The 72,089-nt window shown below is 38.5% G+C and overlaps 3 protein-coding genes across 4 annotated transcripts; 2 read left to right on the top strand and 1 right to left on the bottom strand.

Annotated features, from left to right (window-relative positions):
* The first annotated feature begins 5,846 nt into the window (after nt 1-5,846).
* Nucleotides 5,847-12,912, top strand: LOC128371175 (interferon regulatory factor 1-like). The gene is made up of 10 exons (XM_053331420.1): nt 5,847-5,964; nt 10,319-10,411; nt 10,592-10,691; nt 10,785-10,952; nt 11,141-11,181; nt 11,337-11,460; nt 11,566-11,685; nt 11,861-11,892; nt 12,076-12,193; nt 12,772-12,912. Exons 2-10 carry the CDS (start codon nt 10,325-10,327, stop codon nt 12,882-12,884), a joined length of 903 nt encoding a protein of 300 aa, XP_053187395.1. The 5' UTR covers nt 5,847-5,964; nt 10,319-10,324; the 3' UTR covers nt 12,885-12,912.
* Nucleotides 12,913-20,129: 7,217 nt separating this feature from the next.
* On the bottom strand, nt 20,130-54,169 carry acsl6 (acyl-CoA synthetase long chain family member 6). Its single transcript, XM_053332303.1, has 21 exons — nt 54,074-54,169; nt 40,223-40,443; nt 38,899-39,013; nt 37,520-37,584; nt 36,050-36,151; nt 35,583-35,682; nt 34,553-34,731; nt 33,301-33,333; nt 32,981-33,032; nt 31,277-31,350; nt 31,090-31,167; nt 28,220-28,354; nt 27,488-27,622; nt 26,953-27,048; nt 25,807-25,879; nt 23,429-23,517; nt 22,875-22,991; nt 22,618-22,761; nt 22,273-22,374; nt 22,093-22,164; nt 20,130-21,623 (listed from the first exon to the last, which is right to left on the bottom strand). The coding sequence occupies exons 1-21, from the start codon at nt 54,117-54,119 to the stop codon at nt 21,483-21,485; spliced, it is 2,169 nt and encodes a 722-aa protein (XP_053188278.1). The 5' UTR covers nt 54,120-54,169; the 3' UTR covers nt 20,130-21,482.
* An 8,171-nt stretch (nt 54,170-62,340) lies between these two features.
* LOC128371522 (interferon regulatory factor 1-like) lies at nt 62,341-66,246 on the top strand. Of its 2 annotated transcripts, none has more exons than XM_053331861.1 (10): nt 62,341-62,458; nt 63,059-63,151; nt 63,364-63,463; nt 63,557-63,724; nt 63,915-63,955; nt 64,157-64,280; nt 64,386-64,505; nt 64,681-64,712; nt 64,896-65,013; nt 65,464-66,246. In XM_053331861.1, the coding sequence occupies exons 2-10, from the start codon at nt 63,065-63,067 to the stop codon at nt 65,574-65,576; spliced, it is 903 nt and encodes a 300-aa protein (XP_053187836.1). In that variant the 5' UTR covers nt 62,341-62,458; nt 63,059-63,064; the 3' UTR covers nt 65,577-66,246. The 2 variants fall into 2 exon arrangements, with proteins under 2 accessions (XP_053187836.1, XP_053187834.1); XM_053331859.1 differs by having other exon boundaries at nt 64,154-64,280.
* The last annotated feature ends 5,843 nt before the right edge of the window (nt 66,247-72,089 follow it).

The following is a 72,089-nucleotide window of genomic DNA, read 5'->3' as shown; positions in this document are numbered from 1 at the left end:
ATGTTCAAAACTACATGATCAACACTGAGCTGAGTCATTTCAATGGGAGCTATGGGGATGTGCGTCAAAGGTAACATATGTGTCTCTAGTGTGTTTATTTCTTACTGTCTCTTCTGTCTCGTCTGGTCAATGCTGGTTTCATGGGTGTATCTCGTTTGTTTGATAATCGGTTGGCACGTCCTGCAGACTGGCACTTGTGTCGCCACATTACAGAGAAGATTTCCAGATCAAATCTTAAATTAACTCCGAATTTACAAATTACTGTGGTGTAGAAACGCAACGTAAAGTATCCCCTAGTATGACCTCAACGTTAGAACAGAGGTTTGTTGACATTTTAACGTTATTTCATGAAGACTGAGAGAGTAAAAGTTCAAAATCGTGATAGGATGCTAAAAAGTAGCATACTATTAGGCGGTGCTTAGCAACCGCGCACACCTGCAGTTTCCGTCTGTTAATCACCTGCTGACCATTAATTTAAAGGGAGGCTATGATGCTCATCTCCAGCTATAGCCTATGTTTTTATTCTGGGACTCCTCTAGAGTAGAATAGCTTTGAATTGATTCACAGTTCATAAACTTTTTATTTACCTTCCATTGCCAGTAGAAAATGACATCCTTGATCAAAGAAGTACACCCCCCCCCCCCCCCCCCCACACCATTTTTGAAACCTGCTCTCCACTTTGACTTCTGACAGTATCTTTAATTTCATTCATTTGCAGTATTACACCTTGCTACCATTGAAAATAGTGTGTGCATAAGAATAATTAATATTTTCACTGTTTTTGCAAGCAAGGAACATCAAAGTTTCTTAATGTTCTGATGAAAAGGAGGTAAGTCTTCAGAACCCATGAACACATCTCTTAAGTGTTGTTAGTATTTTGTCTTTATGCACTTTCAAAAACTGTGGTTTAAAAAAGCCTTGAGTACTCTCTCTCCTTTCTAGGTATTTTTCCTATTATTAGTCACTTTTGTAAATCAAACATTTCAACCCTCATGTAATCACTTATCTGCATTGGTTGAAATCTCATTCTCACAAACAGTACTCTGCTTGGCCTGATGGGGGTGCTAAACTTTGAAAACACGAGAAATTTGAGTGGGGTTGATGCAGCTTGTGCCAAAGGGATGAGTGTGTGTCATTCATGGAAAAGTGACACGTTCATGTGGCTGTAAAATGTAAGCATGAGTTGTTGTTTATGATATATTTAGTTATTTATTTTTAGCACTTTTTAGTCACCTCCTGTGTTTTGTTTCTTCTCCACCTTATCCTCCTCGTTCATCAGACTTCACCCAAATCACCCTCTTTTCTCCAACCTGTCCTTGCCTTCCTCCCACTTGCTCTCCCACCTGCTCTCCCATTCACAATCATAAACTAAAAGGAGCTTGGAGCAACGTTTTGTAAATTCTTATCACTTATTGCTGTTTGAGATTATGTTTTTTATTATACATCTTTTGAACTGATTATGCTTTATTTTATTGGTTAGTAATTAAATTACAACTGAATTAAAAACATCAAACAACCTCATCAAACGTAAAAACAAATGGAAACTTTTATTGTGAAAATTGACCACTACCTGCCAACATGTCTGTGTTCCTCCAGATAAGGACTAAATTCAGGTCAAAGGGGAAAAAATTTTATTTGAAAAAAAAAGGAAGTTTCACATGAAAACTGGGCACCAGAATTTAAAATGTATCATAAGATATGATAAAATATCAAACTACTGATCATGACCTGCCATTCCCATTCTTTCCCTTTGCACGCACATTTATGTGTTTTGTGCATGTTTGCTGTCACATGTGAAAGGCAATGTGTGTAAATGCTCAGCAGCCTGTTGAACCCACAGCTGCTGCTTCCATAGTAACAGCCTACTATCCTCTGTGTCATCGGTTCAGAGTAATATACTGTATGGCCCATATTCAGGCACGCAGACTATGACCAAGCCTGACCTACACTGCCTCTGCTGGCGGCTTAAAATTACTACATCATTTCTTGTAAATGCCTGACTTCTCCGACAGCTTGCTGTTTATACTAAAGGGCTGTGTCCTTACACAGTTTGTGTGTCACGTAAGTCTGCGGAATGAACTTTGGTACCTGGCAGAGGATGAATGCGTACCGGTGTCCGTATGTGTGTGCAGGCGGTTAGAAACAGGAATGATGCTTTTCATGTTTCGTGCTATAGTTTATTATATGCATGTTCTTGTTTCAGTGAGTGATACTTTGCACTAACAATCTCCAAACTACATACTGATACAACAGATTATTTCACTGCAAAAAAACAAACAAACAACACAAAAAGTAATATTTGCTACTAGTGCAATGCTATAACAACATATTATATACACTATATTAGCCTATAATAATAATAATAATAATAATAATAATAATAATACTATAATGACATGCACTTTGTTGTATATAATATTGGCTCATCATACTATAGTATTCACTCTGTTTTGTGTTATGTCAATTAAAGTCGAACACAGGGTTTTTTACAGCGTGCCCAGCCGGGGACTACCCACTGTTCTCCTGCTCTTTTCCTCTTCTCTCCTTCACTCTGTTTACTTCTTTATTTCTGCCTTTTTACATTGTTCTGCTCTTTTCCTCTTCTCTCCTTCACTCTGTTTACTTCTTTATTTCTGCCTTTCCACCCTGTTCTCCTCCTCTTCTCTCCTTCACTCTGTTTACTTCTTTATTTCTGCCTTTTTACATTGTTCTCCTGCTCTTTTCCTCTTCTCTCCTTCACTCTGTTTACTTCTTTATTTCTGCCTTTTTACATTGTTCTCCTGCTCTTTTCCTCTTTTCTCCTTCACTCTGTTGTTTACTTCTTTATTTCTGCCTTTTAAAACTCCATACTTTACAGCGGGCCACAAGTAATGGAGGATTAGCGCTTCCCAACTTTAAAATGTATCACTTGGCCTTCCAGTTACGTGCCCTTAGGGTGTGGATGGACCCCTCATCTACTGTCCCATGAAGAGAAATAGAACAACTTATTGGACCCATAAGAGTACAGGACTTTGCCTTTGCAGGTGTCTCCCTGAAAAAGTGTTTGATCACCTATGGCCCTATTATCACAAACACAGTAGCTAATCTTGAACAGGCAGAAGGACACTTGGGATATACTAATAAGTGGCACAGACATACTCCCTTATGGCATAACACACATTTGATGTCTGGTAATAAACCCTTTGTGTGCAGACAATGGAGTGAGAAGGGGGTTTACACACTGGAGCAACTGTTCAATGAAAAGGGCTTCTTGAGTTTTGAGGAGCTCAGAACCAGTTTTGATGTTCCTATTCTTATATTTATCTGTGCTTAAGATCAGCACTCCAATGTCATGGAGTATCATGGGGGAAAGTCCCTGAGGCCCACCCAATCTTTAAGTGCTTTTTTGATTTCCCTGCGAGAAGAGTATTGTCCAGGGTTTACACAAGACAGCAACAGGTGAACTTCCAATAATTAAGACATGGGAAAGAGATTTAAATGTTGAGGAGAATGCAATTGATTGGGAGGCAGTTTGGGATAACATCTTTCACTGTTCTAAAAACCCAAATCATCAACATATCCACTTTAATATATGCCATAGGACATATTGGACCCCTCAGAAAAGATACATTACTAAAGCCATTCCCAACCCTTATTGTACCTTCTGTGAACCTGAACTAACCGGGACCTTCTTACACATGGTCTGGGAATGTGAAGAAGTACATGCTTTTTGGCATAAAATAGCAGCAATAATATCTGATCTAATAGGGTGCCCAATTCCGGTTAATCCCATTGTCTGGTTATTGAATGATGACTCTAAGTTAGAGATGATCGAAAGACAGAGGAAAATTTGGCTGGCTGGCTCAACAGCTGCCAAGAAAATCATAGTCCAACAATGGCTACCTCCACATTCACTTTCTATCCGGAAATGGCTGGCATACTTTCTGGATATAGTCATGCTTGAGCTCTCTACAGCAAGGATAAACAAGGCAAAACTTAAGACTGTTAACCTCTAGAAGGAATCGGCTGAACAGATTTATAATATGATGACCTCAGTCACACAGGAACCAGATAGAGCTCCAGTAGGGGATGAGTAGACAAGGTGTTTGTTGTTGTGTTTTTTTTTTGTTTTTGTTTTTGTTTTTTGTTTTTTCTCTCCCTGTTTGTTTTGAGACCGCTGGGTGGGCGCATGGGGAGGGGAGAGGGGGGGTTTCTTATCTTGTTCGGTGTATAGGTGTTTTTTCCTTGTTTCTTTTTTCTCTAATGGCACCATCTGATGAGTACTCTGCACACTATTTTGTAAACACCTGTTTTCTTGCACATAATGAGCAAAGTGTACGCTTTTGTTTGAATGGCTTACATGGTGTCAATAAAAAGTTGATCATAAAAAATGAAAGCTAAGACTAATTAGCCACCGGAAGTGGCGCGCTGACAATGATTTCACAATAAGAGCATCCAGCTGCCACAGGAAGTGGTATGTCAGCATTAGCTGTAGCTTGACAGTGTAAATAAGCCTGAGAAACCTGTGTATTGAGTGTTTGGAGTATATTTCTGTTTCATTCTAGTGTAAATGAGTAAGAGAAATGTAAGATTGTAATCATTTGATTACCTCCTTTGGTTTAATTACTGTTAGTTGATATTAGGTTGGTGATATTATTTATATTACTTCATGTGTGTAAGATTAATGTATGGATATGTGGTTATCCTTTATTGAGTTGTATTTGTTATTCTTTCTTTATAGAGAAACCACACAATCACAACTGTAAGATCCAGCTGTTCTGGAAGCTCTGTATACTTACCTGCAAAGAAGAAGTAAAGAGAGTAAACTGCAGATCGGCCTCTCTGTTCTTTATTCCTCCATACTCTGGAAATGGCCTTAAGTGGTGTTCTGACCGACACTCCTGTGTGAACTTGGTAATATAATCAGAACTAGCACCCAGCTAGAGCTTCTCTTCCCTACATTCACTCTGTTTACTTCTTTATTTCTGCCTTCCACCCAGTTCTCCTCCTCTTCTCTCCTTCACTCTGTTTACTTCTTCATTTCTGCCTTTCTACATTGTTCTCCTGCTCTTTTCCTCTTTTCTCCTTCACTCTGTTTACTTCTTTATTTCTGCCTTTCTACATTGTTCTCCTGCTCTTTTCCTCTTTTCTCCTTCACTCTGTTTACTTCTTTGTTTCTACCTTCCCACCCTGTTCTCCTCCTCTTCTCTCCTTCACTCTGTTTACTTCTTTGTTTCTGCCTTTCCACCCTGTTCTCCTCCTCTTCTCTCCTTCACTCTGTTTACTTCTCTATTTCTGCCTTTCTACATTGTTCTTCTGCTCTTTTCCTCTTCTCTCCTTCACTCTGTTTACTTCTTAAATTCTGCCTTTCCACCCTGTTCTCCTCCTCTTCTCTCCTTCACTTTGTTGTTTACTTCTTTGTTTCTGCCTTTCCACCCTGTTCTCCTCCTCTTCTCTCCTTCACTCTGTTGTTTACTTCTTTGTTTCTGCCTTTCCACACTGTTCTCCTCCTCTTCTCTCCTTCACTCTATTGTTTACTTCTTTCATGCGCCAATCCACTGTAAAAGATGTCCACCTGATTTTAACATTCACTTTTTTTTTTTGAATTATGAATTAGGGTTATTTTTATTGTTAACAGTAATGATCTGCCTCTTTTCACGAAATGCACACTTCATTAGAAAAATAAAAGTATGACCCCCCCATGAAACTAGAGATCTTAGACGTGAGATTTAAATTTTTTTAATGGGTGGACATTTTTTACAGCGTGCCCAGCCGGGGAATAGCCTACCCGCTATACAAAGAGAGGCTCTATAAATAGTCAATATAAAAGTCATCTGAGCGAGTAGTGTGTGTTCACTTCGGATTAAGAAAGGTATCCAAGTGGACAACACAAAGACAAGGAGAAGTTTCTCTGGAACTTAAACAAATCGGACTATATCCTGCTTGTACACTTCTACCGTACGGATCTTAGATCGAGACAAGTCTGTAAGTGATCTGATATTAATTTACCACGTATACTTAAATTATTATATTATTTGCATGCTATCGTTTATATTTATTTATTGACTCTGCTGCTTTTCGAGAATGGATATTGAAAATCTTCAATAAATGCACAGGGGATACTCAAAGGAATAACTGATGTTATGATGTACCTTTTCGGATTCTGTAGCCTAATATTTTCTTCTTTTCTCCTTCACTCTGTTGTTTACTTCTTTATTTCTGCCTTTCCACACTGTTCTCCTCCTCTTTTCTCCTTCACTCTGTTTACTTCTTTATTTCTGCCTTTCTACATTGTTCTCCTCCTCTTTTCTCCTTCACTCTGTTTACGTCTTTATTTCTGCCTTTCCCTGTTCTCCTCCTCTTCTCTCCTTCACTCTGTTTACTTCTTTATTTCTGCCTTTCCACCCTGTTCTCCTCCTCTTTTCTCCTTCACTCTGTTGTTTACTTCTTTCATGCGCCAATCCACTGTAAAAGATGTCCACCTGATTTTAACATGCACTTATTATGAATTAGGGTTATTTTTATTGTTAACTGTAGTGATCTGCCTCTTTTCACGAAATGCACACTTCATTAGAAAAATAAAATTATGATCCCCCATGAAACTAGAGATCTTAGACGTGAGATTTACATTTTTTAATGGGTGGACATTTTTTTACGGCGTGCCCAGCCGGGAATACCCATTGTTCTCCTGCTCTTTTCCTCTTTTCTCCTTCACTCTGTTGTGTTATGATGTACCTTTTCGGATGGTAGTGTTTCTGTAGCCTAATTCTTGCACATATTGCGCTCAGTCAGAAGTTTATTAAACTTTTTTGAACCCATGTGTATCTTATGCACGTCGCAGTGCAGGAGGAGGTGTGTGTACCCCCGGCGCGCAAACAGGGGTAGTGGATCTTTTTAGTTCTTTTAAAACGTTTACAATGCAAAATGAATTCAAGCGCAATTGGACCATTAAACAAATAAGCAAACAAACAAACAAAAAAAATTAAACTCCAATCTTTTTTTTCTTTTATGACCTTTTTAAGTAAAGCGGACTCCTACATGTAAACGCCCCCTCCTTCAGTAGGGGCTGGCTCAATTTGCGGCAGCGGCATCTTCCGCGGCATTTCTTGCGGCACCCAGAGATGCCGCAGAAAGTGCCGCTGGCTGCCGCCGGCAGCGGCATCTTCCGCGGCATTTCTTGCGGCACCCAGAGATGCCGCAGAAAGTGCCGCTGGCTGCCGCCGGCAGCGGCACTTTCCGCGGCATTTCTTGCGGCACCCAGAGATGCCGCAGCTAGATGTCGCTAGTAGGCACTTTCCGTGGCATTTTTTGCGGCATTTTCTGCGGCATTTCTTGCGGCACCCACAGATGCCGCGGCTAGATGTCGCTAGTAGGCACTTTCTGTGGCATTTTTTGCGGCACTTTCCGTGGCATTTTTTGCAGCACCCAGAGATGCCGCGGCTGCTGGGTGCAATTATGTGATACGGCAAGCCGCTGTGTGCCGGGGGATAATGCTTGTGTCACCATGTGCTGGAGCATGGAGGAACACGTAGGGGGACGGGGCAGATGATAATAGCCTAAGTGCGGGATAGGCTATTAGTTTGAATTTCGGGGAAACCTGAGGAAGTATTTAGCAATGATATCCAAATTATAGCCTACTACAATTTGTCCAGATAAACCATCAACCACGAAACATCTCAAAATTATAGCCAAACAGATTAATAGATTTGTTCTGCTGTTTATTTATTATTATTTTTAATAATTCTCTTCATTTCTGCCCTGTTCCTAACTTTAAGCATACGTAATTTTGATGAATTCAACCCTTGAAATTACATTTTTATGGTTTCAATTAATAGCCTTGCAATGTTTTCCATAAAAATTTATTAACAAAAAGAAACAAACACAACAATTGAACAAGGTTGTGTGTGTGTGTGTGTGTGTGTGTGAGAGAGAGAGAGAGAGAGAGAGAGAGAGAGAGAGAGAGAGAGAGAGGGAGAGGGAGAGAGAGAGAGAGAGAGAGAGAGCTATATGCACACATCCACTACTTACTGAATTTCAGCCTGCTCCTGGTTTCCCGTCCTACATTATTGGACAAACGGATTAATCCAGGTGTGTCTGACCTCAACTTTTGGTCAGACACACCTGGATTAATCCGTTTGTAGGACGGGAAACCAGGAGCAGGCTGAAATTCAGTAAGTAGTGGATGTGTGCATAAAGCACATTAATCTTCAAATCTAGCCCACACTTTCAAGTCCATTTTATCTATCAATTCTTGATTGAAAGTGTCATATTCGGTCTTTTTTCCAAACACAAATGTGAGGTGTTCTGCTGGAGAACATTCGTCGTAGTCCTCGTTCCACACTTTCAGTTCCTCCAGCAGGTCCTTTTTTTCTTTGTTGTCCATTGAAAGAACCGCTGGCAGTTTCAATTGTCCTTCAAAGGATCTCTTTTTGCACCAGTCTGCAGCTGCCACAACATCGCGGAGAAACACATTTTGCTGCAGTGAAGATGAAAACATGGTCCAGGTATGGATGTCATTCTCAAATAGGGTTAAAATTTTGAATTTTTTAATTGCACACCATTAACCAATAGAGCCTAGTTCATAACTTGTACGTAATAAGGAGGACCTGTAAGGTGTTGCTGAGGTGATGAATATCTCAATTTCCAATAAGTTACCATTGTGATCTTTTTCCGGATAAGCAACAGCAGATAGATGTATGGATTTCATCTACCAATTTTGTATTTGTTTAGATCCACTTTTACAATATACAATAATGGATCTGGCAAAATGTTTAGATATCTGTGACATTTAATATTTTTGATATATGGTGTCTCTAAATGTGCTGTATGGCTTCCCCCAATCAGCACTCACTACTGATCAAGTTAAGTGGGCTATAACATAAACCTGTAATACAAAATTACTTTTTCATTTCACAATAAGATGCAGCAGTACTTTCTGAGAGCCAATATGTAAAGCTCTTTTGTTAGGTGCAGAAATAGTAACTTGTTACCTCTTCCTCTGTGTCTGCTGTTATCATATCTTCAGCACTGGAAAATAAAAAAGAAATTATATAGGTTAAGTGTATTGATGCAAAACCACTTTATGCCACAACTAGCGCCATAAATTATTTACTGGCACAAATTTGGCATCTACACCCACACTGCAAATAAGTTGTGTACCTTTGCTCTTCCCAGGTAGTTGAGCACTCCTGAAGCACTTTTTCAGCTCGATATCGGCACATGTTGCTGCTTGTTTGCAACCACCGGATCAAAACCTAAAAACCAAATAACAATAAATAGAGTGAAGTCACGTTTTCATTATGCTGTAGTTGTGGTATTATTTTAATTGTCAAATTACTTGAGTGGAAATAGCAGACGCTTTAAATTATACAACTAAAATCAAGGCACACATTTGACTAAATTGATTATGACTTACCTATGTTTCTCCAGTCGTCAATGTCTCTTTAGGGATTTGAAATACAGGACTGACAGTCGTACGCTGATGTGACAAATGAGTGGGCAGTCGTCAAAATGATTTGACACGCTCTCGGGTTGCCAGGTGTGACAGGTAACTCTCCAAAGTAGGTTATGATATTTAAAAATGCGGTTTTATACACAATTTTCCATAATTAAAAAAAAAATCTCTCATAAAAATTAAGTATAGGCTATTTTAGTAGGCCTTGCCTCTTATTATGTCACATATCTCCAACACTATAACAAAAATACACAAATCCGTTTATCAGTATTATAGACCAATTGCCTAAAAAGCTGATGTTAAAAATGTGACGCAGTCTCATTGTGTCATAAAGTGTCACAAATCTTATTGTAAGTATTGCCTTAGCACACGTCCATTTTAGTTATAGTGGATAAAGAAAGATGAGGACAGGGAAACCCAAACATGGCAACCATTCTATATGTATTCTTTAGGCTACGTTTAACATGTGTGGCATCAAAACATAATTATTTTCTAACGTTGACATGTCTGTAAATTGCCATCTAAAGCCTAAAACCATGCCACAGTCATGAAATCATTGCCGCGTAAAGTGCCTACTACCGACATCTAGTTGCGGCATCTGTGGGTGCCGCAAGAAATGCCGCAGAAAATGCCGCAAAAAATGCCACGGAAAGTGCCTACAAGCGACATCTAGCTGCGGCATCTCTGGGTGCCGCAAGAAATGCCGCAGAAGATGCCGCTGCCGCAAATTGAGCCTGCCCTCTCTCCCCTCCTTTCCCCCATGCCTCGGCCATGAACTTCCTCTCACCCTCCTGCGCGCGACCAACACGCAGATCATTCTCACTACTGCATTCCTCGTGTATCTAACGAATCGGTCCTCCTTTCCTCTGTTGTTGTATATTTTAGACAACCATGCCTGTATCAAGAATGAGGATGCGCCCATGGCTGGAGAAGATGATCGATTCCAACAGCGTCGCCGGACTCAATTGGGTGGACAAGGTGAGAGGCGTATTTGGAGCAGCATACAATATATATATATATATATATATATACATACATGTGTATATATATATATATATATATATATATATATATATATATGTATATACACACACACACACATATATATGTATGTATATATAATAAATATGTTCTAGCTCAGTAGTTTTTTTTCCCCAGGACAAAAAAATGTTCTCCATTCCCTGGAAGCATGCAGCTCGGCATGGCTGGGAGATGGACAAGGACGCTTGTCTGTTCAAAGAGTGGGCCATCCACACAGGTGAGCAAGCAGGCATAAACACCTAAACTCTGCTTTTCAGAAAATCCTTTTGTGTGGAAAAGGGTATGAAATTAAACAAAATGTGTTCTGCAGGGAAATACAAAGAAGGCCAAACCTGCGACCCAAAGACATTGAAGGCCAACTTCCGTTGTGAAATGAATTCACTGCCAGACATCAAGGAGATGAAAGACAAGAGCGTCAACAAAGGCCACCAAGCAGTACGTGTCTTCAGGATGCTTCCTTACACCCCAAAACCAAGAGGTGAGATAACTGACAGGAAGTGAGCAGGCTGTTTTTTCTAACTTGAATTAACACTAGTGTGCACTATCTGCAGGCTGCTGGATCTCTTTTCTTTTTTAGTGTTACTCATTAATCAGTTTTCTCTACAATTACATTGTGAGCTGTTTAATATGGGAAATGACTTATTCTTTTTCTCTCCATCTGCACAGATAAACGAAGCAAAGTAAAGGAAACAAAACAAAGGAAGAAGGTAAATTTTGTAGATATTTTATGATCATGCTACTTGTTGACTTAATCAGAGGCCGATTCAAATTATGTTATTTTTATGGCACCAGTGCAGTGCAATTTCTTTTTTTTTCTGATGGAAATATCACAAACCAATGGTGCTATTATCTTCCTCAGCAGGTCAAGATGGAGGAAGAAGACTTCAGTGATACTCAGTCCCCCATGGATCAGACACGGCTACAAAATGACAACTCATCCACTCAGGAAAACACAGTGGACAGCACAGTGGACACAGAGCAGAAAGGTGAGCATGTAAATATGTATAATTAGAGAATAAGATTGATAATCCGTCAGAATATATTGGACTATAAATTGTAATATTTAATTCTATTGTTTGCCGTCTTTGCAGATTTCACATATGTGCCTTCAGCTGAAGTTCCTGACTGGTCTACATCAGTGGAGATCGGGCTTGAGTCCTTTCCAAACAACTTTTGCCACAGATTTGAAGTTTCACCTGAACACAGCCCCGGTAAGACAACAGCCACAGAGCAGCACACTGGCACTACAGTGTTTAGATAACAGCAAATACCAAATGTCATACTTGCTGATAAATGTAGCATTATTTGTTGCCATTTAGGGAAATTGAAACAAATACTCATATCATTTTCTCTTTCTCTCCCTCTCTCTTCACTGTGATCTTCCAGAGTATGACAATATGAACGACGACATTATCAAGGTAAGCATGGCCTCTGCCTCCTGTTCTTCCCAGCATGCATTTTTCATTGTCAGGAATACCCATGTTTGTCTTATTCTGCCTTTTTGGGTTGTGTAAGAATACCCAAAACAGTAAAATTGTTTGGCGTGGGAAAACTAGCTGTGTCAAATATAGCCATACTAAGTCCAGTTGTTGCTCTTTCAGATTTGCCAGCAACTGGAGAAAGAATCAGACTGGTTTCCAAGGTGTTTAGACGGCAAGGGGTTCCTGAGCAATGAAGCATGCATCAGTCCTGGGAGCCAGTGGAGTGAATCTTCCTCAGGTAAATGTTGCTAGTTGATGGCTCAGATGGACAGCTGTCTCTTGGACATTTAGTCACATGAAAAGACGAGTAAATCAACCTGCAAAATAATGCCTTTGGATGGTGACAATAAGTACATTTGGCATCTAAATGATGGTAGTCCACCTGTTGCTTGAAAATCACAACCTGTGTTGCTAATTTAGGAATATAAGTGTAAAATATAGATGTCAATGTGTGTTTGTTCATAATCAGCAACATCATCCTTTAAACAGCTTACAGAAAGAAATACATGTGGCAAGGTACTGGCCTTTATAGCAGTATTCATTTAAACTATGAGAACGTAAACCCAGGAGCAATAGCAGTAGTATTTTTGTGTTAAACCCTCTATTTTAGGGTGGCACTCCTTTTTACAAGTAAACTGATCCTCAGTTTAGTATCTTAGGTTAAAACACAGCTACTAATATACAGTACTAGTCTGAAGTTTGGATACATTTTCTCCCTGAAAAGTTTGATTGATTAGTTTTGACTGGTACCATACACACTAGAGCTTTGCATTCTTCTTAAACATACTGACCTTGGATTCTCTGTTTGCTTTATAGACGACGAACTAGACGACCTGCCGCAGTACACAACTTTGGGCTCAGACTTTAGCACAACTCCATCAGATGTCTTCTGGAGCAACTTTTACCCACAGACCACCTTTGGGCATTGAAGGGTCCAGGACAGGACAGGACAGGACAGGACAGGACAGGACAGGACAGGACAGTGCTAACTTTGAACTTCCTCATCTGAACCCTTTTTCACTTAACAATGTAGATTAGATTAGATTAGATTTCTTTATTTGTACCCGCAGGTAAATTTGGCTTGCAGTGAGAGACATTCATACAAAACAGTGATGAGCTCTTTCTACTGAAAAAATTATGTAAGTAAAATATTTATACATTTTAAGTCATTAAACAAAAACCAAAGGTCTTAACTATGAACATACAGAAGCAGTTAGAGTCAGAAGGGCACATAGCAATTTTTAAAAGAATATTGTTGCGCATACTTAAAATTTTGAAAACATTTTAATAAATATTGTCCAGTCATAATTAAAATGAATTCTTCAATTCATAGATGTTCATTGTATTGTATCATTATAATTGCTTTATGTCTATTGTATTGATAGTGCAACTAATCAAAAAGAAATAGCATTGAAATAAATAATCTAATAAATATTGTTTACTGCCTTTTATTGTGTAAAAATGACTGTTGCTCTTTTAAAAGCACATTCATATTCTTTTCTGCTCATGAAATAGTCAGATACGCCCATATGTTATATCCAAATGGTATTAAAACATTGGTGCCAAAAAGGTGTGACTATTTCTTAAATTTAGAAATGTAGAAAATATTTTTTTTTAAACTTAAAGATAAATTATTATTCATTAAGTTTTGTGTCATCCATCTGGGTTAATACATGTGCTTTAAATAGGTGAAATCAGTACAGAAAGTAAGAGGAAACTATGGCCATTTTTTGTTTGTTTTTGTTTTGGCTCTCCTGTAAAGTTGGTGAAATGTCACTTACGCTCTCTTGGCCCTCGATATCATCGCCATCATCAACACAATCATCGTCAACATCAACATTATCATCACTATCATCATCATCATCAACTCCACAACTCCTCAACCATCATCAAGGGATCACTAGTTCTTATTAAGATGTATGATGGCTGCAGGGACAAAGCTAGACCTGTGCCTTTTAGTTTTGGTCCTAGGTACGGTGTACCTGCAGCCAGATAGGAGGAGCAGGAAGTCACTATACAGGGGGTGAGACCTGTCCCCTAAGATGGAACTAGTGAGCCGCTGCAGCTGTCTTATATACAGGGCTTCTGGGCTAGGCTGTGTCTCACCGATTTAATCTAATTTAATCTATTGATTAAAATCCAGTAATCCACGAATATTATATATTACTTTAAAAATATAAACGCTATATTATTAAACATTTAACCAGGAGTTATCAGTGTTGATCGTTGCTATGGTGGTTGCTAAGGACTCAAAAGCGGTCACATTTGGAATAGTTTGGAATGTGATACATATGCCATATTCAAAACACATCTGAAGAGCTGGCTCAAGAGTAATCAATCCTGCACTCACTGTTGATCTGCAATGCATACTCGCACACGTGTGTGAGCATGTGTGCTGATTGAATGAACCTCATTGAACTTTGAGTGAACATCATGTATGTTATAATCTACTGATTAACTATTTTCCTGATTGTACACACATTATGACGTGACTATTGTGCTTACATTGATAGAACAAGGTCATCCTTTCTGTGATAATGTATTGTATATAATCTGACTGTTTCCTCTGCAGACGACTGAATAAACTAGAGAAAGACAACGAACGGCTTTGTACTTCTTGATGAATAAATATTGCCAGAACAGTAAGTAAGTAAGTAAAAGGACAGTACAGTTTGATGAAATGTTGGCTATGAGAGGGACAACTGCAAAGATTAAAAGAAATATGTGAAATATAAATTTCTGCTTGATAACCACATCTTTATCCCATTTACACTACCAGTCAAACATTTTAGAATTCCCCAATTTTTCCAGTTTTTTATTGAAATTCAAGCAGTTCAAGCCCAATGAATAGCTTGAAATGGTACAAAAGTAAGTGGTGAACTGCCAGAGGTTAAAAAAAAAAGGTAAGGTTACCCAAAACAGAAAATTATACAAAAACACTTAAAATGTAGTCACAGAGAAATTGCGAAGAAAGTCAAGGTGTCAGTGAGTGCAGTCTCCTTCACCATCAAAAAGCATTCTGCAGCGCCATGCAGTACCCTCTGGTATGCACGTAGTTGGTCAGGGGTTCATCCTACAGCAAGATAATGACCCAAAACATAAGTCCAAGCTATGCCAAAAAAGACGAAGATGGTAAGCTTGAAAACATTTTTTCAATAAAAAAAACTGGAAAAATTGGGGTGTTCCAGAACTTTTGACCGGTAGTATACATGGAAATGGTTAAAGATTAAATGCCTGAGACTAGGTGATGACAATCGGCCTGGAAAAGCAGCTGAGAATTCCACCATACATCACCCAGTCTGACTTGAGACCCAACATCATCTTGGTCTCTGAGGGCACAAAGCAACTTATTCTGCTGGAGCTAACAGTGCCCTGGGAGGAGACGATGGAAGCTCAAGAAAGGAAGAGGGCAAAGTACCAAGAGCTCGTACAAAATTGTCGGAAGAACAGGTGGAGGACCAGGTGCATGCCAGTGGAGGTGGGCAGCAGGAGCCACACCCTGAGCAGGGCCTATGGAGAGCTGGGGATAATAATAATAACACTGTATGAAGCTGTTGGCATGACATTTGTAGGTTCATATGAACTTGTAACTTCTGATATGCACCTTACATCATCACGCACAATTGTTTTACGATTGTGTTATGTATTCTTGTCTTGTTTTGTATGTGTTTGTGTGTGTGTGTGTGTGTGTGTGTGTGTGTGTGTGTGTGTGTGTGTGTGTAACCTGCCAGGGGACAACAGATGCAAACTAGAAAATTTTGCAATTTCATAAGAAATTGCGTGTGGGAGCTGCAAACTGCCAGACGCATCCCTCGCAAACTGCCAGATGCAGCCGCTGCCACCATTCCTGTTATTGCTACCTTCACTGCAGATTTCTGTTGGAGCAGCAATTATTCAACATTTTGTGGCGCCACCTACAGGTGAAGTTTCATTAAATACCACAAAGGTGTTCAATATCCCCATCTGTACAATTCTGCTGTCATCATAGAAGGTTGACATTAAAAGATATGGAACTTAATAAGTCATATGTTGGTGTTTCACTAATGGCCACAAGGTGGGGCTATTGGCTCCATGTTTCACTATATCGTACACATTGACATGGAGAACTAATGTACCAAGTTTCATTTCATTGAAGACAACAGAACTGTAGGAATATTGTGTTATAATATTACAGTAGCGCCCCCATTTGGTAAAATTGTATCAAATTTTACATAATGGTACAGTGCCACCATGTGTACAAGATTATCAAATTTGGTGTTGATCCGAATCGGCATTGAAGAGTTATTGATCGTTAAATGCATCAGGCCACGCCCCCAAAAGTTTGCTAACAAAATACGGACAAACGGTATGGGTTACCAAAAAACGAAGATAATAGCTGTGTTCGGGGTCCTCTAAACATGTTGTGTACCAAGTTTGGTGAAGATTGGATGAAAAATGTGCCAAAAGTAGTAAAAAATGTATTTTTCAAAAAAATCAAAATGGCGGAAAAATGTTCTAGACGCAAATGGGCGTGGCCTATATCAGTCTACTTGGTACCATCCAAGGAACACACTGTGCAAAGATTGTTTGAATACGCCTTACGGTTCATGAGTTATAAGCCAAAATGTAAAACATGTAATAACTGACCACATGGTGGCGCTACAGATCATTCTTTACAATATGTGAAGCATTTGCTCATGGGCCACCTGTAGTTGAAGTTTGAACACTTTAGCACTTTTACTTCTTGAGATATGAGCTTTCAAACATCGCTCCCATTGACTTTCCATTATAAATTTTAATGTTTTAAAAAATTATATAAAATCAATGGAATATGTTAGAGATATGAAAAGTAATAGCACACATCTCCTTATGGATATGTACAATTTGACATTGAAACGAAGTTGATACGACAAATCGTGTAGGACTAGTTACGCTACGAAAAACGGCGAAATAATAATAATAAATAATAAATAAATAAATAAATAAAGAGCGAAGATAACATAGTGTGGGAGCTTTGCAGCTCCCACACAATGAGAACATGCAAAATCCTAAAATAAGTCATATAAGGACAGTACATGAGCTTTGTGTAGTGACCAAAAGAACAAGATCGTGGGTACAAGCGCACAAGCATACCCTCCTATGATGTGGTTCAGACATCTAGTTAGGATGCCTCCCGGACGCCTCCCTGGTGAGGTGGACAAAGTGGCTGGGGAGAGGGAAGTCTGGGCTTCCCTGCTTAGGCTGCTGCCCCCACGACCTGACCCCGGATAATCGGCAGAAGACGGATGGACGGACGGAGGACAGTGCAGTTTGATGAAATGACAAGTGCAAAGATTAAAAGAAATATGTTAAATGTAAATTTCTGCTTGAAAACCACATCTTTATCCCATTTATATGGAAATGGTTAAATATTTGATCTACATGGACACACCCTGAGTGTGTGATTTAACATTATTTAACCACTTAACACACGCCCCTGTTTTTTATGCTGTTAGCCTAAACGACATGCCCAAGTTGTGAGCAGCACAGATCCCACATAGTTTGAGACTCAGAGATGTGTCTGGTATCATTGGAAAGGAAACACTCTCAGGATTCTTGTAAAAGTGTCTGTGTGATTCTGTGACTTACTGACAAAGAGTGGCAGAGGTTACAATGATGGGGTTGTTTACTCGCCCATAGGTTTGCCTTTACAATGACATGTGTACAGACATTCAGGGACCTCTCAGCAGGATATAGACACAATGAGGCCACAGCCACATGTCTTGGCTTCATGCAGTCCAAATTTGGAGTCAAATGACCAAAAGATGAATTTTTCAGAATTATTTTTCAACAGGTATGTCCATGCGTTTTCCTCAGGTCCTTTTTGGAGACTCCAAATGGACACTTGGTTACCAAAGCTGTATAACCGCAATCAAACACCTATAACTTCACATCCCCTTTGCCTACAATCAAATGAAAGCTGACGCCATATTATTATTATTATTATTATTATTATTACATATAACCATATTTTTTGTTTGGCCATATCTATCTATCTATCTATCTGTTTATTTTGGTATAAGTCATATGTTAAGTCGAAGAAGAACCAACCGTGTACCAAAATGCCGTGTGCGTAATGATATATGGTTCAACTCTTTTACGCACCGGGCGCACGCTGGTTACGCTTGGAGTTTGTTTATGGACAGCCAAACGTAATAGCTTAGTGTCATACACCGTTGGAAACCTCTGACTATTGGCTAAAAGGTTATCAACTTCATTTCACCGAATATTTCCATAGGCTAGAACAGCTGTCAATCAAATCCGTGTCGTCATTGTTGTCGGTCACATGTCCTCATTGGCTTTGGAGACATGTACTGCCTAATCCTAAACACCGATTGGCTTGTGTGTGGTGTCGTCAGAAGCAGGAGAGGCTCACGGTCGTAAACATCTAGTCACGTGTACTCTGAGATGGACGTGCAGGTCAGGAAATGACGTAAAAGGGACCGTATATGGTTTGTTATTTGTGTTATTACGTTACGTGTTGGACTAAATACATGGACATATTGAGGAAAGTATTCCGGTTTTATGGAAACGGATTTCATATTTCATAAGAATGGATATTTGGCGAGCTGTACAGAAAGTCCTGAGTCATAAGATGATCGTTGTGGATAAAGAGAAGACTTTGAAGGTATGTAGCATTATAGCTGTTCTTACTTTAGCTGAGTGGCTAGCCGAGCTAATCGCTAATACTATTACGGCTGTGAGCAACCATATAAGTCGTGAGTGGTCTTGAATGAATCAGGACAATCTAAGCTTTCCAACGATGTACGGCATGAATATATATGTTTAAGGGTTGGTGTTTAAAACATCCAGAAGAACGTGTGGCTACCTCCTAACATCCGTCCTGTCCCGTAAACGGAACAGCGTGCGTTAAGTGGTTAATGAAATATTATTCATATTATATTCATATTAAATATCCTCTGCCACATTGTCTTTGACATATAAATATATGATAATGCCGTTTTAGAGTATGATCGGCCGTCAGTCAACAGTTGAAATGGAATGCAGCCAACAGACAACTAAACAGTAGTCGGACGTGCCCACAACTCACTGCTCCTCACTATCAAAACCCTACAATAAAGAAACAGGCTACTGGTTCTTTACTCAGCCCCTCAGATAAACATCTGTCTGAAACAATATTTTGTGCCTCTGACTTGACTTAAAATCTATTTCTTTTAAAGTACTCAGTGGACGTTTTGTCTGCTTTGATGCCACTGTGCCACTGTGGTTGACAATGGTGGTATGGTGAGTGTACCGTGTATTATCAATAGTTTTCACTGCCATCTAGTGACCACAGAGAGTTATTCCAGCATTAAAAGTTAAATTTAAATTGAGGATATAGTCATTAAATATCCCCCTCAGACATGTTTCAAGGTGTATAACAGACATGCTTAACACTTTTATTTGAATAATAATTTGTCTGATATGGTTTTTCCATTTAAAAAAAGTTCAATTTATCTTTTTAAAATCCTTAAAATTACATCTCCTCCTTGCCCCACATTACCCCTTTTGGCTTGTTATTCTCAACAAGGCCTTTGGTAAGAGCTCCTTGTCGGATTTCAGATGTTTATACAAGCCACCAGCAGGTTCAACCAAAGATATAATTCACTTCTTAATTTCTTGGTGGTGGTTTCATTTAAATAATTGTTTGAAGAAGTGTGTACTACAGAACTTTGTTCTTTCCTGCCACATTTATCCACTTGTGAACAGATTTATCTTGTGACCCTTTGACCTGACCAGGTTGAGAAACACTGGAGTAGGCTACTATGTTATCAAAGCTGAACATAAAGTAGTTAAAACTAGCTCCACCTTGACCAGTTACAACAATGACATGCTGCTTATGGATTGATGCAACAGTACTAAGAATCTGGTATTGTAGGCTAATAATTTCTGTACTTTTACCTTGGTTGAATATTAAATGCTGGACATTTATGTAATGGAGTATTTTTACTTTATATTATTGATACTTTTACCTAAATAAAGAATCGTGAGTACTTCCTCCAGAGAGCAGTTCAATTTGTTTTTAACACCTGCAAGAAAGACACAATAGGACGCTAATACTTGCATTTTCAAACACTGAATACATCATAAAAAGAAAACAAGACACCAATTTAAAATCATTCCAGAATATCTTTTATTTCATTGCCCTTGTCCTATTCCTTGCCCTCCCTTGTCTTTATTGCTGCACTCAATCATTACAAGGATATGGTGCTGATTCCGTTTTACAGCAGAATAGATAAATAAATAAGTACAATTCATCTCACTACACGCAAAAAGAGAGAAAAAATCCATTCAAACCATTGATTCAATAAATATGCTTACATCTAGCTGTCCTCATTTATGTACATCCACATTGTTTATGCTTTGGGACGGTAATCAACTTAGAAAGCCTATACATTACTTCTATATGTAAACCCTCAAAAAAAAAAAAAAAAAAAAAAAAACCAAAAAAACATTTCTTTTGTTTAAAAGTCGATGGTTGTTCTATTTTCCTTCAGTGAGTGGAATTCGTCAGCTTTGCCTACATTACAAAGCCTTGCACTAGCAGCAGTGGCTGTGGGCAGCTGCATACAACCTGCTATTAATGGCCACAAAGAAATCTTTTTCAAGTCAAATGCTAACGGTCCCAGCATTGCAGGGCAAACTGCATGCATTGCCCTGAGCCCTGGTTTTGCATTATTTCTTTTTTTTCCCGTTTACCTGACATACTCTTTGTGCAAAAGTGGACGAAAAGAAAGTTGTGATAATGCTGAGAGAGTGAACCTTGATGATTGTTACAGTGCGCCAGTCCTTCATATAAACAAGGAGCATGCATGCTAAACTGATGATTGCAGCCATGTAGAAATGAATGAATGAATGAATGAATAAATGAATGAATGAGAGAATACATGAACGGTAAATTGGAAGTGGTGCTAACATCAAGATGCTCTACATAGAATAGTATGCAATGATTTGAAAGGCAGGAGCTGCTACTCTTCTGACATTATCTTAAATTCTGACCTTAAACAGAAAAATGCAGTTTTGGTCTATTTGCACAATGTCTGGTTTTAAGTTTAATCCCTTAATGGCACTGCTGTCTGCAGCTTGTTCAATCAAATTAAAATCTACTGTTGTCCGCTGGGGATGAAGTCCATTACTGCCCCACCAAGGTGTCAGCATTATCACACATCTAAAAATCTCCTTGAGCTACACTATAGACAAAGACATCACACTTGCTGTCGTACAACTGTGGTTTTAACTCGTGTTTGGTTGGGAGGTTTGGAGTGATGGTGGAAAGAGGAGAGGCTGAGTGATAGTTAGAAATGGACTGCTCAACGTAAAAAGTGCTGATGAGTTTTTGCTGCTGGGGACAGAGCATTTGATGGTTTGTTTGAGTGGATAGCAGAGAGCAGGGCCAGGTTTTCCCAAAGCATGTTAAGACTAAGGTGTAACATATTTGTCCCGACACATGTCAGTGGTCATAGATCTTAGTGTTAAGATGCTTGAAGGGAAATGAGGTCTGCTGGCCTTCACATAGAGATGCTGTTGTAGAGCTGTGCGATCTTATCCTTGAAGAACTCCTTCAGCTCTGATCTCTTGGCCTTTAATGTTGGAGTAAGGAGACCGTTTTCAATGGAGAACATCTCATTGTGGATGTAGATGTTCTTTACCTTTAAGAGGAAAGATAATCAGAAATCATTAGTTAAGTTAAGGTTGTTGGCATTATTTCTCAGACTATTACTTTTACATTTTCAGGAGAACATCACCTTTATGTCAATCACAATTCTTTTAGGCTGATTTTAGTGATATTTGTTTTTTAACCTTTATTTATGGGTGAAATTTAGCTTCCTGTTCTTTTTCTCATCCATAAACCTGAAGATGTTTAGCAATATATAGTCATCACAGTATCTATAACCTGCTTCAGTAAAAATATTTATTGTTCGCTCAGCTGTCTTACTTTAGGACTATATAAAGATATATAGCACATGATCATATTATAGCCTCAAGACCAAGGTTATTTCACATATTTTCCTAAGATACTATGAAAAATACTGCTACAACAAAAGGCAGACCAAATACCCATATTGCATTTTTTTGCCTGAACCCCAAACATATGATACAGTGTAGCCGCATGCCTACCTGCTCAAAAGAGTGGAGACAACTGGCTTTGCCCAGACGCACCAAATCTTCAAGGATTGCCTTCTTCAGAACCTGTTAACAAAAGACATACTCATCCTTAAAGTTCTCAGCATCTATTATTACCAGCACAATTTGGAGGTTGATTATATAAAACAAGTGTTTGTGCGACGCGACACCTACTGTGTTTTTACAGAGGTCTTTATAGGTGCCTATTATGCCTTTCTTCTTGGCCCATTCAGGCATCACTTCTGGGTCAGGAACCACAATTCCCACCAAACAGGACTGTGAAGTTTAAACAAACATAAGATAAAGATTGTGTACTAATTCAGCATTAGCACTAGGTAGGTGAGCATGTACTTTATTTGTCATTTGGAGTAAGAAGTTCAGTACAGACATACTCTCAGGATCTCAGGAGCTACTAATACTTTAACATCTTGGAAAAGCTAAGAATTTGAGCAGGAAATCTGCACCACATCAAAGTCTATGAGACATCAAGATACTAAGTAAGTCTGTCAGTGCTCTTGCCTGCAGGCTGTCTCCATGAACATAGAGCTGTGCCACAGGTTCACTCCTAATGTAGATGTTCTCGATCTTCTCAGGGGAGATGTACTCGCCCTGCGCCAGCTTGAAGATGTGCTTCTTCCTGTCAATGATCTTCAAAGTGCCATTCTAGAGTAGAGGAGAGGTTAAACAAAAAGATGATGAGAGGAGGACACAGGATAAAAAGCCCTCCTGTACACATGCTACAACTTAAAATGCACCACTATTATGCATGTACATACAGATAACCATTTGCCGATGTCTCCGGTGTGGAGCCAGCCATCAGTGTCCAGCGTCTCAGCAGTCCTCTCCGGGTCTTTTAGGTAGCCCTTGAAAACATTTGGTCCCTTCACACAAACCTGGATGGGAGATCAGAAAAGTGCACAATGGTCAGGGTTGGAGGTAAAACATGTGCACTGTACCCTATACTAACACTATAATGTTTGTAAAAGCTGTTATTATTCTTGTAAAAATGTTCTAGATTTATTTAAACTTTTTTTCCATTCTTAAAATGAATTGAAAAAGCTAAGAGTTATTATCTCAATGGTGTTATGGTCTCTTTGTGTGTGTTTACATATCAGCTCTTTATTAGAAAAAAAAAAAGATTAAAATAACAACTAACTTTGTAAAAACTGCATAGTCATAAAACTGCTTGCAACTGCTTTTCACAACTCATACCTGACCTTGTTTCTTTATCTTGATGTTTTATGATTTTCAGATCCGGGTGGCATTATAAAACTTATGAGCTTAGAGTTAACAGTCTAAACACTCACATGTGAGTCTGACTATTGCTCACCTCTCCCTCCCCCTTTGAGGCAAAGTAGTTCTTCTCAGGAACATCCACCAGTTTGATAAGGTTACACGGCAGCGGGGCCCCAACGTGTTCTACGAGTCAAAAAAAGAAAAATGATTAGAAACTCACCAAAAAATACTTCTTTAAACCTCATATTTTTTATAGGACAGATTAATAAATAGAGTATCAGAACTGAGCAGCAGGGGGTGATGTAAGACTACATTTTGATATCAGATAACATCACCACCTGGCTATCAGGCATTCTTTTGATTACTGCCCCTGTTGAAAGTAGCACAGTAGGCTATGGCACCATTTACTGTCTGCTATGCAAACATATACATAACGTGCCATTTAGCTCTGATTATTTGTTTCAACCAAAAAATATGAGTTCAAAGACCAAGTAAACTACTTTGAATCAGATTTTAAATGAGGAACATTTTAGATTTACATATGCATAGTTTTACTAAATTATGTTCTATACTAAACTCACACATCAGCAAATGCAAAGTATCTGTAGCCTACTTGAGTGCTGTTTTTGTGTTTCATGTATGTTTTTTAGCTGCATTTACAGTTAATAGAGTAAATGTGTTTATGTCTTTACTGACCCAGACAATAATTCAGACCTTTGTACAAGAAGCAAAAATAAAATAGGCTGGTAAAGACTTGACTGACTCACGTACCAAAGTGAGACAGTCAAGTGCTAGGCCACAGGTCAAAGGTTATGATTGAGAATTACCGAATATTTCATATCAACAATTATATAAGTGATATTAGAATAATGTAATTCTGCATTTTTAGTTTTTCTCAGGTATTTTTTACAGAAGCCGATTGTACTGGATGGTCATAGTGATTTGTTATGATAAAAGGAAGACACCCACACACTGTATTATACGCTCCCGTGATTTAATTACAAACACATAATGATTTGTTACCCATGCTATCTGAGGTCAAGAGGTTTATAATAGGCAAGAAGCCAATGACTTGACTCACACATTGCTGCTTTATGAGGTATGCTATTTATATGGAGGTGGTAACACAATAATTACACTAATGCTAACACACTAAAAAGGTTTACACACATTACAAAACCATTATCAATGAAAATATCTGTTCATACAAAAATGATCTGTGGGATCTTCTCCTTCTACTGTTAGATCAAGGTGCTTACTGTAATTCCCCTACTGACCGTACCGACAAAAACACTTGTTGAAGCTTTGTTTTCACAGTAGCCAGGACATTTTGTGTAGTGTTATTCTGTATTATGTGTTCAGTGATATTTATGCATGACCAGACTTGGTCACAGTCATTTGACTATAGGCTAGACTGTAACTACATACATGCACATGGACAAAGAATGTGGAAACCTGGAAAGCCTTCTCAGTGTACTGTCTGTGCTAGCTGGATTACCTCTGGAATGTACAGGGCACTATGTTGGGATACTTGGACTCTTTCCAGTATCCTGCACACATCCCACCCCTGCACTGTAACATGATCCTTTACTATGACAATAATAATGACCTCTCTGTCACAATGATGGATTTGGCTCCCAGACCATTAAATGCTTGCAAGGTTTCAGATTCTATCAAAAGATAACTTTTTAAAAACATTTCTGAAGGAACATTTTGAAGCTTAATATGTAGATGATGTGTCTTTGATTATAATAATGATAATTACTAAAAGTTATATTGACTACAAACTAAGTTAGATAACACAGTCAGTAATAACAACAACAAGTCTACATGATTACATTTGGGTTATTGGAAATTTACCATCAGGGCCAAGAGGTTTAACACAACAGTACTGCTTCAAAGGGTAAATACAGACAGAGCTACTTGTTTTTGTACACGCATGTTGACTTTGGCACTGACCTACTAAGGAATTCTAACTGTAAATAATGTTGCCTTTCTTCCCCGGGTGCCTTTTCTTCTCAAGCCTCGATCTACTGTATGACAGCATCCGCCTCACTACCCCGCCCTTTTGCTCTTGTCTGCTGAATTCAATCTGTAACATGCTTATCAGGTGCTGATAAGGCCTGAAAGACTGTATCTAAGCAGCTGTGACTCTCATAGCAGACACAATTTTGAACTGATCATACACAAGTATATGATGTAAAAAATAGTATTTGTTATCTGGTTCTGCTTCTATTTAAGATGTGAGAAATTTCATTAAAAAAGGACACTTATCAAAGTTACAAATACTCTGACCTCAATTAAACACTATTCCAACGTGGGAGCTATTTATTCCTTAAAATCATGACTCAACCTTATCACTTTTAGACCTTTGAACTGAGTCTAGAGTTAAGTAAACATGTGCATTATGTTGGCAAAGGTAAGGAAGAGCTCACTTAGTTTTCTAGGCCTGTTGCATAATCACAGTCTCACCTGTTGTCCAGTCTCCAGGTGTGGTGAAGGTGCAGCCAGCTGTGCATTCTGTCTGGCCGTACGCCTCGTAAACCTACAGAAACACAGACAATGTGGAAAGGAGGGGTGTGTGAAGGACTTGCGTGCAAGTACAATGAAATTCAAAATCCAAGGCAGAGAACGGAGCTCAATTAAAAAGTAACAAATAGTAAAATAATAGGGCGAGATAAAATACATATACGCAACCATACATATACATACAAAAGGGAACTCAGTCATACAAAAGTGCCAACATACCTTTCACATTCACAGTAATAATATTGCACAAGTTGATTTATTGTACTTTGGTGTTTGTGAGGTTTATGTGTTGTTAGGTATGAGTTCAGGTTTGTAAGCTTGTGTTCAATGTGGTAATGGCTTTGGAATAAAAGCTGTTTAACAGTCTGGTGGTTCGGGTTTTAACTGCCCAGTAACGCCTGCCTGAGGGCAGGAGTTCAAACAGATGATGGGCTGGGTGGGATGGGTCCTGCAGAATGTTGGTGGCTTTCTAAAGACAGCGGCAGTTGAAAATGTCTTCCAGGGTGAGCAGGTGTGTTTTTGTTATTTTTTGTGCGGCTTTGATAACCCTGCAGGGCCTTTTTATCTGCTGCAGAGCTGCTGCCATACCACACAAGGATCCCATAGGTCAGAACACTCTCCACCGAACAGTGGTAGAAGGACAGCAGCAGGTGTTGTGGGAGGTTGAGCTGAGAGCCCTCAGGAATTATAGTCGCTGCTGTGCCTTACCAATCAGGCAGTGAGTATTCTTTGTCTATGTAAGATCCTCAGAAAGGAACTTAAAAGTAGCCACCTTCTCCACACTTAGCCCATTTATCTCCAGCGGCTGATGATAATTTGTTTTCCTCCTGAAATTAACAATCATTTCTTTTGTTTTCTTTCTGTGTATCTGTGCGTGCTCTGGCTGATATGTACCTATCTTTGTGAGGATCCATTTGAGATTTTTAGAGGTGAATAGTTCAGTCTTTTAGGGCAAATGTTAGAACTAAAGTTAGAGTCAGGGTTTTGGTTTGGCATGTAGTTGTGAGGTTAGTCCTAGTGTTCAGAGAGTCTCCACACGTATAGAAGTATAGAAGTAGAAGATGTAGTGTGTGTGTGTGTGTCTCTGACCTGGCATCCAAGAGCTGCTCGGAGGAATCCCAAGACATTGGGCGAGGTAGGAGCCGCTCCTGTTATAATCATCCTCAGTCTTCCTCCAAGGCTGGCCTGCACAAACACGTCATTAATATTGGGGGGTTATTTTCTATTTTTGTCAACAAGCAAAAAACTCTTGCATTTCGTGCATTTGCAGCTTGAACACTAGTTCAACTCCACCTCTCTTCCTTCTTTTATTGGGCATTTTATGAACTGTTGTCATCACAACTAACACCTTTTAACTGTAAATGACCATAAACAAGGTCATCTTGCAGGTTGTGTGGGAACATACAATCCAGGTGAAAATTAGTTATTTTAAAATTAAAATAGAATCAGAGAGTCTTATCAAACAGGTATGACAGAATCATGATACATGGTGGAATTGATCCTTTACCTTAAATTTGTCTCTGAAATATAACATAACATAACCCGATGAAATTAGCAGTGGCAGTGTAATAGCATATAGGATATGCTGTGGCGATGGTGTTGCAGGATATCAAACACTGTATACCTGAATCTTACTGAAGAAGATTTTGTCCCAGATGCTGTCACTGCGAATGATCCCACTGCTAACCTCAGCACTTTTTCTCTTGGCAGCAAAGTTAAGCAGCCAACGCTTCAATGGGGTGTTAGCCTGGCTGAAAATCTGCAGAGGAGACACAAAACACATATTATTTAGTTGGGGACAGGACCTTCTCCTTCCGCCTGCTGAAAACATTTAAATCTATTTTTTTAAATTGCCCCTAAATTATCAAGAAGTAGGCAAAACTACAGTGCAAGAACATAACTTTAATGTCTCCTTCTTTGATGTCTTTTTAAAAACATTTTTTTTACAGATTACAGAACTTGCATTTCTGAAGAAATTACACACTCACGCACCCAGACCTTTGAATCAGCCTTCTCCACTAGGTCGAGTTGACAATTCTCTCTGATACCATGCACCTGAAATGCATTCTGAAATGCTGAAAACCTCTAACCTTAAACCACAACTACAGTACTGGATGGCAAAGATTTTCAATTGACTCATAAAGACTGTAACCAATTTCATAAGACTTTCGAACCACAAATTTGTGGTTTAAAAATGTTCACAGTGTGTGTTGGTTTCCCAGACAGTGCCATTTTTTACAGCTGGTGTTTTGCTTGGGAGATTCTTAGCTAAACAAGCTGAAATGCACCATTGTCAGAAGAGCAAGCAAACAGCACTTTCTTTGAAAGTCTTTCCTGTAGTATCTGTTTATCTCACCTTGTCATACATGCGGTTGAGCAGTCGAGGCACCACAGGGAAAATGGTCGGCCGCAGGGCCTTCATGTCATCTGAGAGGAGACGGATGTCGCCTTGATAAAACCCAATCCGTCCCCCATGACAGTACACCACAGACTGCAAACAGACACAAATAGTGAGCTTCCAGCTATTATCCATCCATATAAATTCCACATAAATTTATATTCATATTGAACTTTTCAAAACATTTTTACAACACTCAAAATAATTCAAACTGCATTAGAGAGAAAAGACACCCTTTATATTTATGAAATTCTGATTGATACTTTGTGGTGAGTGGCCACATTAGTATTATACTAAAGAATAGTACTAATACTAGTAATAAGAGATACATGTACTTGATGGTGAATGGTTAAATTACTGATAAACTAACAAACATCAGTTGGGCATTTGTGTGAAGGCTTTTCATTCCCACACTCTTCTGAAATGTCATGTCATTGAAAAAAGGAGAGTCTGAACTAAAATTAACTTACAATAACTGAGTTGTTTTGCAAAAGCCAGTTTACTGTACAGTGTCTGCTAAGGCACAGCTTCTCTGAGGAAATACTGCTGCTCACAGCTGGCTGTTCAAGTCTGCAGCCACAGAAGTAGTTTATTACTCAGTAATGATGCACTAATCAGTACTGAAACTTCTCAGTGCTACTCTCTTAACCTCAGGTAGCTGCGCCCAGGGGGAAAAAGACAAGAGTGGATGTTGATGACTACATTTTAGTAATTTTGACTCAAATGAACAACTAACAAATCACAAAATTAACAAATGAATGTGCAGTATGCAAATTTTGCTGCAACTTGGAGACAGACTGTTGGGGACTGTGAGGAATATACATGTATTTGAATGAAAATGACTACTTCCTCAGTTGGCCTAGCTTTAAAAGTGATTTTTCACACACAGGCAACATCCATTTGCAGATTTGCAGATTGTGACACTTCCGCAGACTGAATAGGGAATGAAGGTTAACTTAGCACACACCCTTTTGTTATCATGTGACTATGCCAAAAATGCACCATATGTGGACCTCTTCCTGTTTCTGAGGTTGGCTGAGGACACACTGAAGCCGAAGGTCTGCTCTTTTTTTTCCCCCTTGACTGAGGCATGACAAGATCACATATACAGTGTTGTGTTTGTGTGTGAGACTCTTGAACTTGCTTCTATTGTCTGATCTGTTGTGCCGGCTTCTGGTTAAGTAAGGTGGTTTCCTGAGCCTGAGTCTCACGCCACTGACAGTGTAGCCCGTTGAAGTCAAACAAACCAGGCTGGTTCAACCTGATGCAAGCTAATGACTGTGGTATATGCACATGACTCTTGATATAAACAAGAATTCAAACACATATTCACACTGAATAATCCACTTGATGAAACAATCATACCCAATATTCCTGGGATAATTTAAAACTTTAAGCAGGGGTTTAAATTCATGTAAGGAGACAAAAATACAGCATCAGCACTTTCAGCTGTTTGATGTCAGTTTTTATAACAGATCCTGAACCCATGATGAAAAGCAGTCTGGCAAGACCCACAGCTCTTTGATTGACAGGATTTGACTTAGGTTTTCAGTGAGCGCAACCTCCACTTAGTGTCTTTTTGTCTCTCTCTGAGATCTTCAGGGTAACTGTTGTATTTACTGTCAACATCTAGTCAAAACTTGAAACTAAAACCCCATCGTGAAAAACTGAGGCTAAAGAGTTACCACTGTGAGAGGATTTGTGTCAGGAAAAAACATTTTAGTTTATATAATCAGTCTTGTTTTTGAAATATCATATCCTGAATATCAACAAACCTTTCTCTCCAAAAAACAAACAAAAAGACCTTCATTCATTCATTTGTTCCCAGCAGGAGGGAGAAACAGAGACAAACAACAACCAATGCATTTGGGTGTGATGATAGAAAAAACAAACAAACAAACAAACAAAAAAACAGGAAGTAAGAGAGTATGTGTCTCTATATGCAACCAAATTGCTGTGGGTAATGTGTCCTGACATCTTACACATCATATAAAAGGTAATCCTGCTTTCTGTAATCGTGGCGAGAGATCAAGAAAGACCTGGTGAACACAGGTACATTTCTGGCAAGGAAACTTGATTTCCTCAGGATATAAAGACTTCATCTGATTGTGTTTTCAGAGGAGATGTGTATTTGAAAAAGAAAACATATCCCTGTGGGAGCAATAAAATAAATGACTCATCTCATTCTAACCCAAAAAATCCAATCCCAATTATGACTAAAACTGAAACCTAAAATGAAGCTGTTTTTATTACAGTTGAACAGTAGATGCTTTGTAAAATCCAGAAGGACAAACAGCTCAGTCATTTGTTCCAACAAGAAAGGAGCTCTTTGGGTTGGAGTGACAACACCAATAAATTTCAATATGTCAGATTTGACTTGAAAATGTGGTACGAGGTACAGTAGATTAGTGGCTTGATTAGTGACCAGCTGCAGGTAAACACAGGATTTACAGTAAAACAGTTATCTTTGTTTCCTGTCTTGATCTGATTTGTCTCAACAGCATGATTTCTTATGCACAAAGATAAATTGGTAGACATGTGGATGTGTATACTTCAGTAGTGGGAAATGATGCAACATGCTGACACAGTTGGAAAGTAAAACTAAAGAAAGGAAGAGCAGTGGGCCAGTGAGCAGGGAGCCTCTTTGTCCCTTTCTCTCTATCGCCCACATACTAAGCAATCCCAGATTAATCATCACTTCATAGCAATCATAGCTTCATACACAGATCCTTCCTCTGCCCCCTCCATCCTCCTCAAATCTTGAACAAGCTCATAAGCACATAATTATCTTCTTCCTGTGGTCAAAGACCTGACTTTAGGCCATTTACCTCAATGAGTCTCTCAAACATGTGAGCCAGTGGCAGGAAGGAGATGAGGCAGTCATCTTGGTTGGGGGAAATTACTTTCTGCAGGAGACAGAAAAGTGAAAAAATGGGAGTTAGCAGGAAAAGGATCTGGGGGGTGTGGTTGTAAAAGTTTCTGGCACATAGGCCAAATGAGGACAGGGTCACTCACGTCTGTGACTTTAAGGAAGCCGGAGAAATCTGCCACCACGTTCCCATGGGTGAGCATGACTCCCTTTGGGTTTCCTGTGTAAGTAAACAGGCATCAGACTGACATTACAGAGATGAAACATTCCTCACCCACCCGAGGGTCAGATGTGGAAAGACACATCTAATTCAGCAGTACTTTTACCCACATTTCATGTCTTTCATTTCATGGCTTTTCCATCGTACTTCAGTGTTGAGGAGTGGTAATAAAAGCAGTGACATAAACTGACCGATAGAATACTAAAATTAGTTTGTCACAGAGAGGTGTTGATGTCTTCATATTTACACACTTTAGCACCTGATGGACCACAGCATTTCCTCCCCATTGAACAGTCGGAGATGTGTTTCTATGTGATGTTAGTTGTGGCTATCTTAAGTGTAGATGTAGCTGTTGTAAACTAAGCAATTTCCTGTGACTGATCATTAAAGTATCTATCTATCTATATGTGCTGTGTATCTACTGAAAAGTTCACAAAACTAAACTTAACCTAAACTTAACACACTTTATTTATTTCCTACGTTCACCTACAATCACAAATGTAATCCTGTTTTTCCACTTCCTTTTATTTTCAGGATTATTTGCCTCTAAAATCTATAAATACATTCATTACTATATAAACACACATTCTACTTATGTTAAATTACCAGAATTTGTTTGGAGGATATGCCCTATTATTATTCAAGTGGAAAATTATAGAGTAATGGACCTCCTTGCATGAATTGGTCATTCCTGTAACAGCTTGCAGTTTGTAATGTGGTTCTATGCTTCTGTAATTCTGTAAGGTCAGTCCTTTTTACAAACATACACTGGTTAATATGAAGCAATGACATTTAATTCAAATGTTCCTCTTTCAGTAAATGTCATCCAAGTCCCACAACTGTGAAGAATGCTGTTTTAGATTCAGAGCAGAGTGGATGTCGCAACAAAGACAGAGGGATTTCTTGAGAAATGAAAACCCATCTCTGGAAATTGAACATTACTCTCATAGCCAGCAGGTGGCAGCGTTTCCTGCACTTCAGTGGACTGTAACTAGGGGGAGTTACAGCTACTGTCCCTTGTAAACTGATACTAGCCAGTCCTCATATGACCCCACTCCTGTTCCCTGTTGTGTTGGAGTTTCTGCATTGTTGCTGCTGTGGGTTAACAACTAGCATAAAAACAGCAATGCTCTCTCATGTATCTTTGGCATGTCAGGACATGCTGGAGAATCCAGAGTGAGAACTGATATAATGTGAAGAAGTAGGAGATAAATTATCCACTTGCTATGACATCAGCCTGCTGCTGTGAAGAAATTGCATTCTTTCACAGTAAATACTTCTTCCTGTCTTCTTGAATCATTTATCATGTGAATATGTTTTAAACTCCTCATAGTCCCAGCAATTAGTGAGCTGCCTTTTTGTAAATGTTTTGTCCTCCTTTTACTTATCAAATCTAAATACATTACACATATGACATATGAGCATTTCACAAGAGACAGGAGATCATGCATTTAGAAAACTTGTATCTCTTATGTAATTTCCTGAAGGTAAATATTAGGTAAATACTTATTATTATTATTTAGATGGCTATAAAACATTTTGCAATTAAAGCCCTTGCATCCAATGACATTAGGAGTGCTTTCATTCTTTAAAAAAAAAAGAATGCTGAATGTTAATCACAAATTGTTACCTGTGGTTCCACTGGTGAAACACACAATGGACAGGTCCTCAGGTGCTGGGGGCTGTGGAGAAAAAACTGTATTGATCAGAACGTGAGACTGACATGTAACTTATGGTAAATAAACTGTACTTATATAGAGCCTTCCTAGTCTTTACGACCACTCAAAGCGCTTTACATTACATCTCATTCACACACATTCATACACTGATGGCAGGGGCTACCACGCAGGGTACCAACCTGCACATCAGGAGGAAGTTATAGTAAAAAAAAAAAAATCATTATAGAGTGCATTGTTTCCCATGTAATGTGTGATTTTGTACAGTACTCACTAAAGGTTTTCTGTAGTTCTCTCTGCCCAGAGCCTGTAAGAAATAACAAATCATTATTTGAGGACCTTTTACTATCATGCAATATCTTGGAAAAAATTAGACACAGCTTAAGTCTTCGTTTTGTTAATTCCTTGAATAGTGTGTAAATATAATAGTTTTGTAAATGAATTTTCCAAAGCAAGTCATCGTCTGGAGACAAACATTTGTGGTTTTATGTTGACGGGAAGAGATTACTTTAAGGATTAAGGTTCAGTTCACTAGACATATAAAGTTGGCAAGGCCACATGTGCAGAGTTTATTGCTGAATGTTTGATTGTGTGTCAAGAGTTCAACAGCATTTGCAAAAACTTCTCTCATTTCTTTTAAGTCGCCTGGAAAACTCGATAAGCCGGTATTCTATCATGCTGGCACAGATCAGACGCCTCCATGAGGGTTGCTTGTCACAGAAAAATGATTGCTATGGACACTTGTGACTGCCAACTATACTTTTCTGTGTATGTCTTGGCTGTTTGCAACTCATTGAGATGTCCTCATTTTGCAATGCAACCCTTGCACACTTTATGTAAGTGTGCAAAATGTTTTCCCATGCTCTCTTTCTTTGTCTTTATGATGTGTTCAGAATTTTCATGCATTTACAGAAAAAGAGAAAGAAAGGAAAGTAATCTGCATTTATCTTAATTTGTCCTTCAAGATAGCTTCTCATGTCTGTTTGTTGTGATTGAGCTAATGAAGCATTACCAGTTGCAGGAAACAGTGAAATTACCGTAAATGCACTCTTGAGACATAGAGGCATAACAACACATGACAGCCTATTTTAATGCAATTGGTGTTGTCTGCGTGTGATTTTGTGGTGGTGACATAGCACTTGTGTCATATTTAGACAAGTAGACAATGATCTGACCTTAAGAAGACTCCTGTTTGAAAATTCATGACAAATACATTATTTTTTTGATAATGTGCAAACCAAGTCAAAACATCAGTTTGTTTTGACTGGCTGTTCATGGTATTTCTGTGATGACACAGTCGAATGTTTGTATTATTTTTTTATGTTATTATTATCATTCTTTTATATTCTCTTATTTAAACCTCTCTGAGTATATAGCCTCTCTAAAGAGACTAGCTGATCAGAACTATTTCATATTTGTGTATATTTCTTGATACAGGGTATATTTACATCACTTGCACTGAGCAAATTGCCCATCAGACCCTTTATAGCTTTGCAGTGATTTTATCTTTCTCTTAAATGTCATACCTCGACCTCCTGCAAGGCCTGCACATGGACGCCGCATCCCTTGCCCTGGTCCACTAGGTCAGAGTCAAAGGCATCCATTAGGATGATTCTCTGCAGGTCCGGAGTCTCTTTCCGCTCCACGTTGCCCAGAAGCACCTGAGCTTTCTCTATTTTGTCACAGATGACTGTGGAGATTTCAGCTGAAATGACACACGCACACACAAGCACCCGCACCCTTGTGTGAATACCAGCAGAATAAAAAACAAAAAGGAACAAAACAAATAAAAAACACCCAGATATAGATTGAGTGAGTTTTAGGTCTTTAAAGCAACCAATCTTAGGATGGCATCAATTCCACTAATCAGTTCTTGTTCAAATTCTCCTTAATAGATCATCAGTTCAGTAGTAAGGTCAGTCTAGTGTTGCTTCAAACAGTTATACTCAGTTCAGTACAAAACTATCACTGTAAAAGCACTGTTTTAAAGTTTAATAGCTCAGCAGCATCCATTTGCAGCAGAAGTATTGCATCATAATTGTTTTTGTATCCTTTGCAGTATTTAAGTAAGCTTTACCCAGGAAATAACATTCTGTGCATCAAGGCTGACAATGGTGTTCTGAAGTCACCAGTGAGGGGAGCCACATTGCTAAAATCCACTGTGTGGTTCAGTGTAGTCAGTTTAATTTGATGATTATGTGTCAAAGAATGTTTTGTACATGTACTGAACATCTCTATGTCTCTTGTCTCTGGTGAAGACCAGATTTAATCATTTTATTTAAAACTCTGAAATGATGATTTCAGTTGTAATACTATTATAATTGTAAAGTTATAGCAGTACTATAAAGTTTTTTTTTTTTTAAGTTATTTCGCTACTATTCATGATTTTTGCCTTTAATGAGGAGATGCTTGTTTGATGTATTCACATTTTAAACTCCAAATTTTTAAAAAAGATGATCATTTCTGGATATTGTTGTGTGGGCGTGTGAGTGTGTGTGTGTGTGTGTGTTAGCATGGCTGCCGGTAAGCATTTAAATAAGCAGTTTGTGGTCTTACCAGTGTTGATGATGAACCGTATAGCGTCAGGGCCCAGTGTGTCATAAAGGGGAACCACAACCATGGAGTAGGTGTAGCAAGCTAGCTCTGAGATGATCCACTACAATCACACACAAATTAGGGGTTAAAGGTCAGGGGTTGAAGTTCATTCATCAATTGAAAAAAATGTACTTATTTGTTTAGACTGTGCTTATACATACTGATATAGTTTTATGCCAATGCATTTTTGGTTTTCACCTTTTCAAGAGAGAGATCTTGTTTTAACCAAGATGCTAAGATGCTGTGTGTGTGTGTTTACACCAGTGGTCTGTATGAATGAAACCATCTGCAAAATGGTTTTCTTTGTCCGAGCCAATGGGTATAAAAAAGTGAGCAGAGAAAAGATGAGAAACAGAGTCGAGGAGACAGAGTGAGGGAGACAACATGAAGCGTTAAGAGACAGAAATTGAGATATAGATGGGACTCACCTCTGGTCTGTTCTGGGCGAACACTCCTATGAACTGATTGGGGCTGGGCTGACAGCCCTGGTGCAGCAGGCCTGAACCCAGGTACTCAGCTCGGGACGTCACCTTTTAGGTAGCAAGATAAGATAGCAGCTAATTGCACCATTCGGAACAAAACCAAATAAGAATACATCATATTATTGTTTACTGGCAAAAAAAATGTTTTTCTTAGTTTCTTTGGCTTAGTGAGTTTGGTACTATTTTCTAACTATTTAGGTAGGTGAATGGATTTGTGGTGCTAATTTGGAAAAACGTAAATCCATGTTTGTGTTGGCCATAGCATGGTGTTTATTTTCTGTCATGCTTCAGCTATGAAAAGCAACATCTAATTTTGGAAACATCCACAATTTTTTACCTCGTGTGAAATGCATGACCTTTTATTATGTAAACTGCTGACTGCAAAAATCTCATTTCTGAAGTTACCCTGATTGTGAAAGACATTAAAGATAACAGGGCTTATATTCCTCTCCTCTGACAACAAACTTAGTTGCATAACTACTTCCACATGTTTCAGGCTTCAGTGGAAGTCTTGCACATTATTTTCCGACCTGAACTGACACCAAACGGTCTATTGTTTAAATTACGGAAAGAGACAGCTTTTCTCTGACTGAGACTGTAAACAGGTCCAGACTTATCTGGCTTTCCTGGGAATTTGTACAGTGTACACAGTGAACTGAAAAAACTTCCCCCAACATGATGTCATAAATAGCACTTGAATGTTGTGTAATTTATTTCACATATGGACTGATTTCTACATCACTTGGCTAAATGAAATTCCCCTGTAACCACCACCACTACATGACTTTCCACAACATGTGAGGTATTTGCCCATATTCACAGATTTGTTGGAACTTGAAACTGCATCAAAGGATGTGTGGAAGTTTTCAGTTGCTATAGGAATGAGTGCTGACCAGCACTGTTTTCAGAATCGACCAGACCTTCAATCCGTACATAGCACCAGAAAATAGCAAAGACCACAGTTGAATCACCCTGGTGTAACAGCTCAAATTTTATATATATATATATATATATATATATATATTGCACAACAACAAGTTTATGTGGTTAACCTGTGACATTAAGGTTAGGACAACACATTCAAAGTATGCAGAGCCGACCATCAACTGAAACTGAAGTTGATAATCAACTGCTCATTTCCTAAATCCAGATCACATTTCCAGAAACAACTATTCTTTCGATAAAATTGCAACTTTTTCTAAACATCTTATTATAGACTGTACACTAACTATGTTAGGGGAAGCTAGCATTGGCAGGGACAGCTCTGCACAGTAGCTGGCAGCTTTCACATGTAATCATTGTTGATGCAGCAAAGAAAGACAATGATTCATGATTATAGCCATACTGTAAAGCTGATGTCCCAGGATAGTGGTCTGATAACACATGTCATGTCTGACTCCCCTGAATGGCACTCACCTCTTTGTAGGATATCCATTTGTAAGGCTGGTTAGGGAGTCGCGAGCCTAAGCAAGGTCCATCACCTGTGGAACATAAGTCAGACATCAAGTTTTAGCAATCTTGGAAAATGTATTCACATTTTTTTGAAGCAATACCACACTATCAAAAAAAAAAAAAAATCAAGTAGATGTAAGTATTAAAAGTAAAAGTCCTCATTATGCAGAATAGCCCCTGTCAGTGTCATATTAGTTGATCACATTACAATATGTGAGCAGCACTTTAATGTTGTGGTGGAGCTAATTTTAACAGCGTCTTATGTGGGTAGTTTAGTCTACAACAAAACATCATATTATATATAGATCATTTGTTTTGAATGCAATGCATGTAAATACAGTGGCATAGCAAAGTACATCAACACGTTACATCCAATAGAATTACTCACGTCAAGTAGTAAAGTATCTCAAAACAGTACTCAAGTACAGTACTTGCATAAATCTACTTAATTATTTCAGATACATTTTCATGCAGGACATGACAATAAAGAATTTTCTATTCTATTGTATCACAGAGTGTTAGTGTTGGCAGAAACATTTTAAAATCTTTATGGTAACATTTTCCTGGAGGGAAAAACATTATATACTTTAAAATGTAGTTAGAGTTGTAGACATGATGGTGACTGACGGTGAATGATGGTGATCAGGGTCACACAAACCTATGTAACCTTAACACTGTCTTGGTGTACTACAGAGCTGTGAAATACACACATTGAATACTGCACTAAACAGTAACATTAATGCACATCATCATTTTGACAAAGATACAACAGCAAGTATTTGGCTTTCAGCTTTCAACCTTTGATTTGTAAAACACAGAACACATACTTGAACATAAAACACAAGGCATGTAAATACATACTAAAAAATACCAACAAGCTCACATTAAACATCAAAATCAGTGACAACATAACATAAAACTACTCTAATACAATCACCTGAGGTTAAAACAAGAAATCTATCACCAGTTTTATGTGGAAAACGTATCACCTTCTGACTCATCCTGAGTGATTAACGCTTTAATGGGAACAGCTACAACTTTGGTGTGAGTTGTAGATGTAATTTTGTTTGGATTCAACAACCACAACTCCAAAATCATTTCCAATCATCATCAAGACATGTTATAACATACAGTATATAAAATACACAAAAAGTTCAATTATCTAGTTAAATTAATAAGTCTATGTATATTGTACATTGTAATTCTATGTACTGGCTGGCTGTATGGCTGGTTTGAAAGACAGGTGGGATTCAACTATCCAGATGTGTGAGCAAGATTGTTAACATCTGTCTGTATATGTACTGTGTTTTTGTGAGAGTTAGAGGTAGATTTTCTCTACCCACCAGATATGTGGAGGCCTCTCTGGAAGACCTCGTACATGGTCTTGGCATCATCATGGTAGTGACTCAGCAGTTTGGAACTGTCGCCCATCATGGACCTTCGACCTCCATCTTCATGCTGACACAAAGAGAGAGTGGGAGAGGGAGAGGGAGAGGGAGAGAGAGAGACAGTGTTTCATTTTTTTTCTCTTTATAATCTGGTAGAAGAATGTAAATATATGAATGAAAATAAGATCTTATCCTCTATCATAAAGACCGCGTTGAATAGATATCAAAGCCTGAGGGAGAGTAAGCAGAGAAAAAGTTTTCCTTGTTCTCCAAATCTTGATCCACCTCTTGTCAGCTCACAAATTAATACAAAATATCAAAGCTGATGAGTTTAGTAGAGCTTTTATATCTTTTGTACATTTTTTGTGTACATTGTAGATGAATTATGGATCATTAGAGTATATTTTTATAACAATGAAGAATGGTTGAAGCAAATTCTTTTTTGTAACTCAGTCACTTCAGATATAAAGATTAGGGAGCAGGGCATGTTTTGAAGATCATAACACAATGCTGACCTAATATCCTGCGTTTGTGTGTGCTTGTACTTTAGTTTGTACCTGCAATCGTCAGACACACAGTCATCTCAACTGTTGTGTCGCTATCTCAAACACCTCAGTTCACTAAAGAACAACCTCATTGCCACAACGAGCTTTTACAAGGAGTTTCACATTTACTACAAACACTGCCAGCCTGTCGTTCCAGTGAGTGGGCACAAGGCTGTGGTGTGTGTGTGTGAAAAACAGTATGTGTTTGATTTGGTTGGGATGGTGGTTAAGGTAAACCAGGACTGGGGTAAAATCAAGGGCATATTGCTTCCACAGCTTGTGAGCAATAAATGAATTTAAAATGCTATTGGATACACAGGTAAAGGTTTAATAGTGGCTAACACACCTTTGTCTGTATTTTTGATGATGTAAATTTGATTTTAATATAATGCAATGCTACAAAGATTTCTGAGTAAATTGAAAATATATAAAACAGTATTTCTCTGACTGTTCTTTTAATACAATTACTTCAATCACTTAAAATCAGAACTTCTTGTGTGTGTCTAATAAACACACAGTATCTGTAAAGTATCTGCAAAAGTGTATCTCTGAATTTGTCCATTAGTTTATGGTGAGTAGATCAATGTCAGACAATGAGAATTTATTTTTTAAATCATTATTTAATGATTTAAATTTAAATTTCCTTGTATGTGTGAATGGAAATGTCAGCATTTCTGAGGGAGATTGCATCTATAAAGTGATTTCCTTAGTGGGAATGTGTGTGCCTGTCTTACCGGCACCTCCTCAGACTGGTGGAGCAGGCTACAGGGTGGTTTGATGGGGCGGGGTCTGGTGGCCAGCCAGTACGCCAGCACGGCGGTCAGTGCACCGATGCCTACCAGCGTGGAGGTAGGCAGGGAGCGGAAAAACTGTCCGAGCTCGTCCATCTCCGGTATCCTCAGGCCGCTCATCATCTCCTGGGCCTGCATCTTCTCCATCAGGGTGGAACTCAGCTCTGCAGGAGGGAGGACACTCATGACTTATGATTTCTAAGAATTGGCACTTTTTGTGTCATGACATCTTAAAATCTAAACATTGGTAAAAATGTTTAATGTACACCTGAAACACAAAAAGTATAAATTCTTTATAAATCTTGGCCACATTTTATTTTTATTTTTAAACAATACCCCATTTAGAACATTTATTTGCTCAGTAAGCGTTTTCAAATCAACATTTGGTGAAACAATTGTGATTTTTATGCTTTTTGATGGATCCTTTCATGATGAATCAATACCAAATGAACACCTCACTCAGCTAAATTGCCATACAGGGAATTGCCTTTTGGTTTGGGTATCGCTGCTGTCAAAATAACAGGTTGATTATTGAATTCTAAATACATTAAATCTTGGTCTTCAGGCAGTATTTTCAAAGAAAGTTGCATTTTGGATCATCAAAGACAGAAAAAAAGAAGAAGCTGGATTGAGACAGACAAAACCACTGTGTGATACAGGAACAGTGGACTGCAGCAGTAAGCATAAAATTAACCAAGTCAACACACAAACAACCTGCATAATTAATAGTTGAAAGAACTGGATTTTTCTTTTCCACAGCCAACAAATGAACTCTGGATCCAAACCAAAACATCCAACACCTGAAACATATTTGCCATGAAATTCTCCTCATCTATTCAGTATGATGTTTTGCCCACAGAGCAGTTTTTAGAAAACCACTACTGAAGTCCTTATTATGTCAATGTGAGCTATCAATACGTTCCTCCACATGATCTTGTTCACTTAATGGACTTTGACATTTTATAGATTCAAATTAAAGACAGCAGAGCAGCTTGTGGGATTTTCTAAAACAGCTCCAGACACAAAACATACAAGACTGATCAGTCACACTAGACTGATCATTTATCACTCATTTAACCCTAACCACATGTATCAAACATCACAAAACATTTCACATGACAGGCATCTGACTTTTAAGAAAAAAAGCTGTAACCTAGGATGGAAGTGGTGAGAAGTTCATTACCACTTCCGCACATGTGAGTGGGTTTGCCCAGACACACACTGAATGTGCCAACTGACTTTCTCAGCATTGTGTTTTAATGTGTGACAGTCTCGTGTTTTACGAAAACATCTGACCTCACATCTCCTTCCTCCACCCAGACCCTGTCAAACACATTTTTTAGGTTTGATTAATAGCGCTGTGATGTTTGAGGGGTCTTCCCCCGCATTCTTACTTTTACTGTACAAGCAGCTCAGAAAAGATAATCTACACCAAAGCACTGAAAAGTGGGGGTACTGGAAAGTAGATAAAACAGACACACACTCAGTGCGTGTGCATGGCGCTCTTCAAGGCGAAGCCTCCGTGACACACACACACATAAATCGTGCGATGTATAATTTAACTGAGGGGGAGGGCGGCTGCAGCGCTGACTGGAGGGTTTCCTTTCCCTCCCCTGAGGAATGAGTCAGAGACAGCACCACCTGACTGAACGAATAGCATCAGGGCACTGCTGCAGCACACGGCCAATCAGAAGCATTTCCTATGTGTGTGCTCACTGTCTAACGCTCACCCTTCACACATACACATACACAAAACCGCAACATACAGTGAAACCGATTAGTATAAATATCTGAGGCCGTGGGAACATTGACTTCCCTCTCCACCTGTTCTGTTTTTAATAGAAGCACTATTTTTTTTTCCATTTTACTAAAGGGAAGTTGAGTCGTTATGTCATAAATGTCTATGAAGATTCTCAGTCATCCAGGTCAGACAAATCTGGTTGCCCCCAATTCAACCCCCTTTGGATTTTTGTCACGCGAGAACCTACACTGAGGTGTGAGCACGCCTCAGGCAGGAAGCCAGATACGTGACTTTCAAACACCTTTAAAAAGGAACAAAATGAATAAAGAAACAAAGCTAGTCTACTTCTGACTGAATACATTTATAGGTGATTCATAAATGAGTTTTGTAAACGTCTATTTGCAGGGTTATAGTCTGGATTTCTAGAAATATTGAGGTCATGAGTCCTGTAAATGCAGTTTCAACACAACCAGGCTCTGCCGGGAATAATGAGCATTTTATCTACTTTATTGGCCTTAAGTGGTCAAATTTAAATATATTGAGATTAGGGTACAGGGTACAGGGTACTTGGTCAACAGCAACAGTGATAATCTCAACTCAAAGCTACAGTAACACCTTGTCCTCACAAAAAATGACATCACTAACAGAGGGATGCAGTAAATAATGTTTTTCAGTCTGTAATAAAAATCCAAACTGCTATGTAGCTTAATTAAATAATAGAACATTGAATATACACTCATCAGTTCATTTTAATATATTAATATTTATTGAAATGTGGTGATATCTGTACATACAGAGCGCCAGTGGCGGCGCTGTTGCTCTTTCCAGTAACAACATGAAGCTTTACTTTACAAACTAATGGGGCACCAACAACCCCCCCCTCCCCCGCCGCCCCACCATGCTCGTATGTTCTAGTGTCTACATGACAACATTCTAGTGTCTACATGACAACACACACATGTGGTCAGCACTTATCATAATACAGTCATTTATAAAGCAGCACTTGTAGTACATCTATCTGTCATCACCTCTGTTGCTTTGATTCAAGTCAAGAGGACAGTACCTTCAACTGCTCTACAGTGAGTTCCCTGATGCTGCTTCCCGAACACTACTTGGGCTTGAATCCTCCCAATTCAACTTAACTCGATCGTCTGTTGAGACTGAAACCTACATCGGCTTGTAACTGAAAAACCACAGCATGACAGATCCCTCTGAGAAACAGTACTGCACCTTCAAACCACACATAACTCTTAACTTCTCTTTTTTTCTTCTTTTTTTACTGCATGATTCAAATATTTCCTCTTTTTCTGTTGTCCCTTTTTCTCTAGTTCCAGTAATTTTGATGGGGAATTAGAGCTGCTCAAGTGCTGAGAAATGTTAAGCGTGGTTGGTGAGGTGTTTCGTAAATAGTAGGCATCACTTGATGATGGTTCTGAACTAAGCAAAATTGCTTACTGGTAATTGTATGGGTGCTGAAGCATTTACAAAGTCAAAGTTCCTTCTGGGAAAAAAATGTCCTCTGTTGAGGACACGGAAAGGCCCACTGTGCACTGCTGGAGTCTGTCCGACAGCTAGACTTAATTACTGTAAAGACCTGACAAAATGAAAACATAATCTGGCACAGATTCAAGTGTTTGGTAATGAACTAGTAATTCTGAGAAACCGCAGACAAGGCCATCTCATCACAAAACACATAGAAGTGATGTTAAAAGTGTAAAATATGGAACGAAATTGGGAACGGAAAGGGAACATTTCACCTGTAGGTTTATCTAAAGTCAGCAAAATATCATGTCAGAACAACATTCAGATCTGTAGTCAGATCAATATTGCACATCCCATGAATCCCATCATTTAATTGAGATTGATATTGATCTCACCACCTAAAAGGAAATGTGGAAGTTTTCTGAACCCTCCAAAATGAACGCAGAAACATCATAAAGGTAGCAAAAACAAAATCCCCAAAACAACTACATTAAATAAAAGCAAGTAAAATACAGAAAACATGAAATTTGGCTTAGTTTTTGGATGGCAGTCAGTTGGTTAGAATAAAATATATGAACACCTGAACAACTTTTATGATTATTATGAGCATTTTGCCACACCGGTGCTAGCTGAGTAAAGCCTCACAGAGCTATACTAGCTTTACAATAACTAAAAGAATTCCATTTTGTCATTTTGCCCCCTAGATTTTTATAAGATAAAAATGTGAAAAAATTACAATAAATTTAAATACATTTAAAAAAGTAAATGGATGGTTTTGTTGCTCTGCTATCTGCCTTATGTGGTTGGTTAAAACTACATCTGAAGTTATAATTTGATCACACAAGGCTCACTGAATGAAACAAATGAATGAAAAAGTCTGTTTTCCTGTCACATACACACACTTTACAGTATTCCCTACATCTCGCTTTGTATTCTTCAATCTGCAGAACAGCAGATGTGTCTAAACAGTCCTGACGGGAAGATCAATGACAAAAACACCAGCCAGGCGTGCAGCACACCATACACACACACACACGCATACTGTAGCTTCCACTAATGGAGAAGACCATGTAGTCTTGCCAACAGGACACAAACAATTGAACCGTGTCATAAAATAAACAAACAAACCTTCCTGCAATTAAACACAGGCCAACAACAACAACTAACAAAACTAGCATTTTTAAAACCTCTCTCATAGAAACAGTAATATGAGTTGTTCTACAACTGTGGGGGAACCAATTTAATTTCACAAGTGATCTGATTATATTGATATCTGATCTGATTGCATTTATATTGGACGTTCTCAGTAGGTGATTTGTGAATTTATAATGGTGGGATGGCCCAATGGGAGGATTAGAGTTATGATTATCCTATAGGCCTAGCCTAATTTGGTATTATAACCGTAATTACAATCTTGATTATATCTTGATAATAGAACTGCTCTCAGGCTAAGTATTTTGTGTAGGTCTGTTCTTTAGCTGGATGTGGACATTATAACTTCTGTAGTCGTGCCTTCCCTAAAATATTTTGTTACAGAGGTTGCTTGGTGTGGAGGTGTATTTTCAGTGTCACATATGTTACTGAATGATCATAGAAATATTATAGGAATAATCAGCAAAGAACAGGCACCTCTCTCATCCCCTCGCCTACATACTTCATTTCATCACCTCATGATCACTTTTCAGATCATTTTGAGGATTTTATGAAAATAAATATGCTTAGACTAAATACCAAAAGCTAATTGTGAAAATGATTATTATTATGTTGGATCAGAGGCCTGTGTCCTTGTGTCCATGATTGGTATTGTAAGCCCTTATGAATCACTGTGGGAATATGAAGATCAAGTGAGCTGCTCAGATGACATAAATGTAATGTATCGCTACATGTGCTTAATGTCATGTTGAATGGACAGTGTGGCTTGGCTGCAGTGATGACAGTAGAGGAGCAGAGAAGCCTCCACCAGCTCTAAATATAGACAGACTCCATAACCCACTGACAAGTCCGCTGTGCTGAGCGCTGGAATAGAAGACAGTGGGGAGAGAGTGCAGCTAGTTACAGAAGCATGAATGTACAAACACACACACACACACACACACACACACACACACACACACACACACACACATACACACACTGTCTCAAAGAAAGGCGACAACATGACAACATGGAGAGAAGCAAGAGTAGATGGAACGAGGAGAACTGGTTGTTATTAATACTATGCACTAATCCCAAAAATAAGGCTAATAAGGTCAATAACTAAATATTATTCTTTATCATTTTATATTTTGTATTGCATGTGTCAAGTTTGGTGTAGCAATATTGTTTTCTTACAGTCGCCCAGCCCTTATACTAATAATACAACTCATACTAATACAATAAAGTACAATAATCAAAATAAAATGACTAAAGTGACTAGTGAGTTGAAACAAAACTGTCAAATAAGCAACCAGTCTGAGAGCAGAACTAAAAACTTTATTTAGCTAAAGGTGGACTATGACTGAAAGTGGCTTTTTATTAAACAGAAGCTTTTCTCTGCTTGAGGTCTGAATATTCAGATAGAGCTGGAGAAATTTGGCTTAACTTGACAATTTTGACATTTTGATTCTGGTTCTTTGGGTCAGTGACACTCTTAATTGAATTTTATTGATATGATCTGTTCCACTGTCTTCTATGTGTAATGCCTGAGAAATCCCTGATGTCTATGAATATACAGTACATGTAAAATGAGGTGTCATCTTATTTGAATTTTGTAACAAAATCTATTTATTTGTTGCTCATCACTGAATGTCAAATGCTGTGAGACATTCAGATTTCATAGGTTGCGGTGGACTTATTTGGAAATATTCCTTATCATTTGACTCATGAATAGAGTCTCACTCCTGGCACCTGTCTGTGGAACCTGCAGGGTTAAATGAACCAGCAAATGCCACTGCATAGATGTGCTTGCACACCACATTTTCCTGCCCTGAAATAGCCCAACAGCAGCAAGAGACCCACACTTAATTGGCCTCCAGGAGAGATGGAAACATCTTACTGCCTCTCACTGTTTTCTCTCTTCTCGTTGTTCTGCCCACATCTGCATTTTTTCCTGCTTGACACTCATTTGACTGCCAATAAAAATAATAATATCAACAAGAAAACAGGTCTCTGACAAAAAGAAAAAGAAGAGGAGAGAGCAGGAAATCTTATCAGCATGATATGTCCAACACAGATTTTAGCATAAACACTGTCCTTTGATGCCTCACTTAAACCTCAACTGAAAATGTTCCTCTTAAAAGAAAGTGATGTCAGACTGTAGCCAGACAGAGTTGAGTGCTTGGTGGGAGGCACTGAAAGGTCTTAAGAATCAATTATTTGTCTACTACACAGTGCCTACAGTATGTCCTGTTTCAGCGGCAAACTCCTTTGAAGTATGTATTTCCAGACTGAAAATGCCATAATGACACGAAAAGCCCGTCAGATGCAAAAGGCTCCCTCAAGAAATGCCATCTTCTCTTACCGTAGTAAGGATGACAGCATGTGTATCCTTCACTCAAGGTGACTCTAAATTAAATTCTCAGTACTCTGTCTCATTGGGGGAAGAGGGAGGAGGTACAGTCCTCTTTGGGCCACATCTACACTATGAATGCAACCCCAGAAATTGGGCACAGATTAAATGTCTCTAGGGCTGTCCCAGCCAAGCTGCAACTAGCACAGATTGAGGATGAAGCCAGTGTGGAGGTAATTTAAAGTGCAATGCCACTGATGGCCCCTAGATGGTGGCTCCAAAAAATCCCTGGCTCCAAATGACTCACATTTGGGAATGTAGTAAAAAATGGCAATGTTTATTGTTTCATATTTGAAGAAAACAATTTTTTGCAATAACGACAACCAATAACACACTCTATTGCTTGTTTTTGTCACTGACAGGCTCAGATTGTTATCTGCAAAAACTCAACTCTCACACGATTTCCAGAGCGAGACTTCTTCTTGAGCGGAACTTGGTGAGACACAATAATAAACACACTGGATTAAGGATTTTAATTTCTCTGTATGGTCCTTTCCATAACAATGTCAGACACAATCTGAGCCTGTCAGTGACAAAAACAAGCAATTTTAGCGGACGTACATTAATGGGGTGCAATTCAGGATGGATGGATGTGGCCTGCGGGCTGCCAATTGAGTCAGTCATTTATCTCACTGAGTCATTATGGCCTCAATTGCTATGTGGTCATTTTGAAATTCATTGCTCTGTTAATATGACTTGAAGATTTATAGTAGCTTTGATGTTCACACAAATAGAAGAACAGAAAATGGATCTATATAATAGTTGAGATGAGGCTTCATGTTAAAAATGTGTGTGATTATTTGCACGACTATTATAGATAAACGGGGTAATTTGCTCAGCTGTTTCAATCCTCTCCCCACTACAGCCTATGGCACTGTATGGTGTCCAACTGTTTGTCCTGTAGTAACCTAAATAACACACACACGCACACGCACACACACGCGCACACACACACACACACACACACACACACACACACACACACACACACACACACACACACACACACACACACACACACACACACACACACAGAGTTCATTCCTGTTGCCTTCTACAAAGATTGTTGCTACAGCTGGTGGCACAGAAGAACAGCAGGTCAGCAGCATCCCCATCAGCAACAGCAATGACCTTCATCAGCTTGTGCACTCAACGACCTCTCTGTTTCACTTGTGAGATGACGAGCATATCACACCATGGATATCAAAGAATATTCATTGTCACAGCAGGGAAAACTGTGTTACATTTACCATGTGGGCATTTAGCAGATGAACGTATGGAGAGAGAAAGCACAAGTTGCTCAAGGATGATGGACTGTTGATGTGTACCAAATACCAATCTTAATGTTTCTTGGACAATCCCTCTAATTATTTCAATTAATGATAAAAAAAGTAGGATAAATTTGCCTGAGGGAAGTTTAGTCAATTAATTAATTTATCAATCTAGGAAATGAGTCGACAACTACGTCATTTTTAAGCAAAACCACCAAGTATTCAGTTATTGGCTATAAGCTCCGGCCACTGATGAAGGCCATGAGTGCAGTTGAAAGCTCTGAAAAAAACGTATGGCTAGTCATTAACATCTAATTTTGTGCTACAGAACAAAGTTTTGATAGCTGCACATTTATTATGTTACTAACGTGTCCTCGCCACTGCTGTATTGACTGCTTGTGGATCATTTCCTTGGGGTTCACTAAAGGATAATCAGTCAGACAATGTGCTATTGACCTGTCATGTTCTGAATTGTAACATGAGTTTTGTTTAAACAACAATTTATCTGACAACACAGCATCAAGACTGGGCAAAAATGAAGAAATATTGATGACTGAGTATGATGTTTTGCTTTCAGGGGGCAGCAATACATATACACTTGGCTCAAAAGCCTGACAGATGTGCACAGTCAAACAGTGTACAGATGGAACTTGATACAAAGTATATCATATCTAAGCAGAGCACATATGGTGTATGAACAGCTGGATTAAAAAAATAAATAAACATATGGGCATTTTGTACATGCAAGAGAATGTCTGAATGTGCCTCACCAGTCAACTGACCTTCACTGGTGCCTGACTGCATGAAGCATGACTTTATGTTAAGATTAGGGTTAAATATTTTAGTGATAAAATTAATGAAAACTAACAAGTAACATCTTTACAGAGCTTGAATTTGCTTGAACTAGCTTAAGATTGAATATGTTTCAGTTAAACTATACTGTTCAGCTCAAACAAAAGGCCAAAAAAGAATTTGGATATATTGAGATGTAGAATTTCTACTGAAGCATTTATTTTAAGCATGGACCTTATTGTAATGGTGAATTACAAGGAGGAAAAGGAGATTTCCAGCTTTATCCACTCACATGTAATTCTACTGAGAAGACAGTATTTTGAGAAGGAAAAGAAATTTGACCAACAGTAGCTTATCTAAAATGGCTCTGAATAGTCACTCCCCATAAGACTTGTAAAAGGTTGGTTGAACATGCCACCATCAGTACGAAGGAGTCCCAATGCACTAACTCAGTCAGTATCAATAAAAGATAAGAAAACAAAATACAGATTTGAGCTACAGAGGCTTGTTTAATGCTGCAGTTACTAATCAGTCACCAGGGCATGAGGAGAAGATTTATCTTCCTCTCTCCGGAAGATTCCACTTAGCGAACAATTCGGTGCACTGCGAGTACTGCAAGCCTTGTAGGGATGAGGGCTTGTGAATGGGCCAGCTAGACTTACTTTGACCTCAGAGGCTTAAAGCAGAGGAAATGCAAACCCTTCGTCTTTAAGTCCCGCCCCATCGGCCCATCCGAGGGCCGTCACCAATAATTAGAGTCCAGCGTGGGGAGATTACAGCCTATTAGCACAGAGACAGATGACCAGTAGTAACCTCACTACTGCACTCTATAAAAAGACATCCTGTTCAGTTTTCTCTTATTCGTTAAATGCTTTAAAAAAAATGCAACATCACTGCCCCCAATGCATTGCACTTTTCTTTTTCCTCTTGCTTTCCCTTGTATTTATTTTTTAACCATCAACACTTTATCATCCTGGACAACTATTCTCTCGCTCAATCTCTTAAACCACACGTTCTTATCTCCCCCTTCCAGTTTTCTACTAAGACCACCCCCTCCAGAAGTCAAACCACCACTTCCTCCTGTCACTGTCACTAAGGGTTCATTTTAAAGACACTGCAACATCCTGTGCACGTGAAACATGAAACAGCCATTCACCTTATGAACTGAGAGGTAGCCAAACAGGTAACTGCTACCATCATTCATACAATAAAAAGAGCTAATGATACAAGCAACAGAAGAAAGATGTACACAAACACACACACACAAACACACACACAAACACACATACATGTATTGTATATACATATATATATGTATATACATATAGAGCGAAAGTAAAGATATACGTACAGAGCAGGAAGAGGGAATGAAAATGAAAAAAACACCAAGAAGCAAATCAGTCAAAAAAAATTGAGCTCTAAATTGTAGTTGCATTGCAGAAGGGTTAAAGCAGCTGTGGTCTAGGCAGTGACACTTACAAAGGCGTCGGAGGAAGCCAGGCAGCCGGTGTGGTGTGATGTGTGTCTGTGTATGTGTGTGTGTGTGCATGTGTGTGTGGTGTGTAGAGGGGCCTCAGCCGGATATCACATTGCCCTGTGCAAACTAGTGATTACCTTCCCATTGCCACCGGCGAGATTAAGCTGAGGTAAGCAAGAGAAGGGCAGCGAGATGCGTTTTGGCCTAGTTTGAGCCTGGCTGGCCTCCGTATCACACCACCCTCAGCTCAACAGACGCTGCACTCTCTCACCACACCCTCCCGCAAGCCCCTCCCTCCACCACTCTTTCTCTCTCTAGCTCTCTTTCTCTCCGGCAACCTCCCCTACTCAAACACACAGTGCTCATCCTTACCTTCACTAAATGAGACACGGGCTGGCATAGTAACACACAATATACATGCATGTGCAGACAAGCAAATGCAAAAAAGATACGTCTGCTACACGGTTGATATTTGCACATTTAAACAAATTACACACAGCATCACTGAATGAGGCTGCACCCTGGCTGATTTGACTATCAAAGCAAGGGGCAGGCCAGCCTACAGCTATCAGTCTGGGGGATTTAGGGACCCTTATGGACTGTGTATATTCAACATCAGACATATTTATTCAATGCTTTTGTGATTGTGAAATACTGGAAAAGTTGAACCCTTGACTAACGGTTCAACCGGAAAGGGAAAACCACCTTGTATAATTGTTCAGCATTATGCATGTGCTTCCTGTTATGAGGTTTTTGTGGTTTAGGGGGTTCATTTTAGAGTTTGTGAGCCAAAAAATTAAACACTTATTAAGCTAAAGTCTACATAGTGAAAGTGTTCCTCCTCTACATATTTACTTTCTGAGGAATTAAGTGAAGTAGCCAGTGTCTTATGTTGATAAGCACTCTTTTTTGAAATTTCAATATCAAACACTGAGGCTTTATGATTGAACAAGGCTTCATGAGGAGTTCTTATTTCCATAAAAGTTTATTGTATTAGTGGGCTCACATAACACAACTATAAATGCACACCTAATAAAGAAAACACTAAGTGCTGCTTGGAAGAACCATATAAGAGAACTAGTTGCTCATGTGACAGACAGTAAGACCTGGTTCATCACTTAAGCTTGAGCCATTACTCCCCAGTATCCCACAATATGAAGAAGAGTATGCAGTAAATGCTGAAACAGCAATGAGCCACTTAAAAGGAAGGCTGAACATCCAGACTGACTGATACTATTGATTAAACTGGGAGTGAAACTTTAAATGAGTGTTTATGTAAAATCACCACCAGCACCAGCACAAGTTACTTCCCTGATATATGATTGTTGCCAAATCTAACCAAAAGACATTGCTTGCAGATGTGTCAACGCAGGAATTGGTCTTGGTGCCATACATACATCCTGCCTCATTAATCCTAACATTTGTGCACAGCAAAATACTTAAGACTTAACCTTTATTCTGTCATATTGTGCAGTCATGCAATGTGCATTTAATTTGAAGGTTTTCAACATCGCATAATCCCTTTGCCTCCCACCGTTTGTCTCGTTACATATCCTGTTCAATTAAGGTAGAGAAGAATGACAAAAGGGTAACAAGTCATACTTAAGAGAGACACAGGTACACACCATTACTCCTGTGTTGGGACTGGGCCTTGTTTTAAGTTGAGTAGATAAGCTAAAACCCTAAATACTAAAACATCATTGGTTTACAAAATTTCCTACCAAAGGGCGGGGCAAAGCAAAAACCATCCTTAATTTATTAAATATTGAGGAGGGAAAAAGAATAGGTTTACACGCTGTGCAGGGAGGCACTATTTGGTGATTAAAATGAATTATTTATAGTGTGGAGCAGCACGGTTTAGGGATGTGATTACTGGTTAAAGGTGTCATGAGTGTCCCTCAGAGGGGGGAGGTGGGCTTCACTGTAGCATATATCTTTTTCATCCAAACAGTTCAGTTTGTTTTTAAAACCATTTCGGCCCTCAGTACTGATTGGCTACACCGATAATGAATATATAAACACCTGCAAATCCATGACAGCAAAATGAAATATTAATGTACCAATCAAAATCCCAGCTGTTACCCGTCATTGTTCACTTTGCCACCATGCTGCGCAGCCGGCTCTGAAGACCTACACTCTTTGGCGGAGAAATAAACGATTACATGCAAGCCTATTTAACATTATAACTTAGTTTTGCATATGATCTACCAGCATGATCCATTAAAAATCCTTCACTGCACTATATTTTTAATCACACGTTGCATAAAAGCAATAGCCATGCTGATGTGCCGCACAACGTCTCTAATCTGGCCTGCAAAGCTGTAAAAAAAAACCCCTCAAGTTTGTAAAGGATTATATCTTTTGAAAAGAAAATGACCCTCGCGAAATTTAAAGACGACTAGAGGTCAACGACCGTGTCTCTGGACCATTTCAATGCCCGGAAAACCGCTCTGTAACTCGGGGTGGGGTTTTGCCGGTCAGAACGGAGCATGCTGTGCTCTCCGGTTTGCAGGATTTCAGCACCCCTCTCTCCTGGACAGCTCCATCCAATCAACTCCGGTCATTCCAAGCGCGTCATCGTTCCTCATCCTCCTCATCCTCCCTCCCTCCCTCCATCACTGAGGCATGGTGGAGGACACCGACGACACAGACATAACACTTGAGACTCACAACCGGCTTTCTAGCAAATTGATATGTGTTACTTGGCATAAAAGTGTAAGAGATGGATGTTTGCACAGTCAGGTTTAGGTAGAAAACACACAACCATAAGGTGCTGAAAGAGATGGATGAAAGGATGTTATGAGATATCAGCTAATAGCACCCCCCCCCCCCCCCTCCTCTAAATGACGTGTGTCCGGTTAAGCACAATGTCACACGACCTTAGCAGCTGGCCGGCCTCAAATGCACACGTTTTATCCCGTTTGGCTTACAGTGAGAACAGGCCTTTTTCCTACATGGATATAAAACACACACACTTCCATAAAACTGAAATCGCTGATCTGCAGAATGAGACGCATTTAGTAGCAACACACTTGCATTCAGCCGCATGGCAGCTTGTCCACACCTCTGTGACTGATGCAAGGCAAAATAAACCTGAACGCATCCTCCGTGTTGGTCTATTAATCCAGGAGTGACATTCAAGCATTCTGTCTGAATCATTTTACAGCCTGCTGTAATCTGAGATGTTAACGCGTTTGCATCGCGATGGTTCATACACGTGTAGTCTGAGAAAATGTTAAAATGTTACCGGCGTCACCGCGCAGGCAAATCGCCAGCTGCAGGCAAAGACTACACATTAAAAACTCGACGATGGATGTTGTGTAATTGAGTAGAAACGCTACAACCTTTGGTAAATAAAAAAGCCGGCAATGAATGACACAATGCATCTCGGCCCCTGCCAGACAGGTGCATCGTCAATAGCACCGGCCTGACGACGCTAGATTATAAAGATGCATACAAAACACTGACGGATTCCAAAACTCACCTAATATAATCCAGAGCGACCCAGACACCAAAACGAATGCGAGCATGTCTTTCTCATTGAGTCAGCTGTCCCGGCGCAGGAGCGGCTCAAAACTGCAGCATCGACTGCAGCAAGTCGCCCACAATCTGGGAGATTAAGAAGGGGAGGGGAGGGGGGACGACAATATATCTGAAGCAGACCACAGTGGGAGAGCTGGGCAGAGGTCGACGATGTCCAACCGGTTTACTCTGTGCAGCTTTCGGCCGCAAAAAAAGAGGAATGTGTTGACTGAAGAAACAGACCCCGGTGGCCCATTAAAGCATCCTCCTCCTGGTGGATTTTCCACCTTCACCTAGTTGGCTGCTGCGCAATGGCAGACACCCCTGCTGAAATTAAAGGGCTACAGGTCGGGCGGAAGATGCGATCGACACCAAGGTTAATATAGGGATAACATCTATTCTGGATTCAAACATGTAAATATTTATTAGATTCTCATATTTGTTGTCAACTAATTATGCATGCTTGTACCTAAAATCTATGCTAGAATTTGGACGTTTAAAGGCATTATTCTTTACATATAAAATGATTGCATATACAGCCTCAGATGAGTATTTAAAAATTAATATTTATATTATTGATATTGTCTTCTTTTAAAAATAAGTAAATTTGGTTCATTCCACATCACACCATACCCCTGCAGCTGAGTACAGTTGACACGGAGTAACTTTGCATCATGGTCACGTGGTACAATAAGACACGCCCAATGAACTAAAGTAACCTTGAGAAAGGCTGACGAAGTAAGAGAGTGAGTAAGTGACAACAGGAACCAGACACATTAAGACATAATAACTAAGAAATAAGAAATCAAAATTACATGTGAATTATTATTTTTGTCATTTGACTTGGGGGCATTTCACTTTTTGGCTCAATGGCACTCTGGTGTTCAGTGCATATAAAGGATTATATTTTCCATATCGTCATGTCAAACTCCTTCAGACTGGCACACAGAGGCAGCACAACTGTTTGTGGTCTTCAGTGGCTCTTCTCACCGGATTTTGTTTGACAGTTCTGTCTGTAAGGAGCTAATGTTGGTATCAGTTAACCCTTTCATCCTGCTTAGGTCAAACTTTTTACAATTGGAACACAATTTTATCCTGAAATTTTACACAAAAATGTAGCAGACGGACACACATCCAATAAACATCAAACAGATGGACCAAAAAAAAGCCAAACAAAAAAACAAAACAATGTAAAACTGAAAGAGGAAGGTCCACACACTGTAGCTCCCTTATATGTAGTTTAATGACACATCCACCAGTGACAGCTTGAAACGTCACTGACTGGATGACTCATTGAAATTGTATGACTTTTCTTGGAATGACCCAAAATACACATGTTTTCTGAGGATATCCCCGGTTAAATTTGACTCATATTGATTGAACAACTTGATTGTTGCATTCTACACATCCAATAACATTCATTCACTGAAATCATGATGGCTGCTGTGTTCTCCTGTGACATGTTTCTCCTGTGACCAACTAGTGTAAAAACCTAAAGAATAGGTTCTCTTTGCTCTCTGAAATCATCATTAAGGATTAATCAACCATTTATTAATGACTGATGATATATTTATGAATGAAAAATTGTGGTTCAGAAGCTTGGAGTAGAGACAAATTATGAGGGGATACTGTGAAGGGTCATAATGGGAACAGTATGTAAAGGTTAAACGAATCATTTAGTGCAAAATCATCACACAGTTTTACTATAATCTGAATATTTCCTAATGTCATATTTTAAATTAATACTTAACATTTAAAGCATCCTTGGAAATCATACTTATTATATCTACAGTAATATCTGTCCTCACCATTAATTCACTGACACAATAACAGTGAGTAGCCTACAAACACAATTCCTGTGGCTGACAAGCTTACTGTCTTATTGTTGCCATCACGTGACTGACCCTCTTAAATGGGTCATTGGTCAGGACCTCCCATCTGTCACTTGCAGCAGTGCCACCCGCCACACCTTCCTGCTTTTCTTCTTCTGATCCCACTGCAGACGTGACAAAGAGTGATGCAATGCACTGAGACAGACAGTGATGAAAGATGAGGGAAAAACGGCTAAACAGATACAGTATATCGTAAGGTAGTGATTGGTAGCAATGAAGTAATTACATAACAAACAGGGAACATTGCTTTCCATTCAAATTTAGTTTGCACATCTTAGTCAAGTTACATGATATGGCAGCGGGAGACCAGGAGAGTAAATAATGTTTTATAGAGGGATTAGATAGTTATGTCTACATTCAAGTTTAGTGTCATAAGTGGGCAGTGAGGGGTTGGTGCATAATGAAGTCCAGCGTTCTTCAAGGCAAGGCAGTTTTATTTATATAGAGCATTTCATACACAAAGGCAACTCAATGTGCTTTACATAAAACAGAAACAGAAACATTAAAACATACAATTAACCCCCCCCCCCATAATAAAAACAAAGTACAGAAAATAGAAAGACATAAATAAAATGCTAGAATAGAGCATTAAATATAAGATTGCAGCATAAAATAATGATTAGCTTTAAAATCATTAAAAGGACATAGAGTGCAAATGAAAGATTAAAATGTAAAGTGCTTTAAAAGAGCTCAATCATAAGCACAGGAGAAGAGAAGTGTTTTTAACCTGGATTTACAGGTTAAGGATAACAGCTAAAAGCTGCTTCACCATGTTTAGTTTGAACTCTGGGCTCAACTATCTGACCTGAGTCAGTAGATCTGGGTTTATATTCTACTAACATGTCATTTATGTATTCTGGACCTAAACCATTCAGTGATTTGTCGACCAGTAGCAGAACTTTAAAATCTATTCTATAGCTGACTGGGAGCCAGTGTAAAGACTTTAGAACTGGAGTAATGTGCTCTGATCTCAACCAAACAAGAGGCTATGAATGACAACATGTGGCCTTCATTACAGTTTTTATGTTGTTGTTTTGACAGCTTCTGTTTAGTTTGATCATTTCATGTATAGTTTAGAGTTGCTGTTATCATTTTTGTCATTTGTCATCATTTATTTCCTATGACTCTGTAATCAGCGATCAGAACACAGTAGTGGGCATATTTTCATCTATGAATACGTTGAACTTTTAACCTTGAAATTGTATTTAGTTTGACAAAAATCACATGATAACATACAAAATTGAAATAATAGTCTTTTTAGTCACCAAAATGTTTTGTCATCTGCTGTTTGAGAGACAAAAAGAGACCACTAAGTCCCTGCTGCACATGAAGTTTCTTGGGACCCAGTTTAGAGAGATTTTGTGTCTAAATCCAACTGAAACTGTAGAATATTGAAAGCTGAGAGGTAAGTATATCCTCCCATTGCCAGTGGAAATGACACCCTTGATCAAAGAAGTACACAAAGTGCTTAAAAATAAAAAGGTCAATGATAAAACATTTTTCAACACTGTTAACGTCATAATGAAATAATTCACATCAGCATATTATCGCAGGTGGAGGTGAAGATCAGGGGTCAAACAGAATAAACACATTCCATATCTCTACTCTGACAAGAAGGTAATAAATTGGGGATTTCTTAAAGAGAGTGCTTCAAGGTCACAATGTCATGGCTCTGCAGATATTATTTGTCCAGTGAAAACAATCTCTAAATCAATCCTTTCTGAAAAGATTTGATAAAATGAAGGTTTTGCGTTACTTTCCTGAGGTCACAAAACAAATCACAAAGACTGAACCTGCCAGGCTTTTGAAGAATGAACATTAAACGTTTAACATTTGGTGCACATATTGCTTTTCCATGTAATGGACCATTTAAGCGCAGATAGACAAACAAGCAATTAAACAAGTAAAAAGAAGATACAGTATATGTTGCTCCATAAAGCAAATGATTAAAATGTATGAGTGAGTGAATGAGTTATAGCATCAACTAACAGAAGCAATGCTGAAGGGATAATTCACCTGTCTGTCGAGTAAATTGAGGTTTGCATGGTTGCTCTAGCAGTAACTCTTAAAAATGAATAGAAATTCAAGTCAGCACAAAAAAAAATGCATCTACCTATTTTGCTTTATTAACTTTATCTTTTTATGTAGACATTTTAAAGCTCGAAAGATAAGATACTTCCCACAGAGGTTTCATGACACCACTCTCACTCTCTCTCAGGAGCAGTAATACCATTTATGGTTGTCTTCTGGTTTCCGCTTTAACATCAGGGTTTAATCAATAACCATGATGTGATTTAGAGATATTCAAAGATTGTTTATCAATGGGAAGTAATTTCAACATCAATACTTTCAGTAAGGGCCTCAATATGTCTGTATTTTATTAAAGGAGGTAGAGGTTAAAAGGAGTAACAAAGGTCACAGGAAGTTAAAGAGACAAGGAGAGGTAAATCAGTAGAGCAATAAAGCATATAGTGAAAGACGGGAGATCAAAAGAGTTGGAGGAACAAGAGACAGGTTGAAGTTGAGGCCAGCACTTTAACATCTTCCTTTAAATCTTTTTTTAATATACCTCCCCACCCCCCCATTTTTGAAAGCTGCTCTCCACTTTGACTTCTGACAGTATCTCTAATTTCATTCATTTGCAGTATTATACCTTGCTACCATTGAAAATAGTGTTTTTGCAAGCAAGGAACATCAAAGTTTCTTTATGTTCTGATGAAAAGGAGGTAAGTCTTCAGAACCCATGAACACATCTCTTAAGTGTTGTTAATATTTTGTCTTTATGCCCTTTCAAAAACTCTCTATCCTTTCTAGGTGTTTTTCCCATTTCTCATGTAATCACTAATCTGCATTGGATGAACTCTCGTTCTCACAGACAGTACTCTGCTTGGCCTGATGGGGGTGCTAAACTTTGAAAACACTTGAGCAGCAGGCAGGTGTGGCTGAAACTTGAGAGGGTTGATGCAGCTTGTGCCAAAGGGATGAGTGTGTGTGTCATTCATGGAAAAGTGACACGTTCACTCATGACTGTAAAATGTAAGCATGAGTTGTGTAAGAACTCGTTTTTGATATATTTAGTTATTTATTTTTAGCACTTTTTAGTCACCTCCTGTGTTTTGTTTCTTCTCCACCTTATCCTCCTCGATCATCAGACTTCACCCAAATCACCCTCTTTTCTCCAACCTGTCCTTCCCTTCCTCCCACTTGCTCTCCCACCTGCTCTCCCATTCACAATCATAAACTAAAAGGAGCTTGGAGCAAGAGGTCAAAGTTTTGTAAATTCTTATCACTTATTGCTGTATTTCTATCATACATCTTTTGAACTGATTATGCTTTATCTTATTGGTTAGTAATTAAATTACAACTGAATTAAAAATACCAAACAACCTCATCAAACGTAAAAACAAATGGAAACTTTTATTGTGAAAACTGACCACGAACTTGCCAACATGTCTATGTGTCCCTCCAGATAAGGACTAAATTCAGGTCAAAGGGGAAAAAATATTATTTGAAAAAAAGGAAGTTTCTCATGCTGCTGCTTCCTGCCACTCCCAAGCCCTACCACCATGTATGGGCTAATTGCAGGCTAACTAACAAGGGCTTTGACTTGATCCAGTGTCAGTGAGCTGTCAAAGCAGATGGCCCAGGGGGAGATTGGTTGGTCAAGCTGCTTGTCTCATCCCAAAGCTTCAAATTACATGTCTTATCCTTGCAGGTGGCCTAAATAATCAACATCAGCATCACTGTCTTCACAGTGTGCAACATGAATTTGTCACTTTGGGTGTAAAAACACCTTCAGTACAGTATCACAAGGACAGTGCAAAGTAAAGGATCACTGGGTTTAGGCTTAAGTATATCCCAGGATTAGAGTGAGGTAGTAAATAAAGTAGATTTAGGCTGAAATGGTGAGAGGGTTGTTGTTTCAAGATTGTTGTTAGTTTACAGATCTGAATGTTCAGAGATTTATACATACATACATCTAAAATAAATGAAAAGAATTACACACACACACACACATATATATATATATATATATATATATATATATATATATATATATATATACAATGCACATGTTAACACTGCATGACTTTTGGCGCCTTTTTGGTTTCCCTTAAAGTGAAGCAATACTCCTCGTCATGAATCCACATACCATGTCTGAGTCTTTAGCAGCAAGAAGTGATTTTACCTTGTGAAATGTGTTTAGCTTATTTTAAAAAATATGAATGGCTAAAACTTACTTTGGAAGACAAAAGGTCAGAAAGGTGTGACATCAATGATATATAGAAGAAGAAGAAATAGAAGAAATATTTTTGCAACTCCCTCCCTCCATCCAATAAATCATATTGTGACCCTTTGGTATTTAAGGTGTTAAAGATATGTGCACTTTAAAAAATAAATATTATTTTTTTGTCAAAATCCAGAAGTTAAAACATAATAACACTGCCCAATCTGTGACTACACTTTACACTTTTACATCTCTGTTGCCTCAGCTAAGTGAATTCCTGGAATTCACATTTTTCTTTCCACTCTTCATCAGCATCACGTGTTCTAACAAAGCAATAATAAGTTGGAAAAATGGGATGATTTCCCCCCCTACAATCCAACTTTCTGTTTCTCGGGAAATCCCACAAACTGGTTCTCGATTAAAACTCCGCAGGAAAACTCCCTGCCATTCCCTCCCAGAGGCGCGTTCACGAACAGAAGCACGAGCCTCACATCATCACACACAAACTCACCCAGCTGGCGAGAGCGTGCCAACGACGCGGGAAGCCCCCCCCATTCCTTAGTTGGATAAAACACAGCATGAACGCCGGTGTGGGGTTTCCCAAATTCCCACGGAGAACCTGTTCGTGTACCCTGGCTGTCCAGTTATATAACATGACCTGTAGGATTTATTATTAGGTGTTGTGAAGCTGCAGAACGCGAGAAAACTGGGCACCAGAATTCAAAATATATCATAAGATATGATCAAATATCAAACTACTGATCATGACCTGCCATTCCCATTGTTTCCCTTTGCACGCACATTTATTTGTTTTGTGCATGTTTGCTGTCACATGTGAAAGGCAATGTGTGTAAATGCTCAGCAGCCCGTTGAACCAACAGCTGCTGCTTCCGTATAGTAACAGCCTACTATCCTCTGTGTCATCGGTTCAGAGTAATATACTGTATGGCCCACATTCAGGCACGCAGACTATGACCAAGCCTGACCTACACTGCCTCTGCTGGCGGCTTAAAATTACTACATCATTTCTTGTAAATGCCTGACTTCTCCGACAGCTTGCTGTTTATACTAAAGGGCTGTGTCCTTACACAGTTTGTGTGTCACGCAAGTCTGCGGAATGAACTTTGGTACCTGGCAGAGGATGAATGCGTACCGGTGTCCGTATGTGTGTGCAGGTGGTTAGAAACAGGAATGATGCTTTTCATGTTTCATGCTATAGTTTATTATATGCATGTTCTTGTTTCAGTGAGTGATACTTTGCACTAACAATCTCCAAACTACATACTGATACAACAGATTATTTCACTGCAAAAAAAAACAAACAAACAACACAAAAAGTAATATTTGCTACTAGTGCAATGCTAACATATTATATACACTATATATATATTATATTATATACACTATAATAATAATAATAATAATAATAATAATACTATAATGACATGCACTTTGTTGCATATAATATTGGCTCATCATACTATAGTATTCACTCTGTTTTGTGTTATGTCAATTAAAGTCGAACACAGGGTGCAGTGTGTGACATTATCTGCAGATAGTTACACATTTGCATTAAGCAGGACAATTGCAAAGTATGCAGAAATATCCCATACCGAATACAGAGCCTAAATAAAAAAAAAACCAAAAACGTAAGAGTGCCAAATCAGGTCATTCAGGTTTGAGTGTTGGTTCAGTCTACGTGCTATAAGCCATCGTATTCACCTAGTGCTGTTTATTAACTTCCTCTTTGCTCTCAACAGCGTGATTTCTCGGAAACGGCCAGTGCCTGAACGAGAGGGCTACGACGCATGCGCCAATCCACTGTAAAAGATGTCCACCTGATTTTAACATTCACTTTTTTTTTGAATTATGAATTAGGGTTATTTTTATTGTTAACTGTAGTGATCTGCCTCTTTTCACGAAATGCACACTTCATTAGAAAAATAAAATTATGACCCCCCATGAAACTAGAGATCTTAGACGTGAGATTTACATTTTTTAATGGGTGGACATTTTTTTACAGCGTGCCCAGCCGGGGAATACCCGCTATACAGAGAGACGCTCTATAAAAGTCATCTGAGCGAGTAGTGTGTGTTCACTTCGGATTAAGAAAGGTATCCAAGTGGACAACACAAAGACAAGGAGAAGTTTCTCTGGAACTTAAACAAATCGGACTATATCCTGCTTGTACACTTCTACCGTACGGATCTTAGATCGAGACAAGTCTGTAAGTGATTTGATATTAATTTACCACGTATACTTAAATTATTATATTATTTGCATGCCATCGTTTATATTTATTTATTGACTGCTGCTTTTCTAGAATTTTAATATAAATGCACAGGGGATACTCAAAAGAATAATTGATGTTATAATGTACCTTTTCGGATGGTAGTGTTTCTGTAGCCTAATTCTTGCACACCTTGCGCTCAGTCAGAAGTTTATTAAACTTTTTTGAACCCATGTGTATCTTATGCACGTCGCAGTGCAGGAGGAGGTGTGTGTACCCCCGGCGCGCAAACAGGGGTAGTGGATCTTTTTAGTTCTTTTAAAACGTTTACAATGCAAAATGAATTCAAGTGCAATTGGACCATTAAGCAAACAAACAAACAAAACAATTTAAACTCTAATCTTTTTTTTTTCTTTTATGACCTTTTTAAGTAAAGCGGACTCCTACATGTAAACGCCCCCTCCTTTCCCCCATGCCTCGGCCATGAACTTCCTCTCACCCTCCTGCGCGCGACCAACACGCAGATCATTCTCACTACTGCATTCCTCGTGTATCTAACGAATCGGTCCTCCTTTCCTCTGTTGTTGTATATTTTAGACAACCATGCCTGTATCAAGAATGAGGATGCGCCCATGGCTGGAGAAGATGATCGATTCCAACAGCGTCGCCGGACTCAATTGGGTGGATAAGGTGAGATGCGTATTTCCTCCTGGCAGATTGGAGCAGCATACAAAAAACAAAACAAAACAAACAAACAAAAAAAATAATTATATTATTAATTATAAATAATAATATAATTATTAATTATGAATAATAAATAAATATAATGATTAATTATGAATAATAAAAAATATAAATATATATAATAAATATGTTCTAACTCAGTAGTTTTTTTTCCCCAGGACAAAAAAATGTTCTCCATTCCCTGGAAGCATGCAGCTCGGCATGGCTGGGAGATGGACAAGGACGCTTGTCTGTTCAAAGAGTGGGCCATCCACACAGGTGAGCAAGCAGGAATAAACACCTAAACTCTGCTTTTCAGAAAATCCTTTTGTGTGGAAAAGGGTATGAAATTAAACAAAATGTGTTCTGCAGGGAAATACAAAGAGGGCCAAGCCTGCGACCCAAAGACATGGAAGGCCAACTTCCGCTGTGCAATGAATTCACTGCCAGACATCAAGGAGATGAAAGACAAGAGCGTCAACAAAGGCCACCAAGCAGTACGTGTCTTCAGGATGCTTCCTTACACCCCAAAACCAAGAGGTGAGATAACTGACAGGAAGTGAGCAGGCTGTTTTTTCTAACTTGAATTAACACTAGTGTGCACTATCTGCAGGCTGCTGGATCTCTTTTCTTTTTTAGTGTTACTCATTAATCAATTTTCTCTACAATTACATTGTGAGCTGTTTAATATGGGAAATGACTTATTCCTTTTTTCTCTCCATCTGCACAGATAAACGAAGCAAAGTAAAGGAAACAAAACAAAGGAAGAAGGTAAATTTCGTAGATATTTTATGATCATGCTACTTGTTGACTTTAGTGACATTTGCATTTGTTATCCATGTTGTGACACCTGTTACATAATCAGAGGCCGATTCAAATTATGTTATTTTTATGGCACCAGTGCAGTGCAATTTCTTTTTTTTTTCTGATGGAAATATCACAAACCAATGGTGCTATTATCTGCCTCAGCAGGTCAAGATGGAGGAAGAAGACTTCAGTGATACTCAGTCCCCCATGGATCAGACACGGCTACAAAATGACAACTCATCCACTCAGGAAAACACAGTCGACAGCACAGTGGACACAGAGCAGAAAGGTGAGCATGTAAATATGTATAATTAGAGAATAAGATTGATAATCCGTCAGAATATATTGGACTATAAATTGTAATATTTAATTCTATTGTTTGCCGTCTTTGCAGATTTCACATATGTGCCTTCAGCTGAAGTTCCTGACTGGTCTACATCAGTGGAGATCGGGCTTGAGTCCTTTCCAAACAACTTTTGCCACAGATTTGAAGTTTCACCTGAACACAGCCCCGGTAAGACAACAGCCACAGAGCAGCACACTGGCACTACAGTGCTTAGATCACAGCAAATACCAAATGTCATACTTGCTGATAAATGTAGCATTATTTGTTGCCATTTAGGGAAATTGAAACAAATACTCATATCATTTTCTCTTTCTCTCCCTCTCTCTTCACTGTGATCTTCCAGAGTATGACAATATGAACGACGACATTATCAAGGTAAGCATGGCCTCTGCCTCCTGTTCTTCCCAGCATGCATTTTTCATTGTCAGGAATACCCATGTTTGTCTTATTCTGCCTTTTTGGGTTGTGTAAGAATACCCAAAACAGTAAAATTGTTTGGCGTGGGAAAACTAGCTGTGTCAAATATAGCCATACTAAGTCCAGTTGTTGCTCTTTCAGATTTGCCAGCAACTGGAGAAAGAATCAGACTGGTTTCCAAGCAGTTTAGACGGCAAGGGGTTCCTGAGCAATGAAGCATGCACCAGTCCTGGGAGCCAGTGGAGTGAATCTTCCTCAGGTAAATGTTGCTAGTTGATGGCTCAGATGGACAGCTGTCTCTTGGACATTTAGTCACATGAAAAGACGAGTAAATCAACCTGCAAAATAATGCCTTTGGATGGTGACAATAAGTACATTTGGCATCTAAATGTTGCTTGAAAATCACAATCTGTGATACTGGCCTTTATAGCAGTATTCATTTAAACTATGAGAACGTAAACCCAGTAGCAATAGCAGTAGTATTTTGTGTTAAACCCTCTATTTTAGGGTGGCACTCCTTTTTACAAGTAAACTGATCCTCAGTTTAGTATCTTAGGTTAGAACACAGCTACTAATATACAGTACTAGTCTGAAGTTTGGATACACTTTCTCCCTGAAAAGTTTGATTAGTTTTGACTGGTACCATTCACACTAGAGCTTTGCATTCTTCTTAAACATCCTGACCTTGGATTCTCTGTTTGCTTTACAGTCGACGAACTAGACGACCTGCCGCAGTACACAACTTTGGGCTCAGACTTTAGCACAACTCCATCAGATGTCTTCTGGAACAACTTTTACCCACAGACCACCTTTGGGCATTGAAGGGTCCAGGACAGGACAGGACAGTGCTAACTTTGAACTTTTAAAAGCTCTTCCTGCCCATCATCTGAGCCCTTTTTCACTTAATCACCAACGATCATAACTACAGTCGGGATTGGTGGTGTCCACACTTAAAGCTACAACACCACCCACCCTCCTGCACCACCCCTATGGGCTTGATGCTCCGTAGCAATCTGAAGAGCTTTCCTTGTCTCTCTCACCCTTTGTGTGGACCAATGAAGAGAAGTGATTACTGCTGTGTTAAAGGAACTCAAACACTGTTCATTATCTATGTTTTGGCTGGTTCAAGACATTCTGGTGTTCAGCTTTACTATCAGGATGTATTATACAGTACAACAATCTTTTTTCTATCAGGGCATTTACATTACCATGTGAAGTTGTAATTATGAATACAGACAGGTAGCCATACATTTTAAGCTCGTAACTCACAAATAAATTCACATTCAGTGCACTCAGCGTTAGTTAATGTACAGTTTAGAACAATTATCACATTTTTTCCGTTAAGTGTATCAGTGAATTTTAGTTTAAGGTAAAGTATGCTTTGGTGAAAGCTCTACTTCAAATTTTCCGGTCTTTTCAATGGTAATTCTGTATATATGTATTTTGTGTGTGTGTGTTTTTTTTTATAAAATAAAACAAAAATAATTGTGAAAATGTGAATGAATCTGATTCTTTATTATTACTACAAAGGGCTTTGAGCTTATGTGTGCAAAGATGGATGACCCCAAGTGCTTTATTGTAATAAAATCTAAACCTTAAAGCCACATTACCTTTGCAGTGTCCTTGAACAAGGCACTAAACCCAAATCGGATGACACCTGCTGTTAACAACAAATCGGGTATTTCCATCCAGTAGCAAAATAAGTGGCTCGTTGGAAAAAGAGCAGATATCTTGGTCAAAATCATCATAACATACTCTGAATGATTGTTTTAACATTAAGAAGTGAAATATATTCAAAAACAAACATACCTATTTCGACTCATTAATGAATGCCTACAGTTTTATGTTGAAGTTTATTGCTTCTGAGTCACAAGCAACACATACAATAATCAAACCTCATATAACAGAGCAATTAAAATTCTGGAAAAAATGCCAATGAGATCACACCAAGAAATTAAACTTTCATCTTTGTTCATTATATTACATTTACTTGTCAAATGTCCAAATAAGCAGGCTCCTGCAGGTGGTCAGTGACCAGATGGTACCTCTCATGGTACCTTTCATCTTGGACAGACGTCGTTTTCTGCTCAGTGTTTCAACATGTTTAAACTCAAAATGAAACAGCATCTAATGAGAGATCAGTCATGCACCATCAGTTATGAGTGATCTAGTGCTTGATGGGTTATGATACTTTTTTTTGGCTGCTGTGGATTTGCATTATGTATTTTATTTTTGAATTTTCTGCATTTTAATGGCTCATCTCAGGATGGGATGGGCATTGTAAACTAACTTAACACCGAGCGTTGTGTTAGGAACACCTGTGCAATCTATTGCAATCCAATACAACAGCTCTGCCATAAATTCTGCATTTACTAAGCTGTTTTGTTGACTTAGTAAGAAAGGTAATCATTCTACTTATTATTGAGGTTGTAGTTTGTGGTGGATGGGTATTGTGGGAGCCTTATATTGAAAAGTATTCCTAGTATTTTTTCCAACATACATGAGAGGGAAAATAATAGGAACAGATTTTCAATACACTCCAAATACACCATTACACACTACAACCTCGACATGTAAAGGCCTGCATTAAATTGCATTGGTCTTCCTAAGAACAATCTTAAAAAGAGTAACAAATGCAAGTAATCACACAATTTAGCATACAGGTTTAACTGGATTAAAAACTAAAAACTACTTTAAAACTTGTTACTGTTTAAAAAAAATAAGATAGTAGTTGCATCAATTATTTTCCTTCCCTTTCTGAGGTTCCCCTATAATCCCAACAGATTTTGAGGAAATAGCATACATGTTGACATTATCATCACTATCACTATAAGCACAGATAATGATAATTAGGTTAAGGGTGTGTCCTTCATGATGAGCTGCTGTGCTGGTTGTACGCACTGAACAGCAAAGAGATTCTTTCCATTCACGTGAACCTTTTCAGGTTAGTCCAGGTGTTTGCGGATTACTGTAAATTGCATAAGTGTAACTTGTTGATCTTCTTCACAAACATACCAAACATTATTAGGTCACTCAAAAATGTGATGATAACAAAGAGACGACAGCTGATATAAAAAAAACACAGACAAACAAAAAGGAAACTGTTTAAAAGCTAAATGTAGTAGATACACAATATATCATGTGACTTCATCTAGGCCAATTAAATCTTTTGATGGAAAACCACACATCTGCTGTTAAATCAAATGTTTAAACTCCGTTGAGTAATTTTCAGCAATGTCTTATATTCAGTGTGTTCAGTTTTTGGGGGCTATTCACTTCTCCTTAAACTGCTTTCTTTGTTTCTGTCTGAAAAAGTGATTGTCTTTGGTTACAAGAGTCCCTTTCAACAACATTCAGAAAAAAAGGAAAGTCTATCAGTGGGTCTCATAACTTGATGCTTTAAATGAAGACTTGATTATGGGCTTGCAGCTTGCTAGTTGTATAGTTTGTGAACACCAGTGTGTCTGTAATTGAAACTGCAGCCTTTTATTCAAAGGACAAGCTGCTGTTTTGTAGCATACTACTACTACTACTACTACTTCATGACCCCCCGCCCTCCTTTTTTATTTTGTTTGTGATCACTGAATAAAAGTGCTAAATCTTGAGTTTGTAAAGAAGCCCTTTCTTTTGATTTCGACTGCAGTGTTAAGGACAGCAGATGATCATTCTACTATATTTTTAGGGATATACATAATTGTTAAAACAAAGTCTTATAAATTGTGTCAGTTGGGGAGGATGAGGAGTGTTTGAAAAACATATACAGGTAGCTCCTCATTCCTGCTAAGGCGAGCAGCCACTCGAGGCTACGCTAGCTGCTACTATTATAAACACACCCGAAACTCCAATTAAACTGCCAACATAAACCATCAGCAACTGAACTGACATCTACAAATACTGGCATAAACTCAGCGGCTGAGCTGCATTGTGAGTCATGTAGGTGCCAGGTTTTGACAAGGAAGACGGATGTTTGCAGTTAAAAAGACAACATTTCTGGTTCTGCTGCATCAGTTTAGATACTGGGGTAAAAAAAACTAAAAACTAAAAAACAAACAAAAAAAAACTAAAAAAAAGAGACTATAATACTCACAAGCTTGTGGAGAAAAACAAAAACGGGCTGACTGGAGAGAATTTCAAACAACTACTATCTTGACTTTTTAAAATGATGGCTTTAAAAATATATCTGAACCCCATTGTTGATGTCTATTAAAAAAGTGAATTTGAAATGTGCTTACATGGTTCAACAGCCAGTGAGTAGTAATCGGAACTATTTTTCCTCAATCCTTTGTGGTTAAACACCTGAACAAACTACCTGAGGCCGTTTCTGCCGTTAACAACTTCTTGACAACCATCAAGTATAACAAACTGTCCAACCAGTTTGATGAACATACAGCAATTTAAAAATAAATATTATTTCTTGTAGGTAATATTGCCTCTCACTCACTAAATCAGTTAAAAAGGATTGTGTAAATTGTAAATTACTAGTGAAGTTCATTCTTAGTCACTTGCAAACATGAGGCAGATACAGATTTCCTATTATAAAACATGCACAAAAACAAGAAAAACACACAAAGCAACTTTTAGTACACAATTGTATTATTTTATTGTAACATATAGATCATTTTAACACAAAGTGCACTTTATTTAAATGATAAATGGTGACATTTGAGATCCAGTGTGTCTGCATTAACAGAGAGCAGCATTTCGTTCTTATAAAAACACTGTGGTGTACATGGTACGCAGGTTGATTCCGTGCTTGGACAGACTGTATAACTAAATACATCTGCTAATAAATTAATTATTAACTAGACAGTTGTCAGGTCGATGCCTTGCTACTGTACGTTAGACATTTAATCGTAAAACTGCACATGAATAACCCCTTTTGTTCAGTTTACAAGGTCTTACGCTATTTCCCGTTTTTCCTGTCATCAGTCCTGTTAAAAAAAGTCAGCAACGATTATGATTAAGTGTTAGAGATGGCAAGCATTTTATATGAACTCTTCTTGTAAATATAAAGAAGATACAGCATAAAGATACACATTTATGTTTAATATATAAGCTCATGTTCTGAAGTTGTTAAAGTCTAGACTGGATAAACCAAAAAACCATTAAAAAAAGGATGTGAAACACTATAAGTACTCACTGAAGATAGTTTTTTTTTTGTATGTCTATATTTTATTGCTGAATGTATATTTGCTCAATTCCCGCAGTCAGTCTCCTTCTTAGTTTCAGACATAGTTCCTTTAAAGACAGACTACCTTTGCATGTTCTTCCTCCTGCTGCTGCTGCACCAGGACTTTTGAGTCTTTGCAGATTGTTACCCTATTAGAAAAAAGGACAATAGTTTACACATGTCTACTTTATATAGCAAACACCAAAATTTGAGGTACACATTTCAATCACCTACGTACTTGAGACACATGGTCTGGTTCATTTAGCCTTCATTAAAGGCAACAGCAGTGAAAGAAAACTAAACGAGCAAAACAAAGGAATTCTGTTTGATTTGATAAAGAACCGTGTTAAACTATGTGTCAAATTTAGATACAATTTGACCATCTGTGAATCTCACAAAAAGTGAAAAAGGAAAAAACTAGAAAGAAAAAAGTTTGAGAAAAGTTACATGGATGAGAAAAAACTGGAAGTTTTAACGTGTTGATCTAAAAATAAGTGTTAGAAAGTGGAAGTATCACAACTTTGAGAGGAAATGTTGTAATTTTTGTATATTATTGGATAGAACAAAATTACAATCAGAGGCAATCTCAAAAAGGACATGATGGCACCCACTTGCATCGGGTATAGAGATGCCAGCATAAACTCTAATCTCAAAGCAAGCAGTCGCATGTCTAAGATAGTAATGGCACTACAAAGAAAAGAAAGGAATGGACTACAGTGTGAGTCCAGAATCGGAGAGGTTTACATGTGAAATACAACGTTTAAATCAATGTGCAGTGTTGTTATAAATATAATATTGTAGTTAACTTTCCTTTACCACCCGGGTGTAAAGTGTGAACTAAACTCTACAATTAGGATTTCTTTGACTAATTGATTAGTTTATTAGGTTGCTGGTTCAATTTCCAGTCAGAGAACCTAGGTAACCATGTAACCATCCGTTTATGGTTCAGTGAAACTCCAAAGGGTCAGTTTGACTGCGTGCGTGCAGATGATATCTCACAATTTGATCCAAGTGCAGTTAGAAGGTGATTATGAAACAGTATCATAGTGATTTGAACTAGAGTTCAATCAACAACAGCCAGTGTATATTGTGTAGCATTAGCGGACATGTGAGAAGCATAGAAGTATCCAAAATTAAATAATGAATAATATGAATGACATATATAGCATGTAGAACTTAAAATATGTTGCTTGTTATTAAAATGAACACAGCCAACATATACAAACATTTTCCATATTATAACTGCATTTTATTTCACCATGGAAACTGGAGAGGGTTCCCTTAAAATATGCAGAATTATTTTTACATGAAAAAAGTAAAAAAAAAAAAAAAGTAAAGTTTTATTTTAAATAAAAAAAAACCCTTTGGATTCATTGTTTATCTCAGTTTTTTGTATTAATAATTAAATTATGTCTTTACAAAACAAAAATTGTCTTTAAATTTGTACATGGCAATGAATACAATATATTTATTTGGCCACATGATGTATAAAATAAAACCATTATGTTCACAATTACTGTTCATTTTCATTTTTATCCATTTCTTAACTTATTCAGAAGCAAAATATATCTCACAACACACCAGTTAAAGATGTATCTCCTCTAAATAAATAGCAGGTGAAGCTTCTGTTTAGTAAACTCAGAGCAGTGAAGTGAACAGATGCTGGTTCCAACTCAAACAAAACAAAAAAACATATATAAACAACCTCAATTTCTCAAACAGCTGTCGTTATTAAAAGACGCTGCATAACACCTTCAAAGATGTCAAACTTATACATAAAAAAATATATTAAAAAAATATAACCTTTAAAAAAATAGGTATATGAAAATACATGTGTAAATCTTATCTTTCTATAGAATGGATCAATGGGTGTCTGTGATGACAGGAACACATTGCTTTATTCCCCCATTTTACGCTCACATGACACACACCCACACAAGGCACAAGACACAAGACACACACCCACACACACGCACACTAAAGCAACTGGATCAGGATTACAAGTACGTCTGAAATTCAGGTTCCTGTTCAACTGAATATAACATTAAATGCATGGTCATTTTAACCATAAAAATTCAAACTTAGATTAAATAGAATTCTTGCTGATTAAAGCACAAAATCCAACAAAGCATAAAATCATAAAGATAAAACAAAACAACAACCCC

This window comes from Scomber japonicus, chromosome 13, assembly GCF_027409825.1.
Source record: "Scomber japonicus isolate fScoJap1 chromosome 13, fScoJap1.pri, whole genome shotgun sequence".
NCBI lineage: Eukaryota > Metazoa > Chordata > Actinopteri > Scombriformes > Scombridae > Scomber > Scomber japonicus.
This window is presented reverse-complemented; position numbering and strand designations above follow the sequence as displayed.

What these genes read in the sequence shown, in the direction of transcription:
- LOC128371175 (XM_053331420.1), top strand. Translation starts at nt 10,325, where the DNA reads ATGCCTGTATCAAGAATGAGGATGCGCCCATGGCTGGAGAAGATGATC. An exon ending in TTACACCCCAAAACCAAGAG is followed by an intron (nt 10,953 to 11,140) that starts GTGAGATAACTG and finishes CCATCTGCACAG; the next exon opens with ATAAACGAAGCAAAGTAAAG. An exon ending in AGTGGACACAGAGCAGAAAG is followed by an intron (nt 11,461 to 11,565) that starts GTGAGCATGTAA and finishes CCGTCTTTGCAG; the next exon opens with ATTTCACATATGTGCCTTCA.
- acsl6 (XM_053332303.1), bottom strand. Translation starts at nt 54,119, where the DNA reads ATGCTCGCATTCGTTTTGGTGTCTGGGTCGCTCTGGATTATATTAG. An exon ending in GAGAGGCCTCCACATATCTG is followed by an intron (nt 37,585 to 38,898) that starts GTGGGTAGAGAA and finishes TATGTTCCACAG; the next exon opens with GTGATGGACCTTGCTTAGGC. An exon ending in GCTTCCTTAAAGTCACAGAC is followed by an intron (nt 31,168 to 31,276) that starts GTGAGTGACCCT and finishes TGTCTCCTGCAG; the next exon opens with AAAGTAATTTCCCCCAACCA.
- LOC128371522 (XM_053331859.1), top strand. Translation starts at nt 63,065, where the DNA reads ATGCCTGTATCAAGAATGAGGATGCGCCCATGGCTGGAGAAGATGATC. An exon ending in AGAGTGGGCCATCCACACAG is followed by an intron (nt 63,464 to 63,556) that starts GTGAGCAAGCAG and finishes TGTGTTCTGCAG; the next exon opens with GGAAATACAAAGAGGGCCAA. An exon ending in TTCACCTGAACACAGCCCCG is followed by an intron (nt 64,506 to 64,680) that starts GTAAGACAACAG and finishes GTGATCTTCCAG; the next exon opens with AGTATGACAATATGAACGAC.